Here is a 72089-nt window from a genome sequence, read left to right on the forward strand (position 1 = left end):
CTTCACCCATATCGTCACCTCCAGGGTCATCACCCATCATCGACATCACCACCACCACCACCAATACAGCCTCACATCAACCCAAACACGCCACCATCGTCAGCTCCACCACCACCACCACCACCACAATCCCACTCACCACGACCTCATCATGTTGTGTTGCACATCGTGCCAGCTACACATATTTTAGGCCCAGTCGACCTAAGGGAGATCCGCAGCCGGTTCAGGTAATCGCCGCCGAGGTTGGCCGTACCGCGGTGCGCTAACCACTGCGCCACCGCTCGCTGTACCCAACAGAGACAAAGATCCCCCATATAGCGTTAACAGACCGATGGGGGCAAGTGCTGTTAGCGAGCACCTATGAAGGCGGTGGATGGGTGACCAGCACCACACTCGACCGACTTTGTCTCCCCAGAGGCAATGTTTACCGCACACCACATCAGGGTACTCATTTGAGGCTGAGTCGACCTAGGGGAGGCCCAGGACCAAAATACATGCACACGAAGATACACATAGCCACACACATAGATACCCATATACACCCATATACACACATACCCCTATACACAGAGAACCACATGTACACACGCACACATACCTATACTCACAGACACACATACATACACGGTATCGGTATGTGTATGTGTCTGTATAGGTGCTACTCGCTAACAGCACTTGCCCCAACAATCTGTTAAGGCTATACGGGTTCTTTGTCTTTGTATGTGTCTGTGCATAGGCGTTCCATTCATACATACTGTATACGAAACAGATTGTTGATTCAAGTGGCGTAAGCGAGCACCAATTAAGGACGACAAGGCGCCAGACCGCCTTTGTCTCCCCAGTGGCGATGTCGATCACATCGCATCAGGTGCTCATTTGAGGCTGAGTCGACCTAGGAGAGGCCCAGGACCGGTTCAGATAATCGTCACTGGTGTTGGCCGTGAGCGAGAATCAAACTCGGGTCGCCAGGTTCGTAGCGCAGCGCGCTGACCGCTACACTACCGCTCCCCATGTACACACACTGACACACACACTGACACACACACACTGACACACACACACACTGACACACACACTGACTCACACACACTGACACACACACACACTGACACACACACACTGACACACACACACTGACACACACACACACTGACACACACACACTGACACACACACACTGACACACACACACTGACACACACACACTGACACACACACACTGACACACACACACACTGACACACACACTGACACACACACACTGACACACACACACACTGACACACACACACTGACACACACACTGACACACACACACTGACACACACACACTGACACACAAACACACACACACACACACACTGACACACACACTGACACACACACACTGACACACACACACTGACACACACACTGACACACACACACTGACACACACACTGACACACACACTGACTCACACACACTGACACACAAACACACACACACACACTGACACACACACTGACACACACTCACTGACACACACACACTGACACACACACTGACACACACACACTGACACACACACTGACACACACACACTGACACACACACTGACACACACACACTGACACACACACTGACACACACACACTGACACACACACACTGACACACACACACTGACACACGCAGCCGAGGCTATCTCTGACCCCTCCGTCTGCCCGTGCTCACCTGGCGAGGCGCACCTGTAAGAGATCTCCCCGTGTCTCTGTCTCTCTGCGTCTCCCCCCCCCCCCCCATACTTAACCCTGCACCCATCACCTCCCTCCGGTCTCTACCTCCCCCATCCACATCGCGATCTCCTTCTGAAGTTTCTCCTCTCACGTTCACTCCGCCACCTATCTCCTAAAATATCTCACAGGGAGACAGAGAGAGACAGAGAGAGAGAGATGATTCCTTGCCGATAAACACGTGGGCAGCTCATTATAGCAATGATTCAAGCGAAACGTGACCCTGCCCCTGATCAACACATCAACATGATCATCGTCATCAACACCACCAAAACCATCATCAACGCCACCATGATCATCATCACCACCACCATCCTTTATCACCATCATCACCACAGCAATCATGATCATCACACTCACCATCATTATCACCATTACCACCATCACAAACAGCCAGTAATGAATTCACCATCACTCATCCAATTCGCCAAGCATCACCACAACCGTGACCATCATCGCCACCTTCACCACAACCACCACCGCTACCACCACAACCACCACTGACTACCACAACCACCACTGACTACCACAACCACCACCTTTGACTACCACAACCACGACTGACTACCACAACTACCACCACTGACTACCACAACCACCACAACCACCACCTTTGACTACCACAACCAGCCTCACCAGAACAACCCACTCACCCCCCCCCCCCCGTCTCCTCCTCCTCCCACCACCACCACCTCCACCACCACCTCCACCACCTCCACCACCTCCACCACCTTTCAACTCCTACAAACGCTTCGCCTGACCTTCTGTCGGAATGGCGAGCGGGTGTCTAAACATTGTTTGACAAATCATCGCCAATCCGAGACAACTTATCCCACGCCCCGGGGCGCTTGGTCAGAGTCTTTTGGGGGATGGGGGAGGGAGGGTGGGAGGGTGGAGGAGGGAGCGCGGGGGGGGGGGTGAGGAGGAGGGGGGGGAGGAGGGGGGGAGGAGGAGGGGGGGGAGGAGGAGGATGTGACCCACACCACGTGCCTCTGTCAAGGCAGCTCGAGACCGCCTTTGTAATAAGTAACACAAACTCTCTCTCCCTCTCTACACACACACACCATAGTACACACGCAAGTCGACGTTTCGGGCAATGGCCCTCGTGCGTAACGAACGATTTGACCTGCCCCCCCCCCGCAAATCGGACGCGAAACTCGGCCCGACTCTCACAACAGGCCACGCGGTCGTTCACTCGAGGGTCGTTCACACTCACTCAGTCACTCACTCGCACTCAGTCACACTAACACACACTCACTCAGTCACGCTCACACACACACTCACTCAGTCACTCACACACACTCAGTCACTCACACACACTCACACACACTCACTCAGTCACACTCACACACACTCACTCAGTCACTGACACACACTCACACACACTCACTCAGTCACTCACACACACTCACACACACACACTCACTCAGTCACACTCACACACACTCACACACATTCACTCAGTCACTCACACACACTCACACTCACTCACACACACTCACACACTCACACACACTCACCCTCACTCACACACACACACACTCACTTACACTCACAGTCACACTCACTCACTCACACACACTCAGTCACTCACACACTCACTCACACACACACACTCACTCACACACACTCACACTCACACACTCAGTCACACACTCACTCACTCACACTCACTCACACTCACTCATTCACACACTCACTCACTCACACTCACTCACACACTCACTCACTCACACACACACTCATTTACACTCACACTCACTCACACACACTCAGTCACTCACACACTCACTCACATTCACTCACACACTCCTCACTCACACCGGATTCCGGCTCACGGAACAAAGTCCAGCGAGGAGTTATCTGAATCGGATCTGGGCATCGCCTAGGTCGACTCAGCCTCAAAACGAGCACCCGGCTGTGAGGTGTAGAAACATCGTCACCGGGGAGACAAAGGCGGTCGGGCGTGGGGCTGGCCGCCCGCCCCATCGTGTGCCGTGCCGGCCTTCATAGCCGCTACTCGCTGCAGCACTTGCCCCAACAGTCTGTTAAGGCTACGCGGGGGATCTTTGTCTTTGTGTTTGTGAGCGTGGCGCTGTCATTATCCAAAACAAAAGGTCGATCACGTGGGCACCGCCCCCACCTCCCATCCCCCGCCTCATTACATAACCCGCACAGTGCACGGTCAACGTCACTACTTCTTATCGTCAACAACATCGTCATCATCATCAACATCATCATCCACATCACTATCATCAACAACATCGTCAACATCATCATCATCAACAACATCGTCATCATCATCAACATCATCATCCACACCACTATCATCAACATCATCAACAACATCGTCAACATCATCATCGTCATCATCATCAACATCATCATCCACATCACTATCATCAACAACATCGTCAACATCATCATCAACAACATCGTCATCATCATCAACATCATCATCCACACCACTATCATCAACATCATCCACATCACTATCAACAACATCGTCATCATCATCAACATCATCATCCACATCACTATCATCAACATCATCAACAACATCGTCAACATCATCATCGTCATCATCATCAACATCATCATCCACATCACTATCATCAACAACATCGTCAACATCATCAACAACATCGTCATCATCATCAACATCATCATCCACACCACTATCATCAACATCATCATCCACATCACTATCATCAACAACATCGTCATCATCATCAACATCATCATCCACACCACTATCATCAACATCATCAACAACATCGTCAACATCATCATCGTCATCATCATCAACATTATCATCCACATCACTATCATCAACATTTGACCGGTGTTTAAACACACGCTCCCAATTCGTTTTCCGGAGGCTCCTGCCGATGTCGCTGCTGCTGCTGCTTTAATGTCAATTGAGTAATTTGCAGGGATTCATCTTCTTGGTTCTTTCGGTAAAGTCACGTAGAAGGGAAATAATAAAATTATAAAAATAAAACATAATAAAATACTATTCTTACGACGTTTCGGCCACAACGCAAGCAGCCGTCCTCAGGTGAAGAACACGTGTGTCGGGAAGACAGCGTCTGAAATGAAAGCTTTAAATCGAAATTTAATTTGCAGGTATTCTTTACAGCATTACTCTTTGGTTCTTTCGATAAAGTCACGTAGGTATAAAATAAAATAAATTAAAACAAATTGCCATGTTTGTTTATTCATATTCTTAGGTTTTTTTCGGTAAAGTCACGTAGGTAAAAAATGAAAATAAAAATTAATAAAAGTAAAATAAAAATAAAAATAATTTGAATTTAAATTTTTTACCTACGTGACTTTACCGAAAAAAACCTAGGAATATGAATCCTTGCAGTCACGAAAGCTTCAAATCTAGAATGAATGCCATGTTTGTGTCTCTCTGTTAAGGCGAGACGGGCGAACTTTGTCGTTTGTGTCTCTGCGCGTGTGTCGAGTCGTGGTCAGCGCTTCGAACCCGGCAGAGACCCCGGGGTTCGATCCCCGTTCACGTGAACCCAACAACGGTGACGATTACAATGATCTTCTTGGTTCTTTCGGTAAAGTCACGTAGAATAGGAAATAATAAAATAATACAAATAAAACATAAGAAAATAATTCTCACTGTGAGAATTCTTTTATAATAATTCTCACTGTGAGAATTCTTTTATTATGTTTTATTTTGTTTTATTTGTATTATTTTATCATTTCCATTCTACGTGACTTTACCGAAAGAACCAAGAAGATGAATCCCTGCAGTCACGAAAGCTTTACATCGAAAGATTACAATTATCTCATCCCGGTCGTGTGCCTCCCCGAAGGTCGACTCAGCCTCACCCGAGTACCTGGCGCCATGTGTGTGTGTGTACACTTCGCCGCGAGGGAGACAAAGGCGGCCGGGTGTGCGCCGGCCCCCGCCACATCCACATCCACCGTTCGAGACCTTCAATCATGGGCGTTTGCTCGCAAACTGCGCAAAACAGCACTTGTCCCACCCCACACTCCCCGTCAAGACTACACGCTGGGATCCTTTGCCTTTACTACGCTTAAGGGAAAACCGGAAAGCCCCACCCCCCACCACCCCCCCACCCCACCCCCCACCACCCCCCACCCCACCCCCCACCACCCCACCCCACCCCCCAAAACCCCCACCCCCCACCCCACTGACTTCTCTCTCCAGCCCGACTGCTGCCACGCAATGTCGCCTCGTGTTCCCGCATGCACTCGGCCCCTGCCGGCGTGTTAACGATAATGACGGTGGTCATGTCAGAGGCTGATAGCGGGGTGGGGAGGGTGGGGAGGGTGGGGAGGGTGGGTGGGGGGGTTATCCTCCCCCACCCCACCCCACCTCCCCCCCCCGCACCCCCAAACAATATGCGAACCATACCCCAAAACCACCAACCCCTCCCTGCTATCACCATCGGCGCTGTAAGTTGATCTGCTCCTCCGTGTTAAGTGAACTCACTACCAACCAAACCACCCCTCCTCCCCTCCCCTCGCCGCCACTCTGAACCTCTTCATCTCCGTTGCTTTGCTGTGACAGGTCCTCGCTTCGTGATTTATTGGAACATTTCTGATTTTTTTTTTCACCTTTCTCTCGCGAGCGCGGAACAACGCCTATTTCCTGACCATGCGACCCAGGGGCTGTTTTGCCAACAGACGCGTCGCGTTCCACAGGAAGAGACGGAAGGGACGGAGAGAGGGGGGGGGAGAGATGATGGCGTGGGACACTGGGGGGGGGGGGGGCGGTGTGTGGACAAGTGCACGTGCACGGCTCTTGAGATAAATCAATTCGAAAACGCTGGGGTGATGAAACAATTAGAATGGCCTTGCTCAATTTCGAGAGACCTCTTCTTGGTTCTTTCGGTAAAGTCACGTAGAAGGGAAATAATAAAATAATACAAATAAAACATAATTAAATAATGATCACGACGTTTGAAACGTCATTCAGACGCTGTCTCCCCGACAGACCTGTTTTTCACCTGAGGACGGCTGCTTGCGTTGTGGCCGAAACGTCGTGAGAATTATTTTATTATGTTTTATTTTATTTATTTTATTATTTCCCTTCTACGTGACTTTACCGAAAGAACCAAGAAGATGAATCCCTGTAGTCACGAAAGCTTCAAATCGAAATTCAAGAGACCTGTCAGACTCGTGTTCTCTGCTCCGACTTTGTTGAAGGGGCGCTGTTCGTTGCTGACCGCTTGGCGTTTTGAGCACTTGGGCACTGCGTGATCAGCAAGGGTGTTGTAAATGAAAAAAGAAAACACAACAGAATCGGAATATGTATTTATACTGGAGGAATCTGATGAGCCATGAAGCTCTTTATTTTTCTCAGATGTCCAGACACTCGGCCACTCGTGGAATTCACACGGAGCGAGTCACAAGCCCAGGGCTCGTCTGCCCGTGAATTTCACGGGGAGAGAGATTGAGAGAGATATGGAGAGGGAGATGGAAAGAGATGGAAAGAGAGAGATTGAGAGACTTTTGACTTTTTAAACAACTTTTATTGCCGCCAGCAGCAACAGCACCGGAGGCGATTTCGATATAAAAATACACAAAGTCACCAGCAAACAAATGAAAATAAACGCTACAAATCCACGCGCTGTGGCGCTAAAAGCACTGCGCACAACACGAAAGAAAATCCACGTGGTGGTGGTCATCGCGAACGCCACGGTGACGAGCGAGCGCTTCAGAAGGTGAACACCACGAGGGTGCCGTCCACGCTGGTACAGAGAGGGGCTTGTCCGGCTCCCCAGCGTTCGAAGAAGACGCGCTACACATCACCGACATGTGTGTGGTACATGGCGTGCTCCAGCCGGAGCCGCGCCTTGAGCAGGCCCCTGAACACTGGAAGCTCCACAGAGCAGCCGTCAGTGTCACCTTCCAGCATCTTTTTTCCTCGTTCTGTACACCGCCATCTTCGCCTGAGCACAGGCGAAGTTGGCGAGGTCATGGCGCTTGTTAGCCAGGTAGGGCACCACCCTATATACGAAGTTGCTGTTGTGGAAGGGTACCCCCAGTTTCCTGAAGATGTCCCCCAAAAGGCGGAACATTGGTTTGAGCCGCTGGCAGTGTACGTATTGGTGGGGCAGATCCTCCCTGGTACCGCAGGAAATGCACAAGTCTGTTACCCCTGGCGAGATTCGGCTGAGCCACACGGCCGATGAGAGCGTGGAGAGAGAGAGAGATACAGGGCGAGGAAAGTGGCCCTGGAGGGGAAACGTCCGGCCAGCAGCCTGGGCATCTTCCGCGCTCTGGTCGGAGCCCTCAGGGTGTGTGGGCTGGAGTTCCGCCATGCGCTGCTGGTGACCCACGGCCTTCAAGGAGCAGTGGGCGATGGAGGAGGCCGTGTGCTCAGTGGCAGATGACGGGGAGCTCTGCATGCTGATATGAGCTACACGTCGGAGGCCGTCGGACTGCGAGAAGGGCTGCGTGCAGAGCGAGAGAGTGAGCGAGAGAGAGAGAGAGAGCGAGGGGAGGGGGGCAAGCCCTTTGATAAATTTCGAGCGAATTATTTGTTTTGTGTGTGTGTGTGTTTAATCTCCCTCCTCTCTCTCTTTCTCTTTGAATACATCCCAAATATCGACGCGGCAATTACTGTACACTCCTCTTCGTGTTGTTTGCCTTGGATCACCTCCACGGTAATTAGTGTCACTCGGTTCGCCCACACCCCCGTCGTCGTTACAGAGGCGCGCTGTGATGTGCGATGCGTCTGGTGTACGTTGAGGCGAGGAGAAAAGATACACGCTGCTTGGCAGACCAAGCGGGAGCGACTTCAAGAAACAGCGACAAATACGTCTGGAGCTACCCACCGCATTCACTTGTGATCGCCGTGGCAAGGATCGTCACTCAAGGATTGGCCTACCAAGTCGTGCTAGGCGCAGCGAAACCTACCGCTGACCTCGTAAGGCGCAAAAGAATCGTCGCTCGAGACACACAGGCCCATGACGTTGAACTTCTTTCGCACCGTACGTAGCCAACGGCGGAGGGAAGGTCAACAAACTAAAGGCACGCAAAAAAACAGTTTCTAAATAAATGTGTTGTCGATGATAACGCTGCTGCTGCTGCTGCGTTGGCAGTGGTGCACAAGCACAGTCCAACAGCAACAACAAACTCAACACATTCGTCGTCAACAACAACACCACCACCTAATTCTAGATTTGAAGCTTTCGTGACTGCAAGGATTCATATTCTTAGGTTTTTTCGGTAAAGTCACGTAGGTAAAACATTAAAATTAATAAAAGTAAAATAAAATCAAAATCACGACGTTTCGGAGGCAACACAAGCTTCCGTCTTCAGGTGGAACCGTCACAGCCACGACAGCTGTATCAAGTAAATGAGAGATTGCAAGAGCTACCACTCCGTATATATAATGGTTGGAGAGGGGGGAAGGGCCAAGTACGGCACACTTTTTATTCATATGGCAAGGTGAGGCTTAAGAGGGTGTACGTGTGTGTGGCCTTAAAATATAAACACGTTAAATAACGCGCGACGTTTCGGGCAATGGCCCTACTGCACAGCACCGCTGCAGACGGGCGCAGAGAGAATGCGAGTTTCACGCGAACAAGTGCAGAGACACGGAATGGGTCACTGCGGGGCACAGCGCGGATTGCTGGCATTGGCAGCAGCCCTGCCTGTCAGCAGGTCACGTGATAAGTCAAAGAGGAGGGGTGCAGGGCAAAGGATGACAGAGAGAGGGGGGGGGGGCACGTGAGGTTCGCCCGGGAACCCGCGAGAAGGTTCTAGAAGCGGGGGGGCGGGGGGGGGGGGGCGGAGCGAGTCCAGGCCGGGAGGATAAAAGGGGACCCCCGAGGGGAAGATTCGGGGCTGTCGCATGGAGTTGGGGTCCCCTCGTCGTGCTGCTGGAGTCTTCACAGAGGTCGCAACCGGGTACCCGATACCCGTACCCTACCCGATACCCGGCTACCCATACCCGACCGGTTACGGGTACCCGTTTGCGACTCTGGTGCGGCCGGGTACGGGTACGGGTAGGCCGTGAGTCACTGGTGAATAACAGTTTGTCACTCATTTCCCAACGTCTTGTCTCTTCTCACAATTCAAGTTCCTAGAATCAACCCACCCGCGCCTGCAACGTGGCTTCATCCCAGAGGTCGCAATCAGGTACCCGATACCCGTACCCTACCCGTACCCGGCCGGGTACCCGTACCCGTACCCTACCCGTACCCGTCCGGGTACGGGTAGGGTACGGGTACGGCCGGGTACGGGTACCCGTTTGTGACCCTGGTGCGGCCGGGTACGGGTACGGGTAAGGAATCAAAACCCGTTTTGCGACCTCTGAGTCTTCGTCTGCGTCTTCACCTCCTCGGCGTCGCCAGCCAGGCAGTCTGCCAGCTGTCCTGGCTGGGAGTGTAGTGAGCCCTGGCACCCTGTGAAGGCTGTAATCAAGAGAGTGCCTCCTCCTGCGAGACGTGGCAGTGTGCACAAGCACACTGCCACGTCTCGCACGAGGCACACCGTTCGTCAGCGGCCACCAGCCTCTCTCTCTCTGTGTGTCTCTCTGTCTCTGTCTGTGTCTCTCTCTCTCTGTGTCTCTCTGTCTCTGTCTGTGTCTCTCTCTCTCTCTGTGTCTCTCTGTCTCTGTCTGTGTCTCTCTCTGTCTGTGTCTATCTCTGTCTGTTGCTCTCTGTCTCCGTCTCTCTCTCTATCATTCTGTCTCTCTCTGTGTCTGTCTCTGTCTCTCTCTGTCTCGGTCTGTGTCTCTCTCTGTCTCTCTCTGTCTCTCTCTGTATGTTTCTGTCTCTCTCTGTCTCTCTCTGTCTCTCTCTGTATGTTTCTGTCTCTCTGTGTCTCTCTCTCTGTCTCCGTCTCTCTCTCTTTATCACTCTGTCTCTCTCTCTGTCTCTCTGTCTCTCTCTGTATGTATCTGTCTCTCTGTCTCTCTCTGTCTCTATGTCTCTGTCTCTCTCTGTATGTCTGTGTCTCTCTGTCTCCGTCTCTCTCTCTATCACTCTGTCTCTCTCTGTGTCTGTCTCTGTCTCTCTCTGTTTTGCGGTGTACAGAACGAGGAAAAAGATGCTGGAAGGTGACACTGACGGCTGCTCTGTGCTGCTTCCAGTGTTCAGGGGCCTGCTCAAGGCGCGGCTCCGGCTGGAGCACGCCATGTACCACACACGTGTCGGTGATGTGCACGTCTTCTTCGAACGCTGGGGAGCCGGACAAGCCCCTCTCTGCACCAGCGTGGACGGCACCCTCGTGTTCACCTTCTGAAGCGCTCGCTCGTCACCGTGGCGTGCGCGATGACCACCACAACCACCACAACCACCACCACCACGTGACTTGTCTTTCGTCTTGTGCGTGGTGCTTTTAGCGCCACAGCGCGTGGATTTGTAGCGTTTGTTTTCATTTGTGTTGCTGGTGACTTTGTGTATTTCTTATCGGAATCGCCTCCAGTGCTGTTGCTGCCGGCGGCAATAAAAGTTGTTCAAAATTCAAAGTCTGTCTCTCTTTCACTCGAAACGAATTGATCCGCGCATTGGCGCGATCCGTTACACAGATTTACGGTCGGACCGTCGTCGGGAGTTGTGTCCCAATCAGTATCAGCAGCATCAGCAGCATCATCATCATCAGCATCATCATCAGCAGCATCATCATCATCAGCATCATTAGCTTTCAGCATCGTCATCAGCAGCATCAACATCATCAGCATCACTATCAGCATCATCAGCGTCATCATCAGATTCATCAACATAATCAACAGCATCATTAGCATCAGCATCGGCATCATCATCATTAGCATCATCGTCAGCATCATCATCAGCATCATCATCAGATTCATAAACATCATCAGCAGCATCATAGCCATCATCATCATCGTCACCATCATCAACAGCATCATCACCATAAGCATCATCAGCATCATCATCAGGATCGCCGGGTTCGTAGCGCAGCGCGCTAACCGCTACACCACCTCTCCCCATCACCATCACCACCACCATCACCGCCACCACCATCGCCACCACCATCACCACCACCCACCATCACCAACATTACCAACACCACCACCATCACTGCCACCACCATCACCGCCACCACCACCACCATCGCCACCACCATTACCAACATCACAAACACCACCACCACCGCAATCACCATCACCACCAACACCACTAACACCACCATCACGGCCATCACCATCACCACCAACACCACTAACACCACCATCACGGCCATCACCACCACCACCATCACCACTAACACCACCATCACGGCCATCACCATCACCACCAACACCACTAACACCACCATCACGGCCATCACCATCACCACCAACACCACTAACACCACCATCACGGCCATCACCATCACCACCAACACCACTAACACCACCATCACGGCCACCACCACCATCACCACCACCGTCCAGTTACACCGCGATCCCCCGTTACAATCCACGCAGACGCACGGACAAATCTCGCGTCTCAACGTGGTGGGTGGGGTGGGGGGTGGAGGGAGGGGGGGCCGGGTGGTGAGTGTGGGGTTCTCGTGGATTGATTCACTCCGTGCCACTCCGACACCTCCACCCGTGCCAGGAGTCGAACCCGGGTGCACCCCCCCCCCCACGTGCAGGGCCGGGTTAAGGGGCGGGACTTCAGGGGCTGAAGCCCAGCGGACTCCGTCAGCTGGAGGGCCTCCAGAGATTAAGTGAAAAAGTTATTTCGCTCGTGAATGCTGAATTGTATTTGTTGTTACCCTTGTTAAAAATAGATTTTATTTTTATTTAACTTTGTTTTCTTTTTTAAAATATTACTGGGGGGTGGGTGGGGGGGGCCCTCACGCTACCCTGTAGCCCAGGGGGCCGTACAAGATCTTAACTCGGCCCTGCCTCCCGTACCCCTCGTGGCGCGGGTCGCGTGCGCGTTGTTGTGTGGCACGGGGAGGCTGCTGCTGCTGCTGCTGGGTGCCCTCGGCGGGGGGAGAGGGGGCGGTGAGGGGGTGAGGGGGGTGAGGGGGGTGAGCGGATGGGTTTAGGGGGTGAGGGGGTGAGGAGGAGGGTTTAGGGGGGGTGAGGGGGGGTGAGGAGGAGGGTTTAGGGGGGTGAGGGGGTGAGGGGGGGAGGGGTTGTCGTGGCACAGCGCCCCCGGGGACGTTGCGGTTTAACCCGCAGTGTAATGAGGGGGGTGAGGTGGGGGGGTGAGGTGGGGGGGGGGTGGGGGGGTGAGGTGGGGGGGGGGTGAGGTGGGGGGGGTGAGGTGGGGGGGGTGAGGTGGGGGGGGTGAGGTGGGGGGGGGTGACGTGGGGGGGGGGGGGTGAGGTGGGGGGGGCCCATCGGCGATCAATAGACACGGAGTGGAGTGTTGGGAGTGTTGGGAGTGTGGGGAGTGTGGGGAGTGTTGGGAGTGTGGGGAGTGTTGGGAGTGTGGCGTGGTAGTTACTGCGCCAAAAACAGCAACTCCAGGCGAACTCGAGGTTCGAGTCCCGCTCACGGTCCCAGCGCCACTCCACTTTCATTTCAACTCTCAAATTTGGGTTTCATCAACAAAAACAACAATAACAACAACAACAGCGTTTCTCCGACAAACGAAACACGTGGCAATCAAATAAATCAACAATCAACCCTCCGCACCTCCCCCACCCCCTAGATCGACTCAGCCTTGTTAGACACGAGGACCTGCCGGGGGTATGCGCTGTGTACAAACATCAGCGGGAGGGAGACGAAGGCGGCCGTGGAAGTGTTGCTACCCCAGTGCCGGATTATCCTCGTAGCACTAGCAGCTACAAATGCTACGGGCCCCGCACTTTCAAGGGCTAAATGCTTTAAAGCAGCGATCAATTCCGTTCCTGTGATGCTGCACTTGCTCTATTACTATAGTACTATACTGCCTTCAACTTTTATGAACGACCGGGTGTTTAAGGTTAGCGATTTGTCGTATTATCTGGCTGTATAGCAAATGAAAAAAGTACAATTACTTTACTATGCAAGTAAAAAATTTGTGTTTTAATATTTATGTTTTTTTTTATTAGGGCCCCTTTATAACAAATGCTACAGACCCCGCACTAGCTTCCGTAGCGGACTTCATAGGCGGTGCTGCGGGTACTCGCGAACAGCACTTTGCCCCGACATTCTGTGAAAGGCTATACGGGGGATCTTTGTATTTTTGTCTTTGTAGTCGTGGAGGGAGGGAGGGGAGGGGCGCGCGGGGGAGAGGGGAAGACAAAGGCGGCTGGGTGGGCACGTCCGTCCGTGCGTGGCTGGGTGAGTTCACCACCCGAGCTGCTCGTGGTTTGTGCCTCGCGATGTCTCCGTGTGGGCGCCACGGTGTCTCGGAGATGTTGACTACCTCGCCTGGTATACAGGAGGTTGTGGGTTAGATCCCAACCCTGACGCCTGCTGCTGCTGTATATTAGGAGTTTGCGTGTCTCTCTCTCTCTCTGTCTCCCTGTTGTTGCGTGGATTTTTCTCCGGATCCTCCGCGTTTTCCCTCGGCATTTCGACTCAACATCCACGCATTTAGAGCCTTGTGGCCACTATTTACACACGACAGGGAGCCACTTCGTTGACCTATAATTTGTTGGTAGACAGATCGCTTCTGAAAAAAAGCAACGTCGCGTAGTGGGGCCTGACCTGGGCTAAAATAAAATCTAGTTTAGCCGCAGCCTCTCTCCCTATATCTCTTCCCTCTGCAGCAGAAGTTATAATAATAATGATGATGGTCAAAACAGCAGCTCGCTAGCATCACGCGCAACGTATCTCCCGCCCCTGCAGTCAATGCCGATGATGGGGATGATTGTGGGGCGCTTGTTTTGGGTGGAGGGTCGGGGAGGTTGGGGGTGTAAGTGGAGGGGTGGAGGGGGTGGAGGGGGGGGAGAGGAAGGGGTGGAGGGGGGGAAAGGAGGGATGTAAGGTTGCGGGGTGGTGGAATGGTTGTCATCTCGCGTCTGTGACTCAAGAATTCGGCCCGCGCGTTTATTCCATCGACTCGGGCGCGCGGGGGATGCGGGGAGAGAGGGGGGGGCGTGGTGGTGGCAGTGGGGGTGAGCGGAGTGGGCTTAGTTATTGGCCCGCGGGGTGATTTTCGTTGAGCGATTTCTGTAAAGCGTCTATTAACCTTTCATTCGGTGAGCGCGGCGAGACCCGCCACTCAAAAACATTGAGCCTCATTGTTCGCGGCGCGCGGGACTGGATCGCGACTCGGCGGCGGCTCCGTGCTGAACGCCTGCTGCTCGACAGGGTTGGGAGTGAGTGGAGTGAGTGAGTGAGAGTGAGAGAGAGAGGGTGGAGTGAGTGGAGTGAGTGAGTGAGTGAGAGTGAGCGAGAGAGAGAGGGTGGAGTGAGTGGAGTGAGTGGAGTGGAGTGAGTGAGAGTGAGCGAGAGAGAGAGAGGGTGGAGTGAGTGGAGTGAGTGAGTGAGAGTGAGCGAGAGAGAGAGGGTGGAGTGAGTGGAGTGAGTGAGTGAGAGTGAGCGAGAGAGAGAGGGTGGAGTGAGTGGAGTGAGTGAGTGAGAGTGAGCGAGAGAGAGAGGGTGGAGTGAATGGAGTGAGTGAGTGAGAGTGAGCGAGAGAGAGAGGGTGGAGTGAATGGAGTGAGTGAGTGAGTGAGAGCGAGAGAGAGAGAGGGTGGAGTGAGAGGAGTGAGTGAGTGAGAGTGAGAAAGAGGGAGAGGCAGAGAGACGAACCTACGCCCACGTAGACGTACAAAAAAATAACCCGTAAAAACAAAGTTTTTCACTATAAATCCTTTATATGCGTGGCGGCTAGAGTCCTCTCGTCCTCTGGCTTGATCATTGCCTGCCACCATTAAGCAATTGGTAATTTAATATAAAAAAAAAAATCATAAAAAGTGTAAAATTTTGGAAAAAAAATTTCACGAAAAGAAATTGTCACGCACAACGCGTCTGTGTGCAACATGTCAGCTCGATTGGATCACGGGAAGTGGGTTAAAAAACGACCGAAAGATTTGTACGGTCGTAAGCGCGCAAGCAAGCAAGCAAGCGTGCAAGCAAGCAAGCAAGTGAACTTAATATAAAGGATTTAAAAAGACGAAGATTCACCACCACCTCCCTCCCCACCCCCGTATAGCCTGTAACATGTTGAGGGCAAGTGCTGTTAGCGAGCAGCACCTCTGAAGGCCAGCAACGACGTCCCGGCCGCCTTTGTCTCTCCCCAGCGGCGATGTTTACTACACACCACACCGGGTACTCGTTTGAGGCTGAGTGGACCTAGTGGAGGCCGGTTCAGATAAGAGTCACAGGTGTTGGTGGCCGTGAGTGGGAATCGGCCGAAAAGGCCGGGCGTGGTGCCGGCAACCCACAACCCCCCTCGTGTTCCGTGACGGCCTTAATAGGTGCTCGCTAACAGCACTTGCCCCGAAAGTCTGCTCATGCTATACGGGGGATCTTTGCATTTGTTTAGCGTGCGCTCCTGCATTTAGAGGCAAAGGCGCGGCTCTGAAAATTGCTCGCTCCCTTCACTGCTGGCGGAAGGCGCCACACCTCTTAGAGTGTTTGGCCTACTCTTCCACGTCGACCACACGTGCCGGCAAGGCGAGTGGAAGTTCCCGGCACGTGACCCCAACGCACCAACTCCTTGCGCTTGGCTGCATTCTCGATTTTAAGCTTTCGTGACTGCATCGATCGATGCTCGTTGGTTCTTTCGGTAAAGTCACGGAGGTAGAAACAAAAATTAACCCGTAAAAACAAAGTTTTTCACTATAAATCCTTTATATGCGTGGCATCGGTTTTATTTTATTATTCATTTCTGTTTTTTTTAGTAAGAGTTTCATTTTTATCACATTGGTATTTTAAATTAAATATGAAAATTTTTGTTTTCCTAAAAAGTGGAACATTTTGGGGAAAAAATGTTCACGAAAATAAATTGTCACGCACAACGAGTCTGTGTGCAAAACGTCAGCTCGATTGGATCACGGGAAGTGGGTTAAAAAACGACCGAAAGATTTGCACGGTCGTAAGCGCGCAAGCAAGCAAGCAAGTGAACTTAATATAAAGGATTTAATAACGACGGACGCTTTGTGTTGTTGTTGCGCCCGAAACGTCGTGATTTATTTTAGTTTATACCCACGTGACGATACTGAAAGAACCGACGAGCATGACTCTTGCGCGTTACGCAATTGTCGCGGACTTCTAACGCAATGTTTCAAAGTTCAATCTCCGAAGTTAAAATTTTTTCATCATGATTAATCACTCTGGTTTTTTCCCCCCATGTTCTTTTGCCGTTCAATTTCGTAACGTACCGACTTGCCTTAATGTGTACGTTTCATTTAATTATCTGCCCTCTTTCAAGGGCTAATCGCTGTAATTGAGAGCGGCAGTGTTTGTGCTTGTTTCACCCGGAATCTCCCCTTGGCTCGAGAGAGAGGCACAGAAAATTACCTTTATCGATGGCCCTCCCCTGGTGTACCCCCCCCCTCCTACACAGTGATAGAGGCGCAGCCCTGCAATGTCTTGCTCAAGCCACTGCAAGACCATAAAACTAAAAACGATTCCATTGAGCAGGTAAGGTTCGCTGAGATGACCTCGTTAGCGGACAAAGATCCCTACGCACAGGCTTAACAGGCTGTTGGGGGCAAGTGCTGTTGGCGAGTGGCAGCTATGTATGTTGAACTTCTTTCGCACCGTACGTAGCCAAATCGCGTTAATCAGAGGTGCCCCTGTGAAGATCGGCACGGTACACGAGGGGGTGGGTAGGCCAGCACCACGCCCGACCGTCTTTGTCTCCCCAGTAGCGATGTTTACTACATCACCAGGTACTCATTTGGGGCTGAGTCGACCTAGGGGAGGCACAGGACCCGTTCAGATAATCGTCACTGGTGTTGCCCGTGAGCGGGAATCGAACCCGTGTCGATGGGTTTCGTAGGGCAATGCGCTAACCGCTGCACCACCGCTCCCCACATTTTATTTATCAGAGGTGACCTGGCACACACGTGATGATAGTTCCTACTGGTAGGAACCACTTCGTTGAGCTATAATTTATGATCGCCAGATCGCTGCTGAAAAAGAGCCGCATTGCTCAGTGGGGTTTTCCTGCTAAATAAAAATAAAGTTTAAACATATTATAGCGCGCTGTCCGCCATCAAATTTACCTCCCATGGCCCTCTCTCTGCGTGCTGTGAAGAAGGGCCGTTGCCCGAAACGTCGTACATTGAATACTTCATTTGGCGGTGCAGGTCCTGAGAGTGAGACGGTAAAGCCGACAGGCAGCGGCGAAAGTCTCGTGGAAGACACAAGCTCAGAAGATCCTCCTCGAGTTTTATCTCCCATGAAGCTGCTCATGCTCCAACCCCCCCCCCCCCCTAAAAAACCCGCCATCCGCTGCACAAACCACGGCAGTAGAAGATGTGGGGTAGCATGATTAAATGCACAAATGGGAAAAAATAAATAAAAAAACCCATCATCCGTTGCACAAACCACGGCAGTAGAAGATGTGGGGTAGCATGATTAAATGCACAAATGGGAAAAAATAAATAAAAAACCCATCATCCGTTGCACAAACCACGGCAGTAGAAGATATGGGGTAGCATGATTAAATGCACAAATGGGGAAAAATAAAATAAAAAAACCCATCATCCGTTGCACAAACCACGGCAGTAGAAGATGTGGGGTAGCATGATTAAATGCACAAATGGGAAAAAATAAATAAAAAAACCCATCATCCGTTGCACAAACCACGGCAGTAGAAGATATGGGGTAGCATGATTAAATGCACAAATGGGGAAAAATAAAATTAAAAAACCCATCATTCGCTGCACAAACCACGGCAGTAGAAGATGTGGGGTAGCATGATTAAATGCACAAATGGGGAAAAATTAAATTTAAAAAAACCCATCATCCGTTGCACAAACCACGGCATGAGAAGATGTGGGGTAGCATGATTAAATGCACAAATGGGAAAAAATAAATAAAAAAAACCCATCATCCGTTGCACAAACCACGGCAGTAGAAGATATGGGGTAGCATGATTAAATGCACAAATGGGGAAAAATAAAATTAAAAAACCCATCATTCGCTGCACAAACCACGGCAGTAGAAGATGTGGGGTAGCATGATTAAATGCACAAATGGGGAAAAATTTAATTTAAAAAAACCCATCATCCGTTGCACAAACCACGGCATGAGAAGATGTGGGGTAGCATGATTAAATGCACAAATGGGAAAAAATAAATAAAAAAACCCATCATCCGTTGCACAAACCACGGCAGTAGAAGATATGGGGTAGCATGATTAAATGCACAAATGGGGAAAAATAAAATTAAAAAACCCATCATTCGCTGCACAAACCACGGCAGTAGAAGATGTGGGGTAGCATGATTAAATGCACAAATGGGGAAAAATTAAATTTAAAAAAACCCATCATCCGTTGCACAAACCACGGCATGAGAAGATGTGGGGTAGCATGATTAAATGCACAAATGGGAAAATTTAAATAAAAAACTAAAATTCTCCAGTAGTAGTGATGCTACTGTGGCCGTCCAGAGCATATCACGACGCAATGCCCCGATCGCTACAAATCCGAAGGAGGCATCAGCAGCGTTACACTCGGCTACGATGTGACACTGCAACCAACTACAGTGTGACACTGTAGTTGTTTGCTCTGCGTCTACCACAGCAGTGGTGCGAGAGAAGACGAAGCGGTCAAAGCCACCACCGCATTACATTCTCAACTCATTCACGTTCTAGAAACTATGCAGCCCCCACCCCCTACTCCCCCCCACCCGCTTCCCCCACCCCCCTACTCCCCCCTACTCCCCCCTACTCCCCGCTCGCTCACTCACTCAACCCTCTCACTCCTCACCCTCCCCCCACTCACCCTCCCCTCCCTCCCCCCTCCCCCCATTCACCCTCCCTCCCTCACCCCCTCCCCCCCACTCACCCTCCCTCCCCCCTCCCCCCACTCACCCTCCCCTCCCTCCCCCCCTCCCCCCACTCACCCTCCCCTCCCTCCCCCCTACCCCCACTCCCCCTCCCCTCCCTCACCCCCTCCCCCACTCATCCTCCCCTCCCTCTCCCCCTCCCCTCCCTCTCCCCTCCCCTCCCTCACCCCCTCCCTCACCCCCTCCCCCTCCCCTTCCTCTCCCCCTCCCCCCACTCACCCTCCCCTCCCTCTCCCCCTCCCCTCCCTCACCCCCTCCCCCCACTCCCCCTCCCCTCCCTCACCTCCTCCCCCACTCCCCCTCCCCTCCCTCACCCTCTCCCCCCACTCACCCTCCCCTCCCTCTCCCCCTCCCCCCACTCACCCTCCCCCCACTCACCCCCTCCCCCCACTCACCCTCCCCTCCCTCCCCCCCTCCCCCCACTCCCCCTCCCCTCCGTCACCCCCTCCCCCCACTCACCCTCTCCTCCCTCTCCCCCTCCCCCCACTCCCCCTCGCCCCACTCACCCTCCCCTCCCTCTCCCCCTCCCCCCACTCACCCTCCCCCCACTCACTCCCTCCCCCCACTCACCCCCCCCTCCCCCCACTCACCCTCCCCTCCCTTCCCCCTCACCCCCTCCCCCCACTCACCCTCCCCTCCCTCACTCCCTCCCCCCACTCACCCCCCCTCCCCCCACTCACCCTCCCTTCCCCCTCACCCCCTCCCCCCACTCACCCTCCCCTCCCTCACTCCCTCCCCCCACTCACCCCCCCCTCCCCCCACTCACCCTCCCCTCCCTTCCCCCTCACCCCCTCCCCCCACTCACCCTCCCCTCCCTCACTCCCTCCCCCCACTCATCCCCCCCTCCCCCCACTCACCCTCCCCTCCCCCTCCCGCCTTGGCTCCGTAGGCGCGTCACACTGACAGGTCCACCACGCCCCCTCGCGACCCCACGTGACCCCGCGTCGAACCAATGGGCGTGGATCCAGGTGATGAGCGCAGGTGCGGGGGTTGTGTTCAGTGGGGGACGGTCGGGGGGAGGGGGAGTGGGGAGGGTGGGGGGGGAGTGGGGGGATGGGGGGGGGCGGGGCTGGGGGGTACCCACACTCACAGTATCAACGCCTCCCCCCCCTGCTTTCGCCCCCCCAGCCCCCCAGGCTCGTGCCCACATTGTCTCTGCCACTTTCTCAATTAGGGGACATCCACCAGCATTGCTCTGCCGCGCTGTTGAACCGTCACCCCCCTCTCCCCCACCCGCCTCCCCCCTGCACCCCCCCCCATCCTCCTCTCTCGCTTCATTCCCTCTCATCGCTCTCCTGCTCGCTCCTCTCTCATTCATTATTTTATCCCCCCCCCCCAGGTTTATTTTAATTTGTTTGCTGGTGACTGTATTTCATATTGAAATCTCCTCCAGTGCATTTGCTGCTGGCGGCAATAGAAGTGGTTTAAAAGTCAAAAGTCTCTCTCACTCTCCCTTCTACTCCGCATCCACGTCTCCGTTCTCTCTCCCCCTCTCTCCCATCTCTCTACCCCCCTCCCTCTGTCTCGCCTGGTCCGAAATCCACCTCCCTATCCCCGACATGCACAGCGCCCTCTCCATCGCCACATCAAGTCGGCACACTCGCAGGAGACATCGCACAGCTCCTGACGCGTCCACCTGCTGGATCGGCCGCCTCGGTGTGGAAGTCGAGCAGCCGCGGCTCTGCAGCTGCGTTCGGGCTGAACGACTTATCGATTTCAACTCGATTAATCGATTTCGAATCGATTAATCGCAATTTGAAACAATGCGATTTGCAAATCGCAACGGCTGCGATTTTTTTGCGATTTGAAAAGTCCTATTACTTTTGTCTTGGAATTCGCAGGAGACATCGCACAGCGACGACGCGTCCACCTGCTGGATCGGCCGCCTCGGTGTGAAAGTCGAGCAGCCGCGGCTCTGCATCTGCGTTCGGGCTGAACGACTAATCGATCTCGAATCGATTTAAAATCGATTATTCGCAATTTGAAACAATGCGATTAGCATATCGCAAAGGCTGCGATTTTTTTGCAATTTGAAAAGTTCTATTACTTTTTCTTCTTGGTTCTTTCGGTAAAGTCACGTAGAAGGGAAGTAATAAAATAATGAAAATAAAACATAATAAAATAAAATAATAAAATAATAAAATAATATTATATATTTTATTATGTTTTATTTTCATTATTTTATTACTTCCCTTCTACGTGACTTTACGGAAAGAACCAAGAAGATGAATCTCTGCAGTCACGAAAGCTTTAAATCCTATTACTTTCTTCTTGGAATTGTTTTGTTTTGTATTATTATAACTTTATCTATTTAACTTAACAATTGTTCGATGTTTGATTGTTCTATTTCAATTTTTTTTTCATTAATACATGTTGGAAGCAATGCATATCTTTTAAGTTCTCGTCCTTGCATGAGAATATAAAGAGCAGTTCATATGTTGATGGTATCATGTGGTAATGCTCCATCACATGTTTTAAATCCATCACACAGTGAATATTGAACTGAAGCTTGACTTTAAAAAAGTAATCGCAAATCAAATCGTAATATCTCTCAGAAAAATAGCAATGAGATCTTTCCCCCAAAATCGTCCAGCCCGAACCTGCATCAGCGGTGGGGCGAAGGATGCAGAGGATCGCTTTAAACGCCGGTCACATCCCCGGAAGATGTTGAACTCTCCCCATCTCTCTCTTACCCCCTCCCTCCCTCACCACCCACCCCATCCACTCGCCCCTCCCCTCCCCTCCCCCCACCACTCCTATCTCCCTCCCCTCCCCAAGTCTTCACGCTCCGTTTCAATGACTGCGCGTTAGGGCTACAGTATCCATTACACGCCAGGGCAGACGAGCACGATTTTTGTTTTGACTTTTTTAGCTCGACATTTTTTTTCAATTCTCCTCCCCCATCGCTCGCTCTCCCCCCTCTCCGTTTTTTTTACACACAAGCGGATAATTTATTTATTACTTTAACCACCCTCCCCCCCGTGTGTCGTGTTGATGCGCCATGCAGCACCGCGTTGGTGCGCGATGCAGTACTGCGTTGGTGATCTTCATCTTGGCCAGAGTGTGTCATTAATTGTTATTTAACTAATCAATTTACTTAATTAGTCAGGAGAGCCACAGTGGGTCGCACAGGGTCTCACGAGTGCCCTCCTGCTGCTGCTTCATTTGGGTGTTTATTGTAAGACGTGTTTTTTAGCCGATTGGTAATATCGTCGTGTTTATTATTCACGTGGCGACGAGGAAACCGGAGCATCCTGAGAAAACCCCCACGCCTTGAGCGAGGGGGCAACGCTCTATCCCGCTCCCCCCCCCCCCCCCCGGTACAGATGGCCAGAGGTGGCGATTGCAGCTGTGAGGGTTAGTGGATCACACACAGACGATGTGTAGACCTCCTTCCCCGTGGGCGTGGAGGTGGAGCCGCGTTTCCCTGGCTCGGGCAGGAAACCTCGATGGAGAACTGTGGACCCCGCGCGTTGCACCCTCGACGGTGGCTCCCGTCTCCTCCCGCACCTCATTCGTTGGACGGCAACACCTTGATGTAGAGAGAGGGCGGCAAGACAGAAAGAGAGACAGACTTTGACTTTTAAACAACTTTTTTTGCCGCCAGCTGCAAAAGCACTGGGGGCGATTTCGATATGAAATACACGAAGTCACCAGCAAACAAGTGAAAATAAACGCTACGAATCCACGCGCTGTGGCACTAAAAGCAACGCGCACAACACGAAAGAAAAGCCACGTGGTGGTGGTGGTGGTTGTGGTGGTTGTGGTGGTCATCGCGCACGCCACGGTGACGAGCGAGCGCTTCAGAAGGTGAACACGAGGGTGCCGTCCACGCTGGTACAGAGAGGGGCTTTCACGGCTCCCCAGCGTGCTAAGAAGACTCGCTGCACATCACCGACATGTGTGTGGTGCATGGCGTGCTCCAGCTGGAGAGAGAGAGAGCGGTGGATAATGAATCTTCTTCTAGTCTTTCCTCCGGCTGATGTCGATGCAGAGCCAACGACTACAAACCTCACGCGCAGGTGACCGAGGTCCACATGATTATTGTTAATACCCGTCAGCAGCAGCAGCAGCAGCAGCACATATAGAGAGAGGGCGGCAGAGCTCGGGAAATTGTTGACGCCGGCTCCTCAGTGGCTTTAGCTGCATGCCCCGGATGGGGATGGTTTCGTTTTTTTTCGTATGTGTTCGGGTGATTTGTTTAGCTCTCGTGCACTTTGCACTCGTATCGTGTTTATGTACTGCTTGCAGTAGCCAAACGCTGCGGTGACCTCCAGTGGAGGTTGGCACACTGCACGTTGCCATCGGCCGTGTGGCTCAGCCGAATCTTGCCAGGGGTAACAGACTTGTGCATTTCCTGCGGTGCCAGGGAGGATCTGCCCCACCGGTACTTACACTGCCAGCGGCTCAAACCAATGTTCCGCCTTTTGGGGGACATCTTCAGGAAACTGGGAGGGCCCTTCCACAAGAGCAGCAGCTTCGTATATGGGGTGGTGCCTTACCTGGCTAACAAGCGCCATGACCTCGCCAACTTTGCCTGTGCTCAGGCGAAGTTGGCGGTGTACAGAACGAGAAAAAAGATGCTGCAAGGTGACACTGACGGCTGCTCTGTGGAGCTTCCAGTGTTCAGAGGCCTGCTCAAGGCGCGGCTCCGGCTGGAGCACGCGTACCACACACACGTCGGTGATGTGCACGTCTTCTTCGAACGCTGGGGAGCCGGACAAGCCCCTCTCTGTACCAGCGTGGACGGCACCCTCGTGGTGTTCACCTTCTGAAGCGCTCGCTCGTCACCGTGGCGTGCGCGATGACCACCACCACCACCACCACGTGACTTTTATTTCGTGTTGTGCGCGGTGCTTTTAGCGCCACAGCGCGTCGATTTGTAGCGTTTATTTTCATTTGTTTGCTGGTCACTGTATTTCATATTGAAATCGCCTCCAGTGCTTTTTCTGCTGGCGGCAATAAAAGTTGTTTAAAAGTCTGTGTCTTTCTGTGTGTCTCACTCTCTCTGTCTCTCTCTCTGTCTCACTCTCTATGTCTCTCTCTGTGTGCCTCACTCTCTCTGTCTCTGTGTGTCTCTCTGTCTCTCTCTCTGTCTCTCTCTACGAGAGAGAGAGTCAACCCTGTCGCCTCGGTGGCGCGTTCCGAGTCTCCACGATTGACGCTGATGTCAGCGCTATAAATAACTCAGTACCTCGAGCCCTGCGTCGACATCGCGTGAATAGATAACGCGCGCGCGTGTAGAGAGGGCGCGCTATTATCGGAAAGCAGACGAGTACAAACAAAAGGCAAATGTAGCCCGTGTAGCCTTCGACAGGCTGTTGGGGCAAGTTTTGTTAGCGAGCAGCAACTACGGGGAGCGCCCACGGGACGCGAGAGGGCGGGTTGGTGGCACAACAACACCACCACCACCACCACGCCCGGCCGCCTTTGTCTTCACAGCGCCGGTGCTTAAGGCTGAGTGGACCTACACGAGGCCCCATAATCGGTTCAGACGTTCGCTGCCACCGTTAATGGGGTTCGAGAGCGGGAATCGAACTCGACGCGTTCGGAGCGCGGTGCGCTAACCACTTGCGCCACCGCTCCCCGTAGAGCAGACAAAGGTTCCCGTGTAGCCTGAGCAGAGAGTTGGGGCAAGCGCTGTTAGCGAGCGGCGGCACGCCCCCGGGCCGCCTTTGTCTCCCCGGTGGCGATGTTTACGCACCGCCGCGCCCGGTGCTCGTTTCGAGGCCGAGTCGACCTAGGGGGAGGAGGCCCCAGGAAATCGTCGCCGGCGTTGGCCGTGAGCGGCGAATCGAGCTCGGCTCGACGTAAAGTGCGTGCGCGTGCATGCGCGTGCGTGCGCGTGCAAAATCAATCAATAAATCACAGAGATCCCTCGTTCACCCGACGAGAATGCTGAGAGAGAGGGGGGTGGGTGAGTGGCGGTGTCCCCTAGGGCGGCTCGGCCTTAAATGGGTGCCGTGCGCGCGCGTCACATCTCCAAAGCATCAGCGCACACGGGGAGACAAAGGCGGAACGGCGGCGTTGCTTTGTCGCCAGCCCGTCCACTCGCCCCTTGCCCGACGCTTCATATGTGCGACTCGCTTGGCAGCACTTGGCCCAAAGAGTCTGTTGAAGGCTCCACGGCGGGGGGAGCTTTGTCTTTGTGATTGTTTACAATATCAGCTTGCCTCGCTCTCCCCCCCAGACCTCCTTCCCACCCTTTGTTGTTGTCGGTGTGCGTGTGGTGTTGTGTTCGGTGTGATGTTTGTGAGCGTGAGTGAGTGAGTGTGAGTGAGTGAGTGTGAGTGAGTGTGAATGAGTGTGAATGAGTGTGAGTAAGGGTGAGTGAGTGAGTGTGAGTGAGTGTGAATGAGTGTGTGAGTGTGTGTAAGTGTGAGTGTGAATGAGTGAGTGTGAGTGAGTGTGTGAGTGTGTGAGTGAGTGTGAGTGAGTGTGTAAGTGTGTGAGTGTGTGTGAGTGTGTGAGTGAGTGTGTGAGTAGTGGGGAGCGGTGGTGTAGCGGTTAGCGCGCTGCGCTACGAACCTGGTTACCCGGGTTCGATTCCCGCTCACTGCCAACATCAGTAGCGATTTATCTGAACCGGTCCTTAGCCTCCCCTAGGTCGACTCAGCCTCAAATGAGTACTTGGTGCGATGTGTAAACATCGCCACTAGGGAGACAAAGGCGGCCGGGCGTGGTGTTGGCCACCCACCCCCTCGTGTGCCGTGCCGGCCTTTATAGGTGCTCGCTAACAGCACTTGCCCCTACAGTCTGCTAGGGCTATACGGGGATCTTTGTCTTTGTAAGTGTGAGTGAGTAGCGGTTCGCGCTACGCTGCGCTACGAACCTGGCGATCCGGGTTCGATTCCCGCTCACGGCCAACATCAGTGACGATTATCTGAACCGGTCCTGGGCATCCCCTAGGTCGACTCAGCCTCAAATGAGTACCTGGTGCCATGTGTAGAAACATCGCCAATAGGGAGACAAAGGCGACCCGGCGTGGTGCTGATCACTCACCCCCACGTGCGCTTTGCCGGCCTACATAGGTGCTCGCTAACAGCACTTGTCCCAACAGTTTGTTGAAGGCTATACGGGGGATCTTTTTCTTTGTGATGTTGTGGGTGGGGAGCGGTGGTTTTGCGGTTAGCGCGCTGCGCTACGAACCCGGCGACCCGAGTTCGATTCCCGCTCACGGCTACCAACACCGGTGACGATTATCTGAACCGGTCCTGTGCCTCCCTTAGGTCTACTCAGCCTCAAATGAGTACCTGTAAACATCGCCACTGGGGAGACAAAGGCGGCCGGGCGTGGTGTTGGCCAGCCACCCCCTCGTGTGCCGTGCACGCGAACATCACTTTCCCCAAAAGTAAGTGAAGGAAATGCGGGGATTTTTTTTTTGCCTTTGAATTGTGAAAGTAGGTACGCGTGAGTGTCTGCGAGCGTGATGCTGAGTACACCCCCAACCCGCATCCACTGCACAGACAATGGCAGTCGACGCGGGGTATCCCTGATGCGCAACTGGACATTTAAAACAACAACAAAAAAACCTCTCCAGTAGTAAAATCTTGATTTGAAGCTTTCGTGACTGCAGGGGGTCCATACTCTTTGGTTCTTTCGGTAAAGTCGCGTGGGGTAGAAAATAAAATAGATCACGACGTTTCGGGCGCAACAACGCAAGCGTCCGTCATCAGGTGGGAAAGCGTGGCCTGCTGCTGATGCAGACTGTTTTAGAAGGTTTGAAATGGGTGTACAATAGCTCAATGGGCATCGTAGTGGTGGTGGTGATGGTGGTGGTGGTGGTGGTGATGGTGGTGGTGGTGATGGTGGTGGTGATGGTGGTGGTGATGGTGGTGGTGATGATGGTGGTGATGGTGATGGTGGTGATGGTGGTGGTGGTGATGGTGGTAGTGGTGGTGGTGATGGTGGTGATGGTGGTGGTGATGGTGGTGATGGTGGTGGTGATGGTGATGGTGGTGGTGATGGTGGTGATGGTGATGGTGGTAGTGGTGGTGGTGATGGTGGTGATGGTGGTGGTGATGGTGGTGATGGTGGTGGTGATGGTGATGGTGGTGGTGATGGTGGTGTTACTGCGGCTCATCCAGAACGTTGCGTACACAACGGAGAGCGACGCGATGCCACTGATCCACAAACACGATGGAGACATCGCGACGACATCACTCCGTTGCTGCTGCTGCTGCTGCTGCGGACGGGGATGAACAATAATCATGTGGACCTCGGTCACCTGCGCGTGAGGTTTGTAGTCGTTGGCTTTGCATCGACATCAGCCGGAGGAAAGACTAGAAGAACATTCATTATCCACCGCTCTCTCTCTCTCGCCGGCTGGAGCACGCCATGCACCACACACGTGTCGGTGATGTGTAGCGCGTCTTCTTCGAACGCTGGGGAGCCGGACAAGCCCCTCTCTGCACCAGCGTGGACGGCACCCTCCTCGTGGTGTTCACCTTCTGAAGCGCTCGCTCGTCACCGTGGCGTGCGCGATGACCACCACCACCACAACCACCACCACGTGACTTCTCTTTCGTGTTGTGCGCGGTGCTTTTAGCGCCACAGCGCGTGGATTTGTAGCGTTTATTTGTTTTGCTGGTGACTTTGTGTATTTCGTATCGAAATCGCCTCCAGTGCTGTTGCTGCTGGCGGCAATAAAAGTTGTTTAAAAGTCAAACGTCTCTCTCTCTCTCTGCTTCTCATCAAACGATCCTCCTCCTCGCCCCTCTCCTGCTCCGCGTGTTATTCCTTGAGCCCCGAGTCAACAGCAGACCGGGACTGTTTGCTCGCGGGAGAAAGAGGGAAAGAGAGACGGAGAGAGAGAGAGAAAGAGAGGGGTGGGGGGAGAGGCCGTGAGTGTTTTGAGTGGTGCCTTGATAGCTGGGGGGAGGGGTGGGGGTCAAGGAGGGGGGAGGGGGGGGACTACCCCGCCCCCTCCACCCCAGATTGATCATTCACCGCAATTCGGGCAGCAGCGTCAACGCTACTGATTCATTCCCCACGCGGCGATGAATGAAACGTACGAATGAATTTCGCCTCCACGCAGAGCCTCGGAGATCACTCATCCCGACGACTCGGTTCCTGCCCGGTTCATTTAGTTCTGGAGATTGTATCCCTTGTTGCTATCATGCTGTTGTTGTTGTTGTGGTGGTGGTGGTGGTAACGATGTGACGTAGTTACTCTAGTTATATTCATACAACAGGTCGTGGTGAGGGTAGTGATGGTGCACGCGTGGTGTGTGGTGTGAGTGGGGAGTGGTGGTGTAGTGGTTAGCGCTACGCCGCGCTACGAACCTAGCGAACCGGGTTCGATTCCCGCTCACGGCCAACACCGGTGACGATTATCTACACTGGTCCTGGGCCTCCCCTAGGTCGACTCAGCCTCAAATAAGTACCTGATGCCGTGTGTAAACATCGGTCGGGCGTGGTGCTGGCCACCCACTCCCTCGTGTGCCGTGCCTGTCTTTATGGGTGCTCGCTAACAGCACTTGGCCCTACAGTCTGTTGAGGTTATACGGGGGATCTTTGTCTTTGTGCGTGGCACAAACAGCTGGCCCATTCAAACATTCAGAATAAAATGAACAATCATCGGGCTCGTGCAGCGTGTAACTGAGTTAGCGGACATCTGTGAAAAAAAACAGCTTCATAGCTCATCGGATTCCTCCAGGATAGATAAAGATTCAGATTTAGATTTTGATTCTGAGCGTCATCAACCTCACAGCATCAACATCTCTTCGTCATCGGGAACAGCACCGTCAACATAACCAGCAATGCCACCATCACCAATACCACCATCACCAATACCACCATCACCAATACCACCATCACCAATACCACCATCACCAATACCACCATCACCAATACCACCATCACCAACACCACCAGCACTATTCGTTGCGCTAAACACCTTATCCGTGGCGTGCGGTGGAGTAAAGTGCAGGCGCTTCCACCACTCCCAAGACGTTCTGACCCAAGAGGAAGAGTAGGCCAAATTACCCTCGAGAGAGAGAGGTAAAGCGGAGGACCCTTCCGCCAGCAGTAGCGTGAGCAGGCACTTGCAGGGCTGCGCCTTCGCCTGGCACCTCGCCGGCGAAACCGTGACCCCTTAGGTACGGCCTCCCTACCTCCCTCCCTCCTTCCCATCCTGCCAGCGCTCTCATCCTCACCTCACCCCTCTCCTCCCTCCCTCCCTCCCTCCCCATCCATCTCACCTGTAGCCCCCCCCTCTCCTTCCTCCTCCCCTCACTCCACCCCCATTCGACCCCTTCGCCGTAGCTCAATCTGCACACCACTCCCCGTTTCCCTCCCTCACCTCCCCTCCCATCCATCCTCTCATCCTACCCTCGCTCTCCTGCGTCTCACCTGTACCTGCCCCCCTTCCCGCCCCACCTCACCCGTCCCTCCCCTCTACCCTCCCTGTCTCCCTCCCCATCTTACCTGCCCACCCCCCTCTCTCCCTCCCACGTCTCCCCCACCCCCCCCATCTCACCTGTGAGCGAGTGTCTTCAGACAGCGAGGAGGAAGACGCGGTCAGAAGAGATTGAGAGAGAGAGAGCGAGAGAGAGAGAGAGAGACACAGCTACACTCGCCTCTTCTCCACCACCACCTCCTTCGCCTCGTCCACCATTTCGTCCACCACCTCGTCCACCACGGATATACAACTTCAGTTCACCATCAATCTTTTTAGAAGGGCCATCGTTCCAAACGACGCCGAGTGTATGAGTATATTATATTGAGGGCAGTGTTCGGGACGAGTCGTAGCGGCGCTTTGTCGCTGGAAAATATTCACGCATTTCCTTTTGTTTTCAATTGCACGTGGTTCGAAAAGTCACGCCAACATCGTAAGGGTACTTTTTTTTGTTTCACATACTCGGCTTCGCAAGCTACCGCGAAGCGTACCCGTGAGATTTGAACGTCTTAACATCGGCGCGGTGAAGTTTATTTACTTTAAATTTCTTACTTGGATGTTTGATTCTTTTTTTAATCAGCCGCGCATCTCTTCGAGAGTTGATCGTTTTTGTTTTGTTATTCGTTAAAAGTTGCAGGCACAGTTTGGGTGTGGGTGGTAGAAGGGTTTTTTTTGGGGGGGGGGGGGCTCAGTGGTTAGTTTAACTTTACCTGGTGGGGGGCACACACCTGTCAGACCACCCCACCTCCAACACCGCCACCACCACCACCCTCTCAAGGTGGTTGTGGTGGTGGTGGTGATTGTGGTGGTGCAAGTGGCTCTGAAATACCCTCCTCCTCCTCCCAGCATCATCGTCACCTTCGCTTCTCTCCTCCCCAAGTTCCTACAGGAATCACCTCGCTTAGTTCAAGAGACGTATCGATCTCACTAACTCCTACCGATTACGACTTGAATTGTGCTGTTTGTTACTGGCCGCTTGGCCATCTTTCGACATTAGGCCTGCGCTCTGCAACTGAGATATTTTATATATATGAAGTGGTGGTGGCAGTGGTTGGTGGTAGTGGTAGTGGTTGGTGGTAGTGGTTGGTGGTAGTGGTTAGTGGTAGTGGTGGTGGTAGTGGTGGTGGTAGTGGTGGTGGTAGTGGTTGGTGGTGGTGGTGGTAGTGGTTGGTGGTGGTGGTAGTGGTTGGTGGTGGTGGTTGGTGGTAGTGGTTAGTGGTGGTGGTGGTAGTGGTGGTTGGTGGTGGTGGTGGTAGTGGTGGTTGGTGGTGGTGGTAGTGGTTGGTGGTGGTGGTGGTAGTGGTGGTTGGTGGTGGTGGTAGTGGTTGGTGGTGGTGGTAGTGGTGGTGGTAGTGGTGGTGGTAGTGGTGGTGGTAGTGGTTGGTGGTGGTGGTAGTGGTGGTGGTGGTAGTGGTTGGTGGTGGTGGTAGTGGTTGGTGGTAGTGGTTGGTGGTAGTGGTTGGTGGTAGTGGTGGTGGTAGTGGTGGTGGTAGTGGTTGGTGGTGGTGGTGGTAGTGGTTGGTGGTGGTGGTAGTGGTTAGTGGTAGTGGTTGGTGGTAGTGGTAGTGGTGGTGGTGGTAGTGGTTGGTGGTGGTGGTAGTGGTTGGTGGTAGTGGTTCGTGGTGGTGGTAGTGGTGGTGGTGGTAGTCGAGGGGTAGCAGAGGAAGTGGTTGGTAGTGGAAGTCGAGGTTGTGTGTGACCGGTAGACAGGCAGTGGGCAGTATTATAAGCAGACGTCACTGAAGGGCTCGCAATAGAGCAGTAATTGTTGTGGTTTGTAATAATTGGTGTTGTTATTGTAGTCGCGATAAGTGTTGTGGTCGTAGTGGTGGTGGTGGGTTGCCGAAGTGATAGCCGTAGCTGAAGTGGTTGTTGTAGTGGTAGTAGTAGCTGTAGTAGCTGTAGTTGGTGGTAGTAGTGGTAGGGATAGTTGCAGCGGTAGTAGCTGTAGTAGTGGTGGTGGTAGTAATTGTAGTAGTAGCATCTGCAGTGTTGGTGATAGTTGTTGTAGTGGTAGTAGCTGCAGTGTTGGTGGTAGTTGTTGTAGTAGCTGTAGTGGTGGTGGTGGTAATTGTAGCGGTAGTAGCTTTAGTGGTGGTGGTGGTAGTAATTGTAGTAGTAGCATCTGCAGTGTTGGTGATAGTTGTTGTAGTGGTAGTAGCTGCAGTGTTGGTGGTAGTTGTTGTAGTAGCTGTAGTGGTGGTGGTGGTAATTGTAGTGGTAGTAGCTTTAGTGTTGGTGATAGTTGTTGTAGTGGTAGTAGCTGCAGTGTTGGTGGTGGTAGTAGCTGCAGTGGTGGTGGTGGTAGTAGCGGCAGTTAGTCTCGAGTCACGATGTTTCGCCCGGGCTCTCTACTGCTGCCTTACTCCCCAGCTCTCTTCCCCTCTCCCTTCGCGTCCACCTCGATCTCGCCCGAGACGGCACGAGCTCTGGGATTCCTCGTGTCTCCACCACCGCACATCCACCACCACCACCATCCTCACCACGCACCTCACCACCCCCATCACCCACACCATCCACACCATCACCACCACCACCATCAGCAGCAGCAGCAGCTTCAGCAGCAGCAGCAGCATCCGCTGTGCGCGTACCAAGCGGTGCTCGCCGGCTACGTGCCACCCGAGTCGTGTAAGCAAGCCCTGCTGCTTGCGTCTCAAGCCGCCGGTTTGCAAGGAGTGACGGACTACGGTGAGTGGGTGGGTGAGTGAGTCGGTGGGTGGGTGAGTGGGTGGGTTGGTGGGTTGGTGGGTGAGTCAGTCGGTGGGTGAGTGAGCGGGTGAGTTGGTGGGTGAGTCAGTGGGTGAGTTGGTGGGTAGGTGAGTGGGTGAGTGAGTGGGTGAGTTGGTGGGTAAGTGAGTGGGTGGGTGAGTGAGCGGGTGAGTGGGTGAGTGAGTGGGTGTGTTGGTGGGTGGGTGAGTGGGTGGGTGAGTGAGTGGGTGGGTGAGTGAGTCGGTGTGTGAGCGGGTGAGTTGGTGGGTAGGTGAGTGGGTAAGTGAGTGAGTGGGTGAGTTGGTGGGTAATTGAGTGGGTGGGTGAGTGAGTGGGTGGGTGGGTGAGTGAGTGGGTGAGTTGGTGGGTAGGTGAGTGGGTGAGTGAGTGGGTGAGTGAGTGGGTGAGTTGGTGTGTAAGTGAGTGAGTGGGCGGGTGAGTGGGTGGGTAAGTGAGCGGGTGAGTTGGTGGGTAGGTGAGTGGGTGAGTGAGCGGGTGAGTTGGTGGGTAGGTGAGTGGATGAGTGTGTGGATGAGTGAGTGAGAGGGTGAGTGATGATAGTGATGAAATGACGACAGCGGTGGTGGTGGATAATGTATTTCTGCTCTGCCTCTCAATGCTCGGTCACCACATAATGCTTTTCTTAAGTTAAGCCCGATCATCATAACTTTAACCACTGTTCAATACACTGCGCTGTAACCTATCGTAATACGCAATACATTACTTTTTATTTTATCTTTGCCGATTATTACAAATAGAATAACATAGCACGTCACGTATGCGCGCGCGTATTTACATAAATACCAGTACTGGGGAGACAAAGGTGGCCGGGCGTGGTGTTAGCCACCCACCCCCTCGTGTGCCGTGCCGGCCTTCATAGGTGGTGCTACTCGCGAACAGCACTTGCCCCCAATCGTCTCGCGAGGCTATAGTGGGTGGGGGGGATCTTTGTCTCTTTTTGTTTACGTAGCGACGCGATTGATTGCACGTAGCGACCACGCATCACGTGGTGGCTTCTGGTCATGCCCCTTGATGATGATGATGATGTTGTTGATGATGTTTTTGTTTACGGTTCGCGAAGCCGCGATCATTACTTTTACTGTCGTGAATTTATTTGAACAGCCTGCGCTCACAAGGTAACTGTGGGTTCTGTGAGTTTATGAGTGTATGTGTGAGTCTGTGGGTCTCTGTGTGAGTCTGTGGGTCTCTATGTGAGTCTGTGGGTCTCTGTGTGAGTCTGCGGGTCTCTATGTGAGTCTGTTTATGTCTATGTGTCTGTTTATGTCAATGTGAGTCTGTGGGTCTCTATGTGAGTCTGTGGGTCACTATGTGAGTCTGCCGTTTGTATGTGAATCTGTGGGTCTCTATGTGAGTCTATGGATCTCTATGTGAGTCTGTGGGTCTCTATGTGAGTCTATGGGTCTCTGTATGATAGAGGCATGCAGCGTTAGCCCAAAGGAGGTGATACTGAGCCCTTCACTGAGCCAATTTTACCTGCACGGTATCCATGCCGGCAGCCCTCGCATTGAGATTATTTAGATTATTTTGTCCAAATGATAAGCCACTTTTTAGATTTCAAGCTGTCGTGACGGCAAGGATTCAAACTCTTAGGTATTTTTACCTACGTGACTTTACCGAAAAAACCGAAGAGTGTATGAATCATTGCAGTCACGAAAGCTTCAAATCTAGAAAGTGGCTTATCATTTGAACAAAATAATCTAAATAATCTCAATGCAGAGGGCTGCCGGCATGGATATCAATAACTGTACAGTTATTTTGCTGTGCCTTTTTTTACACCTGATGAAGGAAGCTTGTGTTGCGTCTGAAACGTCGTGATTTATTATTTTATTTCTACTATTATTATTTCTATAATTTGTATTTTTTATTTTTACCTACGTGACTTTACCGAAAAAACGTAAGAGTATGAGCCACTTTGTTGAGCTATCACTCGTGATGGGCCAGGTCGCTTCTGTAAACAAATAAAAACTAAAGTTAATACATCAGTTGGGCTTTGCCTGCCTGTATGGGGATGGTTAAGTTGCTGTGTTTGTTTGTGTTTGGGTGATTTGTTTACCTTACTTGAACTTTGCACTCAGATCGTGGTTTTGTGTTGTTGTTGTTGTTGCAACCTTCTTACCCCGTAGCCCTGCTGGACATCTGTGATAAAAAGAGCTTTATTGCTCATCGGATTCCTCCAGTATAAATCAATATTCTGATTCTGGGATTTTTCCATCGTTCTGAATTTCCTTATTTGATCAATATTTGTCCTCTCTTTGCAGTACGTTTCTAAAAAGGTAATATATTGTATAGTATTTATATTGTATAGCATTTATATTATATAGTATTTAGATTTTATAATATTGTAAAGTATGAATATGTATAGCATTTATATTGCATACTATTCATATTGTATCGTATTGATTTTGTATAGTATTTACATTGTATATTATTAGTATGTTATAGTATTTATTTTGTAAAGTATTTTTATTGTATAGTTTTTATTTTGTATAGTATTTACATTGTATATTATTAGTATGTTATAGTATTTATTTTGTAAAGTATTTTTATTGTATAGTTTTTATTTTGTATAGTATTTACATTGTATATTATTAGTATGTTATAGTATTTATTTTGTAAAGTATTTTTATTGTATAGTTTTTATTTTGTATAGTATTTACATTGTATATTATTAGTATGTTATAGTATTTATTTTGTAAAGTATTTTTATTGTATAGTTTTTATACACACAGGGATCTCGCGCACCGAGATCCCTGTGGATGATTTGCGTCTTACGCATATAAAGTATTACTATTAGATTGCGATGTAAAGCTTTCGTGACTGCAGGGATTCATCTTCTTGGTTCTTTCGGTAAAGTCACGTAGAAGGGAAGTAATAAAGTAATACAAATAAAACATAATATTTTATTATGTTTTATTTTTATTATTTTAAGCTTTCGTTACTGCAGGGATTCATCTTCTTGGTTCTTTCGGTAAAGTCACGTAGAAGGGAAGTAATAAAATAATACAAATAAAATTAAAACATAGTACAATTATTATGTTTTATTTTTATTATTTTATTACTTCCCTTCTACGTGACTTTACCGAAAGAACCAAGAAGATATTACTATTAGTTTCTGTTTTATGACATATATTATTATTCTATGATATTTCTCCCCGCTTGTTTTTTTCTTCTTCCTTCGACCTTGCTGCTGTTTGATCCACCCAACTTGAGTGAATTCGTTTGTTGTTGTTATTTTTAAAATCGCACTCCTTGCTCACCCAAAAATACATTTTCACGGCCCGCAATTTGAGAATTCTGGGGCTGATCCGCCCCCGCCCCCTCTCCCCCGTACCCCCCCCCCCCTGCACCCCGTACCCCCCCCCCCGTACCCCGTACCCCCCCCACTCCCACCAATGTATAACGAACGCTTCAGTGAGAGAACCATCAACCGTGGAGACGGAACCACCAAATCAGCTCGTGCGTGCGGCTGGTGCTAGGCGGATCGCGCCCTGCAGGATCGTGTTCAGTCTCCTTTGCTGTCCGTCCCCTGTCCCCGCGCCTTCGACGAGCACGGCTGGCCACGTACGGTGTGAAAGAAGTTCAACGCGCATTCGCATTGGCGTACGGCTCGGGGGGGGGGGGAGGCCTTCACCCAGCAGTGGATGGACCATGGCCGCTGCGGCTGCTGGCGTTGATGAGCAAGGGGGAACGCGGTTTCGCTAACTGTTACGGTTGAACTTCTTTCGCACCGTACGTAGTGGCCAACCGTGATCATCGGAGGTGCGTGGGTGGAGGGTGGGGAAGGCCAACAAACTAACCACACAAAAAAAGCAGTTCTAAAGAAATGAGTTCGTCCATCTAGACGATTTAAAAGTGCGATAGAGCTATTTAGTGCTATGGTGCTGATCTTAAAGGTGCATTGAAAAATGTTGACACTCCGACTGATGCTCCTGCTGCTGTGGAGTGACTCATGCAGCCAGCTATGGCTGCAGGGTTTTGGTAGTACATGTTGTTTATGTCGTTTATTGTGAAAATTCGGTCACAGTTCCTATGTTCACTGTTTCATTGCTTTTATGGATTTATTTTTGGTGATTTCTAAACGTTTTTTGGTTTGGCCATGTTTGTTTGTTGTAGTACAGAGTTAGACTGATGGCCTTAATCTAAGTTGTCTTGTGGTTGTTGTTGTTGTTTGACTTGCATCCCACTGGGATTTCTGCACACAGTATCTTTTTCTGTACACAGTGCTTTTTCTGCAATATTTTGCTGTCTTTTCTTGGATTTTCAGTTTGCACATAGTCACTTTCAGATGTTTTCTTGTTCATGTTTTTGTTTTTTTGCCTGTTGCGGTTGCACCCGATTCAAGAGCCGAATGGCTCACAGGGCTACACCAAATAAATGAAACTTGAAACTTGAAACCTAGCGTCGGAAGCAAGAGCGTTCCAGACGGCCGCTCAAGCAGCATCTGAAAAAGCGGCACGGCGATGCGGTCACCGCCGACTATGTTCGATGATCAGCCCACACTGCCCTGCGACGACTACTATCGCGTTAATTGGTTTGCCAATTAACGACGGGCACTTGAATTATACGCTCAATCGATTGAGCAGCCCCTCGCCCCCCCCCATACCCTACACCACCCGTCTTGTGAATCCACTACTGGATGACAGCTTCGTCACTCACGCCGCGTCGGCCCGTGGACGGTTGTTTGACCATACTTCACCGCGCCGGTCACTGCTTTTGCTGGTAAAGTAGAAGGAACTGCTGTGGACCGGTTCAGGTATCACCCGCCGCTGATGTTAGCCGCGGGCCGGGAATCCAACTCGGGTTCGCTTGGGTCCGCGGTTAAGGTTTTTGCAGTTATTGTTTTGTAGAGAGTGTACAAGTATGTGTCTATTTTTAAATCCCTTATATTAAGTTCGCTTGCTTGCTTAGGACCGTGCAAATCTTTCGGTCGTTTTTTAACCCACTTCCCGTGATCCAATCGAGCTGACATTTTGCACACAGACTCGTTGTGCGTGACAATGCATTTTTCAGAATTTTTTTAAAAATATTTAATTACCAATTGTTTAATGCTGCCAGACAATCATCTGACCCATAGGTGGCAGCCATTTCAAACCAGAGGACGAGAGGACTCTAGCCGCCACGCATATAAAGGATTTATAGTGAAAATCTTAGTTTTTACGGGTTAATTTTTTATTATGTATATATGAGTGTGTATATATGTATGTGGGGAGTGGTAGTGTAGCGGTTAGCGCGCCGCACTACGAACCCGGATTTGCCGAGTTCGAATCCTGCTCAAGGCTACAATCACCGGTGACGATGATCTGAACCGGTCCTGGGCCTCCCCGAGGTCCACTCAGCCTCAAATGAGTAATGTACCCGATGCGGTGTGTAAAACATCGCCACTGGGGAGACAAAGGCGGCCGGGCGTGGTGCTGACCACCCACCCGCTCGTGTGCCGTGCCGGCCTTTTAAGCTGCTCGCAAAACAGCACTTTCCCCTAAAGTCTGTTAAGGCTACACGGGGTATCTTTGTCATTTGTTATATATATATAAACACACACACGTATTGTCATACATATATGTGTAGGTAATGCACGTATATGTGCATACGCGAGTGGACACACACAAACGACAGGCAAAGGTCCCCCGCGTAGCGCACAGAGGATGTTGGGGCAAGTGCTATTCGCGAGCACCCATTAATCACGGCGCAGGGAAAATCCTAGGGGGTGGTCCGGCCAGAACCCCGGGCCCGACCACCTTTGTTTCCCCGATGGCGATGTTTACAGCCCGCTGCACCCGGTGCTTAGTTAAGGCTGAGTCGACTTAGGGGGAGGCACGGAGAGTCGCCACTGATGTGGCGGTGCATGCGGCGAATTTGGTCGACACGAACGACGGGATATTGCCAATCCCTCATTCCGTCAGTGTCCACGGGTGCCTGGGTAGTCAGTGGGTCTCTATGCTAGTCTATGGGTCTCTGTCCAAGTCAGTGGGTTTCTATGCGAGTCTATGGGTCTCTGTCTAAGTCAAAGGGTCTCGATGCGAGTCTATGGGTATCTGTGTGAGTCCATGGGTCTCTGTGTAAGTCTGTGGGTCTCTATGCGAGTCTATGGGTCTCTGTGTAAGTCAGTGAGTCTCTATGCGAGTCTATGGGTCTCTGTGTGAGTCTATGGGTCTCTGTGTGAGTCCGTGGGTCTCTGTGTAAGTCAGTGGGTCTCTATGCGAGTCCGATTGTTTCCCTCGACATTTAGAATCAACAACACGCGTTTAGAGTATTCGGCTGCTGTTATTCATTTCCACGTGAAGATGAGATTAGTCCACTTCGTTGAGCTTGTAAAATAAAAAATAAAAAATAAAATATATTTTCTCTCGGTCCCCAATCTCTCTACTTCTCTCTCATCTCTCGACAGCTGTTTTTAAACAATAATCACAATGATAACAATCATCCAAATCATAATATCTCCAAACAATAACGCCGCGTCTCCGCTGATCGTTAAGAGCGCGTTCCAGACGGCCGCAGAAGCGCATCTGAAAGCGCCGTGCTTTGATGCGCTGCCCACCGTCCGCGTTCGATGGCTGAGCCAAAATCCGCCACCACCGCCGCCGCTGCTGCTTCTGCTGCTGCGAGGATGATCACGGGAATCGGCGTGGTTGACGATTTTTTCAGTCAAGGTATTGTGCTCCATTTGCGGCGAGCGCTTTGTGTGTGACGAGTTGAGAGAGAGAGAGAGAGGAAAAAAAGGTCGCACCGTCTGTCGCCGCTCTGGCAACGAGTTGGCTGTTCGGAGTGCGGATCTGGTTTGCTGATCCTGGGACAGAGGGCTCGGCCTGGAGTCCCATCGCCGCTGCTCCGAGTGTCGCACTCAAAGCCCCCTCGCTCACACGCGAGCTCCCAGCGCCATCGATCGGTGTGCACCGAGTAATTCGCCCGCGGTGGAGTGTGACGCGAAAGCCGATTGAAAGCCGACTCAAGCCCGCGGCTGGCACAAACATTTACGCGCGCGCGCGCACACACACATATATACACATATACACACTCACACATACACACACATACATATACAGTATATACACACACATATATATACTCACACTCATACATACACACATATATACACACATATATATACAAAGATCCCCCGTATAGCCTTAACAGACTGTAGGGGCAAGTGCTGTTAGCGAGCACCTATGAAGGCCGGCACGGTACACGAGGGGGTGGGTGGCCAACACCACACCCGGCCGCCTTTGTCTCCCCAGTGGCGATGTTTACACATCGCACCAGGTACTCATTTGAGGCTGGGTCGACCTAGGTGTTCACGCGAAACAACACGCTGGTGTTCACGCGAAATAACACGTTGGTGTTCACGCGAAACAACACGTTGGTGTTCATGCGAAATAACACGCTGGTGTTCACGCGAAATAACACGTTGGTGTTCACGCGAAATAACACGTTGGTGTTCATGCGAAATAACACGTTGGTGTTCACGCGAAATAACACGTTGGTGTTCACGCGAAATAACACGTTGGTGTTTACGCGAAATAACACGTTGGTGTTCACGCGAAATAACACGACGGTGTTCATGCGAAATAACACGACGGTGTTCATGCGAAATAACACGTTGGTGTTCACGCGAAGTAACACGTTGGTGTTCACGCGAAATAACACGTTAGTGTTCACGCGAAATAACACGTTGGTGTTCACGCGAAATAACACGTTGGTGTTCACGCGAAATAACACGACGGTGTTCATGCGAAATAGCACGCTGGTGTTCACGCGAAACAACACGCTGGTGTTCATGCGAAATAACACGTTGGTGTTCATGTGAAATAACACGTTGGTGTTCATGCGAAACAACACGTTGGTGTTCATGCGAGTGCAGTTTGAAAACGTCCAGGGTGAGAGAAGTGCAGAGAGGGTGACGATGGTGAAGGCGGTGTGTCTCATCTGCGAGGGTAGCCTGTCCCCCCAGGGGTTCACCAACATTTGACGAACAGCAGCAGCAGCAGCAACAACAAACAACAAACAACAACAAACAACAACAAACAACAACAAACAACAACCCGCGGTACGTTGTGGTGACAGAGACACGCGAAATCGAAAACCGTTGCACAAACTTTGAAATCGACGTTTAAATAAAATAAAAAAAATCTACCGGCTCCTCTACCGTAGTGCCAGTCGGTTCGGGAAGATTTCGCTGTGTAACAATTGTTTTTTTGTTCCTGGCTAGTAAGTGTTATTTCCTAATTGCTTATGCCTCAAAAGGTATACAGAAAATGACTATTATTCTCCACGAAACTTTGCTTTTGTGACCAGGACATTGATATTTAAAAATGTACCTCTTTTAAATGAGAAAACTGGCGAATTTGTGTCTTTTCGTTCACATAAAGTCAGAAAAAAACAACATATGACTCAAAATTAACATGTATTTATACTAAAGTAATACAAAAATTACTACAGAATATTTACACACCAAGACTCACTACGACAGGCGGGACTGGCCACAGCGGACCGAGTTCTCTGTGGGGAGGAACAACGTCAAGTGGGAGCCACAGGTGGACCCCCGGAAGGTGCTGATGCCACCACTGCACATCAAATTGGGCCTTATGAAACAATTTGTCAGAGCTGTAGATAAGGAGTCGGTAGCCTTCAAGTACCATCAAGACTTCTTCCCTAAGCTGTCTGGGGCAAAGGTCAAAGCCGGTGTCTTCGTCGGACCACAGATAAAGAAGATCCTGGAGTGCAATGAATTCCCCAAGAAGCTCACGAGTAAGGAGAAAGCGGCTTGGGACAGCTTTGTCGCAGTGGTTCGTGGCTTCCTGGGCAATCACAAGGTCCAAAACTATGTGGAGCTGGTTGAGACTCTGGTGAAGAACTACGGCACAATGGGCTGTAGGATGTCCTTCAAAGTCCATATCTTTGATGCTCATCTTGATAAATTCAAGGAGAACATGGGAGTGTACTCGGAGGAGCAAGGCGAGCGCTTCTACCAGGACATACTGGACTTTAAACGCCGCTACCAAGGACAGTATAACGAGAACATGATGGGAGACTACATTTGGGGGCTGATTCGTGAAAGTGATTTTCAGTATAATCGTAAGTCTCGAAAAACTACTCACTTCTACATCTTTTGTAGTAATTGTTGTATTACTTTAGTATAAATACATTTTTATTTTGAGTCATGTGTTTTTTTCTGACTTTATGTGAACGAAAAGACACAATTTCGCCCGTTTTCTCATTGAAAATAGGTAAATTTCAAAATATCACTGCCCTGGTCACAAAAGCAAAGTTTGTGGGAATAATAGCCATTTCCTATATTTTATAGGCATAAGCAATTACGAAATAACACTTACTAGCCAGGAACAAAACTTGTGTTACATCGTGTTATTCTTCACCAGCAGCTGATCATTGACAACATTAGTCGCACCACGCGCGGCCGCCTTTGACTTCCCAGTGGCGATGATTACTGCACACCGCACCAGATACTCATCTGAGGCCGAGTCGACCTAGGGGAGGCCCAGGACCGGTTCAAATAATCGTCACCGAGTGTTGTCCGTGAGCGGGAATCGAACTCGGGTCGCCGAGTTCGTAGCGCAGCGCGCTGACCACTACGCCACCGCTCCCCACGAGGCAACACGCCACCCCCCCCCCTCACATTCTCTACCCCCCACCACCACGTCCCCCCAAATAAGACCACATCAGCCAATCAGCGAACTCGGTGAGTCTTCCTCCGCGCGCTCTTCGATCGAGTCGCGCTCCGAGCTCGTACGAGTCGGCGTGTTCAATCGGCGACGGGGAATTTCGCCCCGTCACTGTCACCCTTTGATCTTTGGTGGGTAGATGATGATGATGGTGGTGGTGATGGTGGTGGTGATGGTGGTGGTGGTGATGATGGTGGTGATGGTGGTGGTGATGATGGTGGTGGTGGTGGTGGGGGTGGTGATGATGGGGGTGGTGGTGGTGATGATGCTGGTGAGTGTGATGATAGTGGTGGTGATGATGGTGGTGGTGGTGATGGTGGTGGTGATAATGATGATGGTAGCGGTGATGATGATGGTGGTGGTGGTGGTAATGTTGGTGGTGGTGATGATGATAATGGTGTTGGTGATGATGATGGTGGTGGTGATGATGATAATGGTGTTGGTGATAATGACGATGATGGTGGTGATGATGGTGGTGGTTATGATGATAATGGTGATAATGATGATGGTGGTGATGATGATGGTGGTGATGATGATGTTGGTGGTGGTGATGATGATGGTGGTGGTAATGATGATAATGGTGATAATGATGATGGTGGTGATGATGATGGTGGTGATGATGATGTTGGTGGTGGTGATGATGATGGTGGTGGTAATGATGATAATGGTGATAATGATGATGGTGATTTTGGTGGTGGTGGTGATGGTGATGATGGGGAGAGCAGTTAGCGTGCTGCGCAACAAACCCGACGACCCGAGTTCGATTCAGATTCCCGCTCACCGCCAACACCAGTGATGACTATCTGAATCAGTCCTGGAACTCCTCTAGGTAGACTCAGCCTCAAATGAGTACTTATTGCTATGTTTAAACATTGCAACTAGGGAGACAAAGGTGGCCGGGCGTGGTGCTGACCACCCACCCCCTCGAGTGCCAGGCCGGCCTTCATAGGTGCTCGCTAACAGCACTTGCCCCAACAGTCTGTTACAGGCTACACGGGGGATCTTTGTAATTGTCTTTGATGGTGGTGATGATGATAGTCGTGGTGATTCCCGCCCACGGCTAACATCAATGACGAGCGATGTCTAAACTGGTCTTTGTCTATCCCCTATGTCCACTCAGCCTTAAGTGACTCCCTGGCATGGCTGGTTACCATCAACACTTGGGGAGACAAAGGCGGCCGGGCGTAATTCTTCTCACTAACAAAACTTGCCCCGACAGCCTGTAAGGTTATACGGGGGATCTTTGTCTCTGTATGTACATTCTGTCTTTTGTGTCTTACGCGTATCTATACGTGGGGAGCGGTGGCGCCGCGGTTAGCGCGCCGTGCTACGAACCGAGCCGACCGAGTTTGATTCCCGCCCACGACCAATCGTCAGTGGCGGTCCTAGGGCTTCCCTTGGGTCGACTCAGCCTGAAATAAGTACCTGGCGTGTAAACATCACAGCAGTGGGGAGACAAAGGCGGCCGGGCGTGGTATCGGCCACCCACCTACTTAGTGTGCCGTGGCAGCCTTAGTAAGTGCTGCTACTCGCGATCAGCACTTGCCCCAGCAGTCTGTTAAGGCTACACGGGGTATCTTTGTCTTTGTGGTTGTTGTTACCCCACTGGATGCAACCTCTTTGATGAACCTAATGCGATTGCATCGCTCGGTATATTCACTCGTTAGTTAGATTCGTAAGATTATATATATGTTTTTGTTTAAACTATTACTATTTTTCTTATTTTTGCCAGGTATGGCTCACTGAACTACGTGGCTCTTTTTCATAAGCGACCTCGCCACAAATGATGGCTCAAAGAAGTGGCTTATCAACGAACCCACGACTTCCTGCATACCAGGCGAGGTAGTTAACATCTCTACGGGGAGAGAGAGAGACACGCAAACTCCAAATATACAGCAGCAGGCGTCAAGGTCGGGATCGAACCCACGTCCTCCTGTATACCAGGCGAAGTAGTTAACATCTCTACGGGGAGAGAGAGAGACACGCAAACTCCAAATATACAGCAGCATGCGTCAGGGTCGCGATCGAACCCACGTCCTCCTGTATACCAGGCGAAGTAGTTAACATCTCTACGGGGAGAGAGAGAGACACGCAGACTCCAAATATACAGCAGCAGACGTCAAGGTCGGGATCGAACCCACGACTTCCTGTTTACCAGGCGAGGTAGTTAACATCTCTACGGGGAGAGAGAGAGACACGCAGACTCCAAATATACAGCAGCAGGCGTCAAGGTCGGGATCGAACCCACGACCTCCTGCATACCAGGCGAGGGAGTCAACATCTCTCCTGCTTCACCGGGGTGAGAACGCTCGAGACGAGGATTGGGTCGCATTTTGCGAAGAGCGAAACCGAGGCACCTAAAATGTAGAAAAGAAAGAAAAATTACTGAACAACAAATTTTAATTTGAACAATGAGGCAACGAGGAGTGGGTGCAAAAAAAAGAAATCGCGTGTCAAAATAAATAGAAAATCATCGCTCGCACAAATAAACAATATTCATTAAAGTATTCTTGGTTATTTCGGTAAAGTCACGTAGAAGGGAAATAATAAAATAATAAAAATATAAAACAATAAAACATTCTCACGACGTTTCGACTGCAACACAAGCAATCATCATCAGGTGTGAAATCCACAGCAAGAAATGATTGCTTGTGTTGCAGTCGAAACGTCGTGAGAATGTTTTATTGTTTTATATTTTTATTATTTTATTGTTTCCCTTCTACGTGACTTTACCGAAAGAACCAAGAAGATGAATCCCTGCAGTCACGAAAGCTTTAAATCGAAATTTAATATTTAATAAAGTTACAATTTAACTTAAACAAAAGTTGGCTCCGATAAATAACTTTCTTAAGCTGGTTATAGGCAAGGATCCTGTCTCTAAGATACGGGTTCTTACTTTGATGCAGAATCATCACATATTTTTATGATCGCCGCGATAATAATGACAATATCGTACGAAGCGGGGCCCAAGATATTCGTATCGTCCGTTTGGCGAAATTTTTACTTTTCTTGCTCAGTGTATTACTACGTTCATTCTAAAACGAATTGTTATCAAGGTACAAACTCGCTATTCAAATGGAAAATTTTAAAATAGATTGAAGGTGATCATTGCCCGAGTGTGTAAGAGAGAAGTGAATATTTCTCAAATGCATGTCCAGTACAAGGATATACGGTGTCACGTGTCTTACTAACAACACAAAGCTCACTAACACACAACATGCAACACACGCCTTGCTCACACACAACATGCTACACACGCCTTACTCACACACAGCATGCAACACACGCCTTACTCACACACAACATGCAACACACGCCTTACTCACACACAACATGCTACACACGCCTTACTCACACACAACATGCAACACAGGCCTTAATCACACACAACATGCAACACACGCCTTCCTCACAAACAACATGCAACACACGCCTTACTCACACACAACATGCTACACACGCCTTACTCACACACAACATGCAACACACGCCTTACTCACACACAACATGCTACACACGCCTTACTCACACACAACATGCTACACACGCCTTACTCACACACAACATGCAACACACGCCTTACTCACACACAACATGCTACACACGCCTTACTCACACACAACATGCTACACACGCCTTACTCACACACAACATGCAACACACGCCTTACTCACACACAACATACTACACACGCCTTACTCACACACAACATGTTACACACGCCTTACTCACACACAACATGCAACACACAACATGCTACACACACAACATGCTACACACGCCTTACTCACACACAACATGCTACCACACAACATGAAACTCGTGCCTTGCCAACAATAGCTCACTAACACACAACGTGTAACACATGCCTCACTCACACAAAAACACACGAATACAACAACAACAACATTAATACTGATAATTGGTTCTTTACCCTTCTATCTGGCAACAAAACTGACACCTTTTTGTTGCCAGATAGAAGGGTAAAGAACCAATTATCATATTTTTACTGGCAAATGAGGTTCCCATAACATTAATACTCACCCCCCTCGTGTGCCGTGCCGGCCTTAATAGGCGCCGTTCGCGAACAGCACTTGCCCCAACAGCCCGTGAAAGGCTACCCGGGCTGTCTTTGCCTGTGTCTTACCTGCGGAACTTTCGGCACGAGACGATACTCATCGGCGTTGCTGTGCGGGATAGACGCATTTATATAAAAGTCACTAGGCGGAAAGACATTTATTAACATTTTTAACATTTCCTTACACGTCCCATCAGCACCACGGCCTTTCCTTTTCGGAGGGGTAACATTTCAGCAGCGTTGCTTGCACGCAAGCGAACATCTGGGCCGGTTTCGACACGCAGTGTCTCATCAGCAGACTAGTCGGGCTTGAGCCCATGCTGGTGGAACAGCCCACATGTGTATATTCTAGATTTGAAGCTTTCGTGACTGCAAGGATTCATACTCTTTGTTTTTTTTCGGTAAAGTCACGTAGGTAAAAATTTTTAATAAATGAAAACAACTAAATTAAATCACGACGTTTCGGGCGCAACGCAAGCGTGCTTCTTCAGGTGGGGAGAACGTCGCGAAAGCGCAACAGATTAAGTGTGTCTAAGAGATGGCTGTGACGAGGAATTATATATATGTGTGTGTGTCTAAGAGATGGCTACAGCGGTTGTGCTTTTGCTACATTGTCCGCATCTGAAGAAGGACGCTTGTGTTGCGCCCGAAACGTCGTGATTTAATTAAGTTGATCTTCTTGGTTCTCTCGGTAAAGTCACGTAGAAGGGAAATAATAAAATAATAAAAATAAAACATAATAAAATACAATTCTCACGATGTTTCGGCCACAACGCAAGCAGTCGTCCTCAGGTGAAGAACAGGTTTGTCGGAAAGACAGCGTCTGTCACCTGAGGACGGCTGCTTGCGTTGTGGCCGAAACGTCGTGAGAATTGTATTTGATTATATTGTATTTTTATTATTGTATTATTTCCCTTCTACGTGACTTTACCGAAAGAACCAAGAAGATGAATCCCTGCGGTCACGAAAGCTTTAAATCGAAATTTAATTTAGTTGTTTTCATTTTTTTTTTTACCTACGTGACTTTACCTATACATGTGTATAGGCACGGAACGGTTTCAACAATCAGTGTCTCATCAGCAGACTAGTCGAGTTTGAGCCCATACTGGTGGAACTGCCCAGATGGTGTCTAGGTGAGGATCCTCTCTGTTAGATATGGGTCCCTAGTTCGATGCGAAACTATATACAATGTTATGACGATCTCCGCGATACGCAGACACGACGATATACTATAGCGTGTCGTCCGTGTCCCGCGAAATACATCGTTTCAAAGCTTTCGTGACTGCAGGGATTCATCTTCTTGGTTCTTTCGGTAAGGTCACCTTCTTACGTGACTTTACCGACTGAACCAAGAAGATGAAATAAATTGTGTTTATCGCCAACTAATTAATTCGAGCCTTGCATATTTTACGCACGAAAATATCATTCCGAATCAGCACAAAACTCGCTCATTAAAGCTGCAACGAACAGTTTTTTTAAAGCACGCGACTAACGACCTTGCAAAACAAACCCGGGACTTTCGGAGTAACCGTTAGCACGGCGGGTTCGGAATAAACGACGTGTAATTATCTTGGTAATTGGTGTAATGACCGAATAAGCTTTAAATTATTCATTCAAGTCGCACCCGAAGTTGAAGACTGGCGGGGAGGCTGGCGTTGAGTCGACTGGCAGATTTGTGGATGTTGCTATCTTTATTTTTACCCAGCTAAAGCTCTGTTTCAGAAGCGGTCCCCGCCACAAACGACGGCTCAACGAAGTGGCTTAACATCTTTAGAGCAGCCAGAATACTCCAAACGCGTGATGTCGATTCTAACTGTAAAGGGGAAAACCAGAGGACCTGGAGAAAAATCCACACGACCACGGGGAAGAGAGAGAGAGAGACGCAAACTCCAAATATACAGCAGCAGGCGTCAGGGCCGGGATTGAACGCACGACCTCCTGCATACCAGGCGAGGTAGTTAACATCTCCTAGCCACCGTGATGATGATGAGAGAGAGACGCAAACTCCAAATATACAGCAGCAGGCGTCAGGGTCGGTATCGAACGCACGACCTCCTGCATACCAGGCGAGGTAGTTAACATCTCCTAGCCACCGTGATGATGATGAGAGAGAGACGCAAACTCCAAATATACAGCAGCAGGCGTCAGGGTCGGTATCGAACGCACGACCTCCTGCATACCAGGCGAGGTAGTTAACATCTCCTAGCCACCGTGATGATGATGAGAGAGAGACGCAAACTCCAAATATACAGAAGCAGGCGTCAGGGCCAGGATCGAACGCACGACCTCCTGCATACCAGACGAGGTCGTTAACATCTCGCCACAGATTTACATTCCTTCTAGAGATGGAGATTAACTAAAACTGAAGGATGTTTTTTTTTATTTTATTTTACCATGTAAAGCCCCACTGAGCTATGTAGCTCTTTTTCAGAAGCGATCTGGCCACAAATGATAGCTCAACGAAGTGGCGTGTCATTATGTTGGACATTTACAGAAGCGTCCAAATACTTGCAACGGATGTTCTTTCGAAATGTGGAGGTGGAAAACCCGGAGGACGGGTATAAAAAAATCCACGCGACTAGGAGCGAGACACGCAAACTCCAAATATACAGCAGCAGGAGTCGGGGTTGGGATCGAACCCACGACCTCCTGTATACCAGGCGAGGTAGTTAACATCTCCTAGCCACCGTGATGATGATGAGAGACGCAAACTCCAAATATACAGCAGCAGGCGTCAGGTTCGGGATCTAACCCACGACTTTCTGTATACCAGGCGAGGTAGTTGACATCTCCTAGCCACCGTAATGATGACGATGAGACGCAAACTCCAAATATACAGCAGCAGGCATCGGGGTCGGGATCTAACCCACGACCTCCTGTATACCAGGCGAGGTAGTTAACATCTCCTAGCCATCGTGGCGCCCTTAGGCTTGGCATCTCCAGCCCTGGTCACGAGTATCAGCTGATCGTTTACTGATCGCCATGTGGATTCTTAAATCTCAACCCCGAAGTATACGTTAAAATATCTACAGTAAAACCTTGGATTGCGAGCATAATTCGTTCCGGAAACGTGTTTGTAATCCAAAGCACTCGTACATCAGTTGTGATCACGTGACAATCGGCAGACAAAGCGTATGCACGCGCTACTCGTATTGCAAGACCTCGCTCGTTTATCAATTTAATATTTATTTAAAAATTTTGCTCGTCTTGCAAAACACTCGCAAACCAACTTACTCGCAATCCAAGGTTTTACTATATACTCTATATATACTGTATATATACTGTATATATACTGTATATATACTGTATATATACACGCGCGCCTTCACATGCGCTTCTGCGGCCGTCTGGAACGCTCTTCCTTCCGACATTAGGAAGCCGCTGTAGCTACGCACTTCTAAATCATCATCATCATCTCGATTGACAAACGCATCTATGTAGAACTGCTTCTTGTGTTTCGTTTGTTGTCATTCCCCCGCACCTCCGATGAATGATCACGGTTGGCGACGTACTGTGCGAAAGAAGTTCACCGTACTCAAACTAAACTACGACTAAAAGATACTCATCAAACACTATGAATCACTTCCAATCCTCTGCTGGATGAATGCATCCCCACGTCGTGTCGGTCACTGGGGTCGGTTTATTGTGAGGAGCGGTGGCGCAGTGATCAGCGCACTTGCACCAAACGAAAACGCCTATGACCCGGGATTCGATTCCCGCCCACGACTTAACACCGGTTGGCGAATATCTGAAAACCGGTCCCGGGCCGCCCCTAGGTCGACTCAGCCTTTAAATCAGGAACTGGTGGCCGCGTGTAAACATCAGCACTGGGGAGACAAAGGCGGCCGGGCGTGGTGTTGGCCACCCACCCCCTCGTGTGCTCTACCGGTCCTTCACAGGTGCTGCTCGCTAACAGCACTTGCCCCGACGGTCTGTTCAAGGCTATACGGGGGAGCTTTGTCTCTGGCCATACTTCACCGCGCTGGTCACGGTTGGGGCCTCGTGCTCTTAGCGAGCACCGCAACTTGGTGGTGCGGGAAGTCGGCACGCCACGGCCGCCTTTTTCTCCACTCGTGCTGACGCTTTACACACCGCTCGCCACTGGTGTTAGCCGTGCTTAGAAATACAACGACGAATATCTCGGCCGGTGGTGTTGATAGTGGTGATTGTGGTGATTGGTGGTGGTCGTTGTGGTGGTGGTGGTTGATGGTGGTGATTGTGGTGGTGGTGATTGGTGGTGATGATGGTGGTGGTTGTGTTGGTGGTGTGGTGCTGGTGTGGTGGTGGTGTGGTGCTGGTGGTGGTGATGGTGGTGATTGTGGTGATGATGGTGGTGGTTGTGGTGGTGGTGTGGTGATGGTGTGGTGGTGGTGATTGTGATGGTGGTGATTGTGGTGATGACGGTGGTGGTGGTTGTGGTGATGGTGGTGGTTGATGGTGGTGATTGTGATGGTGGTGATTGTGGTGGTGATGGTGGTGATTGTGGTGGTGGTGATGGTGGTGATTGGTGATGATGATGATGGTGGCTACGTTGCACATGGCTGCTGTCTAGAACCCAGCACTGTGGAGTCAGCAGCGAGGGGTTGGTGGCTCACACTCGGATGGGTTGTGAAACGCCCTTCGCGCGGGTGGCCGTCGAGAAGGAGGTGGCTACAGCAAGGGGTGTGTGGACTAATCTCGATCCGTCTCATCTGCACGGGGATCGAGCGTTGCACCCTCGCGCAAGCCGTGGGGTTTCCGCCCGGGCGCTCCGGGCTCGCAACATCGTAGGCCCACGCGCGCCTCTCTCAGTCGCGGACTGTGCAGCGCTGCGAGACGCGGATGCACGAACGAACGACGCCGCTCTAAACAAAACAAAAATCGCCAATGTTGTTGTTAGTTATTGCTGTTGTTGCTGTTGTTGTTGTAAAGTCGGGACCCGCGTCGGGGTTTGTAAGCGCCAGGTGCGCTAACCACCGCGCCACCGCTCTCCACCACCGCACCAACTCCCAACGAAAATGTCATGCGTCTAACCCACGAAATATTCTTTGGGGCTTTCGGTAAAGTCACGTAGATAGGTTCAAAGAAAATAACAAAAAAACACTATGACGTTTCGATCGCAACACCGACCGCTCGTGTTGCGATCGAAACATCGTAGTTTTTTTCGTTATTTTATTTGAACCTATTGACTTCACTTTACCGAAAGCCCCAAAAGAATATGAATTCCTGCAGTCACGAAAGCTTTAAGTCACAGATTTACACCCCCGAAACCCTATAGCCCAACTCCCCATACGAGTTCGATTCCGGCTGTCGTCATATCTGGCACGATACGCCAAGTTCCAAACCTCTAGCGATCGCCACACTCACCGATTCACTGCCGGCAGGTCGCTCTGTCACATCCTTGCCACTCTTCCATCGCTGCTACCAACCCCCGCGGGGTTCAACCCTACGGCCGACCATGGCAGTGATGCCTTGGGGAGGCCCTGGTGGCTTAGGGAAGGCCTTCAGCACCCAGCAGCGGAGTGACCGTGGCTGCCGATGATGCTTCTGATGGCTTGGAGAGGACTCTCATCATCTAGTAGTGGAAGTGACCGTGGCTGCCGATGCTGCTACTGATGGCTTGGTGAGGCCTCTCATCATCTAGCAGTGAAGTGACCGTGGCTGATGATAACGATGTCGCTGATGAGCATACTAATATAATATTTACATCGCGATCATTATCATCATGATCATCATCAAAGTACTTTACCCCTTGCAACTCTCAGGCGCCTTGCAATAATCCCCCCCCGTGCCCCCCCCCCCTCTCGACCTCCTCCGCCCCCCCTCCCCCCGTGCCCCCTCCCCTCTCGACCCCCCCTCCCCCCTTAAGACATCACCGCACCGCACTCTGCCATTAATCGCTCGACCGCAAACCGCGCGGCTCTCGGAGGCACACAGCCTCGGCCTCAATTGCCACAAACATTCCACCTCCTCCTCCCTCCCCATCATCATCATCATGCCGAGCTCCCAAAGCCGCAGTGCAGGGGGACACGCGGCCCTCACGAGGTGATGGGGAGCGAGGTAGGGGGTTGTCTTGGAGAGGGCTGCGGGGAAAGACAAACAATTGGGATGATTTGTCAAAACGGATTCGTCATCGGCGCCAGGCAGACAGACAGTGCAGACGCGTAGGGACGGACAGACAGGCAAGGCACACATACACACAGGTACATACAGACGGACAGACAGGCAAGGCACACATACACACAGGTACATACAGACAGACAGGCAGGCAAGACACACACACAGGTACATACAGACGGACAGACAGGCAAGGCACACATACACACAGGTACATACAGACAGGCAGACAGGCAAGACACACACACACAAGTACATACAGACAGACAGGCAGGCAAGACACACACACAGGTACATACAGACGGACAGACAGGCAAGGCACACATACACACAGGTACATACAGACAGGCAGGCAGGCAAGACACACACACAGGTACATACAGACGGATAGACAGGCAAGGCACACATACACACAGGTACATACAGACAGGCAGGCAGGCAGGCAAGACACACACACAGGTACATACAGACGGATAGACAGGCAAGGCACACATACACACAGGTACATACAGACAGGCAGGCAGGCAAGACACACACACAGGTACATACAGACAGACAGACAGGCAAGGCACACATACACACAGGTACATACAGACAGGCAGGCAGGCAAGACACACACACAGGTACATACAGACGGATAGACAGGCAAGGCACACATACACACAGGTACATACAGACAGGCAGGCAGGCAAGACACACACACAGGTACATACAGACGGATAGACAGGCAAGGCACACATACACACAGGTACATACAGACAGGCAGGCAGGCAAGACACACACACAGGTACATACAGACGGATAGACAGGCAAGGCACACATACACACAGGTACATACAGACAGGCAGACAGGCAAGATACACACATACACACAGGTACATACAGACAGACAGACAGGCAGGCAAGACACATACACACAGGTACATACAGACGGACAGGCAGGCAAGGCACATACACACACACAGGTACATACAGACAGACAGGCAGGCAAGACACACATACACACACAGGTACATACAGACGGACAGGCAGGCAAGGCACATACACACACACAGGTACATACAGACAGACAGGCAGGCAAGACACACACACAGGTACATACAGACGGACAGACAGGCAAGGCACATACACACACACAGGTACATACAGACAGACAGGCAAGACACACACACACAGGTACATACAGACAGACAGGCAAGGCACATACACACACACAGGTACATACAGACAGACAGGCAGTCAAGACACACACACACAGGTACATACAGACGGACAGACAGGCAAGGCACATACACACACACAGGTACATACAGACAGGCAGGCAAGACACACACACACAGGTACATACAGACGGACAGACAACAAAGATCCCCCGTGTAGCCTTAACAGACTGTAGGGGCAAGTGCTGTTAGCGAGTAGCACCTATGAAGGCCGGCACGGCACACGAGGGGGAGGGTGGCCAACACCACGCCCGGCCGCCTTTGTCTCCCTAGTGGCGATGTTTACACACCGCACCAGGTACTCATTTGAGGCTGAGTCGACCTAGGGGAGGCCCAGAACCGGTTCAGATAATCGTCACCGGTGTTGGCCGTGAGCGGGAATCGAACTTGGGTCGCCAGGTTCATAGTGCAGTGCAGCGCTAACCGCTACACTGCCGCTCCCACACACACACACACGGACAGACACACACACACACAGACACATGCACACAGACACACACACACACGGACACACACACGGACACACACACACGGACAGACACACACACACAGACACACAAACACACGGACACACACACACGGACAGACACACACACACACGGACACGGACACACACACACGGACAGACACACACACACACGGACACACACACGGACAGACACACACGGACAGACACACACACGGACAGACACAAACACACAGACATATACGAACGGACCAGGATAGACGGACAGACGCAAAGACGGATGGACGAACGGAGGGAGGGCCCATGGTGGACACCACAGTATCAGAATCACAACATTTATTTGTACTGCGGGAGGAATCCGATGAGCTATGAAGCTCTTTTATGCATCACAGATGCCCAGTAGGAGCGGGTAAGAATGTTACAACAACATACAACTTAAAAACAACACGATATGAGTGCGAAGTACACGAACGTTGAACACGTATAAGCCGATCGCGACCAATATCATTCATAATAGAGGTTTTTTTGGGGGGGTTAGATTGAGTAAATATATAAATGTGTCGTTAAACCCTCCACCACCCGACGCAGGCAACTAGTAAGGATTGTCACTGAAACAGAACGTGCCAGTACGCCACTAGTGCAGGGCACCGGTGTGTTGGAGAACCGATTGGCTGTGTCGGGTGGTGGCGGGTTCAACAACACATGTATATGTTTACGGGATCTAACCCCCCCCCCCCAAAAAACCTGTACAATGAAAGTACAAGAAAGGTAAACAAATCACCCAAGTCACGTACAAATACAATTAAACCATCCCCATCCTCTTCTTGGTTCTTTCGGTAAAGTCACGTAGAAGGGAAATAATAAAATAATAAAAATAAAACATGATAAAATAATTCTCACGACGTTTCGGCCACAACGCAAGCAGCCGTCCTCAGGTGAAGAACAGGTCTGTCGGAAAGACCTGAGGACGGCTGCTTGCGTTGTGGCCGAAACGTCGTGAGAATTGAATTGTATTGTTTTATTTTTATTATTTTATTATTTCCCTTCTACGTGACTTTACCGAAAGAACCAAGAAAATGAATCCCTGCAGTCACGAAAGCTTCAAATCGAAATTCATCCCCATCCTACCAGGCAAACTCCCACCGAGGCATCGACTTATTGTTCAAACGCGGGCCTGGCCCATCACAACTGATAGCTGAGCAAGACGTCCTCAGCACTTGGACATTCGATCGCAAGCAAAGCAAACCCGACGGCTCCAAACGCGCGTGTCTGAACGTCGAACTGGACCAGCGGCTGGGCGCAAATCGCGCTGAGTTGCAAGGAATTAAGAGAAGGGATGCGTGCAGAACGAGAGAGAGCGAGCGAGAGAGAGTGAGCGAGAGAGTGAGCGAGAGAGTGACTGAGAGAGTGAGCGAGAGAGTGACCGAGAGAGTGAGCGAGAAAGTGAGCGAGAGAGTGAGCGAGAAAGTGAGCGAGAGGTGGGGGTTTTACATAAAGCTACGTTTAAAAATGTAAAAAAACAAATTTACGAAATGATGAACGAAGCAAAGGGCCAAATACACCGAGCATCTTCTTGTTTCCACTGATCGTAAAAACAAATTAACCCGTAAAAACAAAGTTTTTCACTATAAATCCTTTATATGCGTGGCATCAGTTTTATTTTATTATTCATTTCTGTTTTTCTTGAGTAAGAGTTTCATTTTTATCACATTGGTATTTTAAATTAAATATAAAATTTTTGTTTTCCTAAAAAGTGGAAAATTTTTGGAAAATTTTTTTTACGAAAATAAATTGTCACGCACAACGAGTCTGTGTGCAAAATGTCAGCTCGATTGGATCACGGGAAGTGGGTTAAAAAACGACCGAAAGATTTGCACGGTCGTAAGCGCGCAAGCAAGCACGCAAGTGAACTTAATATAAAGGATTTAAAAAGAGAGAGCGAGAGAGAGAGAGAGGGGCTTGAAGAGCGACAAGTCCGTGGCTCTCACTCCGTCTCTCTCCCTCTCGCGGCTCCCCTTGTCGGCAGTGCAGTCGCCGCTCGCGATGATGGAAGGCGGCGCTAGGCGAATGCGACGTCGCCTCAAATGCGTTGGGGGGGGGCAGCGAGGGAACGGCTCAGGGGGGCGCCCGGGTTCAAATCCCGGTCTCAGTCGCACCCCCTGATTCTCGACCCGGGTTATCGAGTGCGGCGATTTAAAGTTCTCGGCCCGGTCACCCGTGACCACCACACATTAAACACCCCCCCCCCCTCACCCCCCCCCCCACACACACACCCACACCACCCCCCGAGTTAAATTTTGGGGTTTCACTTTGAATTTGGACAAATTCCAGCGCACGAGAACTAAACAAATACGAGCTTGATTTGACTGCCACGGGTTGAGAGAGAGGGTGAGAAAGAGAAGGGGGGGGGGGTGAGAGAGGGTGAGAGAGAGAGAGAGGGTGAGAGAGGGGGGGGGGTGAGAGAGAAGGTGAGAGAGGGGAAGGGTGAGAGAGGGTGAGAGAGAGAGAAGGGGGGGGGGGGGAGAGAGGGTGATAGAGGGTGAGAGAGAGAGAGAGGGTGAGAGAGGGGGGGGGTGAGAGAGGTGAGAGAGGGGAAGGGTGAGAGAGGGTGAGAGAGAGAGAGAGGGGGGGGTGAGAGAGAGAGGGGGGGGGGTGAGAGAGAGAGGGGGGGGTGAGAGAGAGAGGGGGGGGGGTGAGAGAGGGTGAGAGAGAGAGGAGGGGTGAGAGAGGGGGGGTGAGAGAGAGGGTGAGTGAGAGAGAGAGGGTGAGAGAGAGAGGGGGGGGGTGAGAGGGGGGGGGGTGAGAGAGAGGGGGGGGGAAGCCCCGGAAGGGATCTGAGAAGTAGTTCTGCGACAGCCGCTTCTGCGGGCTGCTCTCTGGCGCAGGGTGATTGATATTTGATGCTTCTAGTGGGGGGGGGGGGGGCAATGTGGTAGCGGCAGACGGTAATGACTCAACAGTACGGGTCGGGATGATCCCAGTTTCTCAATGTCGTGCAAGGCGTTCGATTGAAATCACACACGGCCTGGCTGGCCGCTGTGTGTGTGTGGTGAGGGCTGGTAGAATGGGTGTGTGTGGTGAGGTTTGTGAGATTGGGTGAGTGTGTGGTGAGGTTTGGGACATTGGGTGAGTGTGTGGTGAGGTTTGTGTGATTTGGTGAGTGTATGGTGAGGTTTGTGTGATTGGGTGAGTGTGTGTGGTGAGGTTTGGGACATAGTGTGTGTGTTGAGGTTTGTGTGATTGGTTGAGTGTGTGGTGAGGTTTGTGAGATTGTGTGTGTTGAGGTTTGGGACATTGTGTGTGGTGAGGTTTGGGACATTGTGTGCGTGCACGCCACGTGACGCCACTCGCGAACAGCACTTGCCCCGCCCAACAGCGTTGTCCACGGCCACGCGGGTTCAATCTGTGTTGGCCCCCCAGACGAGACGAAGCCCACCAAGCAGAGGCGGGCGAGGGCGAACTACAGCAGCTGGCAGCTGGAGGAGCTGGAGCGAGCTTTCGCCAGCACGCACTACCCGGACATCTTCATGCGCGAGGCCCTGGCGCTTCGCCTCGACCTCATCGAGGCCAGGGTGCAGGTGAGGAGGCAGGGCGTGGGGGACGAGAGAGCGGGGGGGTGGTGGAGGTGCTGGGGGTGCAGGTGAGGAGGCAGGGCGTGGGGGACGAGAGAGCGGGGGGGTGGTGGAGGTGCTGGGGGTGCAGGTGAGGAGGCAGGGCGTGGGGGACGAGGGGTGGTGGGGGGGGTAGTGGGGGGGTGGAGGTGGGGGGTAGTGGGGGGGTGGGTTGGCGGGGTGGTGGGGGTGGAGGTGGGGGGTAGTGGGAGGGTGGGTTGGCGGGGGTGGAGGTGGGGGGGGTGGTGGGGTGTGGTGGGGGTGGAGGTGGGGGGGGGTGGGGGGGGGGGGTGTGGTGGGGGTGGAGGTGGGGGGGTGGTGGGGGGGGGTAGTGGGGGGAGTGGCGGGTGGTGGTGGGGTGGAGGGTGCTGGGGGTGAGGGGGGGTGGTGGGGGGGGGTGGTGAGGGGGGTGGGGGGGTGGTTGGGAGGTGGTGGGGGGGTTAGTGGGGGGAGTGGGGGGGTCTTGACAGCCACCAATCCCGTTCGTATGCCGTTCGGAGCTTAATGGGCTGCTACTCGCTAACAGCGAACGGCCCTTGCCCCAACCGTTCTGTTGAGGCTACATGGGGGTTCTTTGTCTTTGGTGGTGGTCGCCAAAAGGCGGTCCTGATTCGGTAAAAAATAAAAGAACACCGGATAAGAATATAGAATAGAGGTACAGCAAGTAGGTTGTCGGGGCCTATTTGCAAGGCCGCAGGGGGCGCACTCGTTTTACTTAGAGCACTCACGCGACTTGCGCACATCACCATCATCACCATCATCACCACTACCATCCTCCTTCTCCTCGTCATCCCCACGATCATCATTACCATCATAATCTCCATCATAATCATTGACGCCACAACCATCACGGTAATCACCACCATCATCACCACCATCTTTCACCGTCATTATTATCATGCCATCATCATCATCACTACCACCATCGTCGTGACCATCATTTGTCAACATCACCACCACTGCCAACATCATTTTGCCATCATCATCATGATCATTATCATCATCACAATCATCATCATGATCATTATCATCATCATCAATATCATAACCACCACTACCACCGCCACCATCATCATGATCATCATCACCACAATCATCACCATCAACATAATCATGATTATTACTATTATCACATCATCACAACCACCGCTAACGCCGCCACCATCATCACCGCCACCATCACCGCCACCACCATCATCATCGTCTTCTTCTTCCAGGTTTGGTTCCAGAACAGAAGGGCCAAGATGCGGCGCCAGATGAAGATGGCCGGGAAGGCGAGCGACTCCGCTACCGGGGCTGGAGGAGGAGGAGGGAGTGATGGTGGTGGTGATGGTGCTGATGATGATGGTGGACGAGGTGATGATGAAGACCTAGACGGAGGAGGACTTGAAGATGAACGAGGAGGCGGAGACGGCAGTTTCCGAGTCAGTGCCTCAAGCCACGACGGTGATGGTGTTGATGATGGCGATGCCCGAGATGTTGATGTTGATGATGATGGTGGTGATGTTGATGATGATGGTGGTGGTGGCGATGGTGGTGATGATGATGACCTCTCCGAGTCGGCTCGAGGCGACTCAGGAGAATCGAGTCACGAAGGCAGCGACTCGTCATCTCCATCGGCCTCCGTGCGCATCCAACATCACCAGAACCAACATCATCATCAGCAGCAGCAGAATCAGCATCAGCACAATCATCTTCATCATCAGCAGGCGATCAGAGAGCAGCTGCAGTCCAAGTACGTGTGGCTGGGCATGAGGCCACGTGTCCACTCGCCTCCCACGACTCCGCCCGCACGAGCCCCGAGTCTGACCCCGACGGCTCCAGCGGCGGCCCTCGCTCTGGCCCCTTCCTCGGCGCTCACTCCTTCGGCTTCCTCGGCCATGTCCACGGTGCCGGGGCCGGGGCCCGGTTCGGTGGAGGAGCGCCGCTCGTGCAGCATCGCGATCCTCCGCGCCAAGGCGAGGGAGCACGCGGCCGGCATCCAGCACGCGGCGGCCGCGCTCACGAGCGCCACGCGACTCGCGTGAGACAAGCCTCCTCCTCCTCGTCGTCGTCCTCGTCGGTGTCTTCCTCATCAGCAGCATCGTTCTTCGTCGTCGTCTTCGTCGTCTTCATCGTCATCGGCGTCATCATCGGCGTACTCATCGTCGTCATAATCGTCGTCATCATCATCGTCATAATCGTCGTCATCATCATCGTTGTCGTCGTCATCGTCAACATCGTCATCATCATCATCATCGTCGCCGCGACCACACATCTATACCTCGTCTCACAACAACATCGCCGCCGCGTGCAACTCCCGACTCGAGTTGCGTCGACTCGAAGCAACGCGCCATCGAGCCTCTCTGCGCTGCGCGCGCGCGCGCGACACGTGCGTTCGTGTGTCGCGTGTCACGTGGTGTGTGTCGCGTGTGGTGTGTGTCACGTGTTGTGTGTCGCGTGGTGTGTGTCGAACTCCTCTCGCGCCGCACGTAGCCCTACCGCGCCGATCGCAGGTGCGTAAACGGCGAGTGGCGCGAGACGGACACCGCACGCGGCGTCACGCGACGTGAACCAAAACAACAAATCCACAACGGGGGTGGGGAGATGGGGGGGGGGTCTCGGGTCCACGCTGCGGTGTCCGAGTCTTGACCCGACCTCGACTCGAGCGGCAGGGCGCGGGACCCGCCCCCGTGGCGTGCAGCGACCCCCACTCGCGACTCCGCGTCTCCCGTTGCCGATCGCCACGACCGCCGAGTCGGTTTGAGTCGTCGTCGTCGTCGAGGCGAGCGGCGACACAACGAAGCGTCGAGTCGCGGAACGTCGACACAACCGCCGCGTCCTCCTCCTCCCTCGCCTGGCTCCACTCGGGAATCTTCCTCCGCGCCACTCGCTGCTGCTCCTGCTGCTGCTCCTGGTGCCCCCCCACCCCCCTTCGTCCATCACCGCCGCTGATGGCCACAGCTCACGGACATCAAAGTGACCGCGGCGCGAGCTGCCGGGCGAGGTGCACCGAGGCCGTCACGCGCAGCGCGAGAGAGGAGAGCGAGGGGAGAGAACGAGGGGAGAGAGGAGGTCTCTCTCTGCGGGCAGGAGGAGGAGGTCGGCGGAGGCTGCGGTGTTGGTGGTGGTGGGGGCGGGCTTCACCGACCGAGGTGGCCGAGAAGATTCTCGCCCCACCGGTGCTCGCCGCGCCGTCCGCCTGTACGTGCACTGACTGTTGGGGCGGCCTGCACAGACTGTTGGGGCGAGTGCTGTTAGCGAGCGCCTACGAAGGCCGGCACGGCACACGAGGTTGGGCGGTCGGGGGGGGGGGTGAGAGGTCAGCGCCACGCTCGGCCGCCGAATTTGTTTGGGTACTCCAGGTACTCGTTTAAGGCTGAGCCGACCTAGGGGAGACCCCGCAACCGGTTCTCCTCATGGTTACGAAGCAAGCGATGTAAGCCGTGGCCGGGATGCGAACTCGGGGCGCGCTAACCACCGCGCCACCGCTCCAAAGACACGCAACAGAGGCAAAGAGACCCCCCCCGCCCCGTATAGCCTGAGCAGACTGTTGGGGCAAGTGCTGTGAGCGAGTAGCACCTACAAAGACAAAGATCCCCCGTATAGCCTGAGCAGACTGTTGGGGCAAGTGCTGTGAGCGAGTAGCACCTACAAAGACAAAGATCCCCCGTATAGCCTGAGCAGACTGTTGGGGCAAGTGCTGTGAGCGAGTAGCACCTGTGAAGGTCGGAACGGCAGCACGAGGAAGTTGCGTGGCCGACAACGACGCCCGGCCGCCTTTGTCTCCCTCGTGACGATGTTTACACACAAAGACAAAATCCCCCCACAAATAGCCTAAACGGACTGTTGGGGTAAGTGCGGTTAGCACATTCAGACACAGACACACAGACACGCAGACACACACACAAACACAGACAGACACACACACAGACATACACACAGACACAGATAAACACACATACACACACACAGACACACACACAGACACACAGACACGCACAGACACACACACAGACACACACACACAGACACACACACATACACACACACAGACACGCACAGACACACACACAGACACACACACAGACACACTCAAACACGCACAGACACACACACAGACACACACACAGATACACACACAGACACACACACACTCAGACACACACACAGACACACACTCAGATACACACACAGACACACACACACTCAGACACACACACATACACACACACAGACACGCACAGACACACACACAGACACACACACAGACACACACACATACACACACACAGACACGCACAGACACACACACAGACACACCCACAGACACACACTCAAACACGCACAGGCACACACACAGACACACACACAGATACACACACAGACACACACACACTCAGACACACACACAGACACACACACAGATACACACACAGACACACACACACTCAGACACACAGACACACACACAGACACACACATACACAGATACACACACAACGAGTACTCACCACGCGATGTCGTGGTTATTGGTGGATTAGAGTTGATGAGATTATTCCTGCTGTACCTTCACTGATGTGTCTTAATTATTATGAATATTTAAATGTCTCGTTTCGCTGGGGGAGAGAAGCTAGGCTGGAGGGGGGGGCATGAACACGTGACCTTCATACATTTAGGATGCGTTCCTGATATTCCGGAATAAACTATTTTTGTTTAAAAAAAAATCCGGTCTAGATACACACACGCGGGTACCCATGTCCACCGCACACACATACACGCAAACCCATGTCCACCGCACACACATACACGCAAACCCATGCCGACCGCACCTCCGATTTGCACGGATCTCTACGTACGGTGCTAAAGAAGTTCAACATACAGTACATGCACACAAAGACAAAGATCCTACGTATAGCCTCAACAGACTGTTGGGGCAAGTGCTGTTAGCGAGCAGCATCTGTGAAGGCCGGCACGGCACACGAGGGGGTGGTGTGGCCAGCACCACGCCCGGCCGCCTTTGTCTCTCCAGTGGCGATGTTTACACACCGCACCAGGTACTCATTTGAGTCTGAGCCGACCTAAGTCAACACGCACGCACACACACACACTCATACATCAGTGAGACAGATTGACCAACGATTGATGGTGAGCACTTTCTCCCATCCTCAAGTGGTCCACCAACCCTTGAGCCATATGTACATATACGAGTAGCGGTACGTCGGTGACACAAGAGAAGCGGGTTGATGTTTACGTTTCTGACTGATTAAAGAATGGTGGCACACAACACAGACACAGATCCCCCGTGTAGCCTTAACAGACTGTTGGGGCAAGTGCTGTTAGCGAGCAGCACCTATGAAGGCCGGCACGGCACCCGAGGGGGTGGGTCGGCCAGCACCACGCCCGACCGCCTTTGTCTCCCCAGTGGCGATGTTTACACACCGCACCAGGTACTCATTTGAGGCTGAGTCGACCTAGGGGCGGCTCAGGACCAGCTCAGATAATCGTCACTGGGTGTTGGCCGTGAGCGGGAATCGAACCCGGGTCGCCAGGTTCGCACGCTAGCCGCTACACTGCCGCTCCACAAACAACAACAACAACAACCGCCATTCTCCACTAAGTGGCGGTGACGTCCCCACGGCGCTGTGCCAGGCTATGTGCACCTTGAGGCCACGTGAAGTGTTGAACACCCGCTGGCAGGAGGTCACGGGATAGACCCAGGTGCCTATGGGTCGACTGACTGAGATGAGTGGCCGATGAACCACATGTGCATCCGACTGTGCCAACGTGCTGTGTTTTATCCACCCGGCGCGCCGCTCGTTGTTGTGAGCGTCGCTACTCTGCCCTCCGTTGTTGCTGGAGGGTGACTGCCTCCAACTGCCCAGTAGCAGCGTCCTCCACAAACACTCAAGCACACACACTCTCACACACACACTCTCTCACACACACTCACACATACACACGCACACACTCACACATTCACTCACACGCACACGCTCACGCTCACACGCACACACACACGCGCACACACACACGCACACACTTAAACACTCACTCACACACTCTCTCACACACACTCACACACTCACACACTCACGCACACCTAAAGGATTGTTTCGTAACGGAATCTTACGCGATACAACGATCCGGGCCCAAATATCAGTCATCAATCCACCATCCGCTAATATTAGTCTTATGTCACAGGTGACTACAGCTACCTGCGTAGTGACCCAATGCAGGGATTGTGTGACACTTATGTACAAGGCGTTGCGGAGTTCTGTATTATTACGGTTTTTTATATATACGATGTAAGTCTTTTTTTAATTAAAGGTGCTTAATGGAGATCGATTTGTAAGTTGTTCACAATTTTCTCTGGTCAACACTTGGTCCGCGAATCGCACCTCCGATTTGCACGGCTGGCTACGTACGGTGCGAAAGAAGTTCAGCATACAGTACCAACATACACAATGCACGTGTGTGTGTGTCCGTGTCCGTGTGTGTGTCTGTGTCTCTCTGGCAAAGACAAAGCCGCGCTACGAACCCGGTGACCCGAGTTCGATTCCCGCTCACGGCCGACACCGGTGGCGATTATCTGCACCGGTCCTGGGTCGCCCCTCGGTCGACTCAGCCTTAAATGAGTACCTGGTGCGGCGTGTAATAAACATCGCCACTGGGGAGACAAAGGCGGTCGGGCGTGGTGCTGGCCACCCACCCCCTCGTGTGCCGTGCCGGCCTTCATAGGTGCTACTCGCTAAGAGCACTTTTCCCTACAGTCTGTTAAGGCTACACGGGGGTGAGGGGGGTCTTTGTCTTATTTCGCCTCTCTGGTCTCTGCGTCTGAGACCAGAGAGAGAGAGTCGGGCAGAGATCACCCCCCCCGCCCCCCTGGTGAACTACCGTGACATCTGTGGCGATTGTGTACGGGCTGCCCCCTACGCGACATCAATCCCACCGTCTGGACCACGTGGCGGGGTTCCGCAAGGTTCGGAAGGGATGTCCCGGGTTCTAACAAAATACAGGGGGGGGGGAGGGGGGGGGCATCTCCGGCCCTTCCTCAGTGTGAGGCCGGGAAAAGTTCTGGGCAGGGATTATTCAACATCGCTCTGCCCTTGCTTGGCAGTCAACGCCGAGGAGAGGCTTTGCGGAGCCCCAATATGGTTGCAGGCCGGGGCGGTTCTGCCTGGACACTATAGTCTCCCTCCGCGTGTATGAATGTCGAAGTTCTTTCGCACCGTACGTAGCCAACCGCGCTGCTGCAGTGCTCTGGCTCAGTGAGGCTCTTCACGATGGCGGGGGAGGCCCCGGGTCGAGAGCTGCGTGGCTCAGAGTCGGAGCCATTCCCTGTTGACTTTTGGGGTGCGACTGGGATGTCCTCTGACTCCGACACTGATTGAAAGTAACCTTCGACCACGTAATTCAAGGGTCTTCTTTCTAGAGGAATTTCCATCTGGCACGGATGCAGAGGAAGAACCTCCCAGCGAATGGCTTGACCACGACAATGATAGCTCGGTGCCAGAAAGATGTGGCATTACTTGGGGCATCTTGGCACAAGACAGAGAGGAAAGTGTGAAAAATAAGAATTGGTTTGACCCTTTCTGGCAATACAACAGGTGTTAAGATTTCGATTTAAAGCGTTTGTGACTGCAGGGATTCATCTTCTTGGTTCATTCGGTAAAGTCACGTAGAAGGGAAATAATAAAGCAATACAAATAAAACATAATAAAATAAAAATACCGAAAGAACCAAGAAGAGGTGTTAGGATGTTCAAACAGCAAATGGAAACCTTTTGCAAGGAATCAATTAATGCGTTCGTCACGTGTGCTTGCGGTGACATGCAAAACAATCGTGCTCTATAATCAACGATTTTTGGGTTTAGATCGCGTTATTTATAAATGTGTCGTAACCCTCCACCACCCGACACGGCCAATCAGTAAAAAAAGTGTCACGTTGACAAAAGACAAATTCTGGCGAATTGCCCGATGATGCTGGATGCAATTACCAGCGAAACGTCGTACTACTCAAATTGTAAATGTTGTGGTTCCACGCTTCAACACACCGGTGGGCTAAAGCAGTGAACTATTTGTCTTTTGTCAACGTGACACTTTTTTTACTGATTGGCCGTGTCGGGTGGTGGAGGGTTACGACACATTTATAAATAACGCGATCTAAACCCAAAAATCGTTGATTATGAACAATATTGGTCGCGAAAGCCTACGTATTAATCATGCTCTAATAAGCATTTACACTACGAGACATCTCCTTTACCAGTGGCAAAATATAGTAGTAGGTTTTTACCCTTTCAACTGGAGCAAAAACTGACACCTTTATACAAGACCAATCAACTTCAAGGGCAGTGCATATCATCATTATCGTCATCAGAGTTGTTTATTTTTGTTCGCATTTTGACTGCTTGTGTTGTGGTTATTGCAAACATGATGCCTTGTATAAAGGTGTCAGTTTTTGCACCAGTTGAAAGGTTAAAAACCTACTACTATGCTCTGATAACGTACACATTTTCTTGGTTCTTTCGGTAAAGTCACGTAGAAGGGAAGTAATAAAATAATAAAAATAAAACATAATAAAATAATTCTCACGCCGGCTGCTTGCGTTGTGGCCGAAACGTCGTGAGAATTCTTTTATTTTGTTTTATTTTCATTATTTTATTACTTCCCTTCTACGTGACTTTGCCGAAAGAACCAAGAAGATGAATCCCTGCAGTCACGAAAGCTTTAAATCGAAATTTAACGTACACATTGTATTTGCAACTGAGTGGCCTACACCAGACACAACCTACTTTAGTCTCACCACCAGTGTGACACCAGAGGACGCCAGAAGGCGAACGGCACAAAGACATCGCACGTGCGAGAGAATTCACAAGCTCGGGGTGAGCGGCTACATCATGGGACCGTTTTGGCAGTGCCAAAGTGTTCAAGTTCAAGTTCATTTATGAGGTATAAAAGCCCTGTGAGCCATTCGGCTCTTGAATCGGGTGCAACCGCAACAAACAAAAAACATGAACAAGAAAACATCTTAAAGTGACGATGTGACTATGTTTCGATTTAAAGCTTTCGTGACTGCAGGGATTCATCTTCTTGGTTCTTTCGGTAAAGTCACGTAGAAGGGAAATAATAAAATAATAGAAATAAATAAAACATAATACATTTTATTACGTTTTATTTTTATTATTTTTTATTCCCTTCTACGTATGTGACTATGTGCAAACAGAAAATCCCAAAAAAGACAGCAAAGTATTGCAGAAAAAGCACCGTACACCAACGCTGTGTGCAAAAATCCCAGTGGGATGCAAGCCAAACAACAACAACCACAAGACAACTTAGATTAAGGCCATCAGTCTAACTCCGTACTACAACAAACAAACATGGCCAAGAGGCTCTGTAACCTGTGGTTAATGCAGACTTGAGTCATTGCAAAAAAAGGAATCAATTTGGTGTCGGAACATCTGAACATCTCCGGCTGCATTGCCCGAAAGGGTGAAACCCCTCATTATCTTCTTGGTTCTTTCGGAAAAGTCACGTAGAATGGAAATAATAAAATAATAAAAATAAAACATAATAAAATAATTCTCACGACGTTTCGGCCACAACGCAAGTAGCCGTCGAGGAGACAGAGTCTGTCTCCTCCACCTGAGGACGGCTGCTTGCGTTGTGGCCGAAACGTCGTGAAAATTATTTCATTATGTTTTATTTTTATTATTTTATTATTTCCATTCTACGTGACTTTACCGAAAGAACCAAGAAGATGAATCCCTGCAGTCACAAAAGCTTTAAATCGAAACCTCTCATTATGTTCTGTACCCTGATACTGGCGAAAAGGTGCCATGGTACAGCGAGAGAGGGGGCAGTGGAAACGAAGACGAGATGTACAGTGGACATTGCCTGTGGACTCTCTTCCCATGGATCGTGTGGATGATGATGATGGCGATGACGACAGATTCAAAGGGGAGGCTGATCGATGCCCACTTGCGATCGAGGGATGTTTCCCAAACTCATTAAGCCATGCTGCTACGTACGCCGATGATCTGGTAATTGCTGCTCGCTCTGAGAAGGAGTTTATAGACCTGGCGCGTGCCACGTAAGTGGCGGCGGGGGGGGGGCGGGTGAGCTGGGGGGGGGGCCTTACCATCAGGCCCCATCACAACCAAGCACATGGCTGAGTATTTAGTCATCAAACACTCCGCCCTCTCTCAAACTTCCCGTGAGTAATGGAGCGGCTGCTGAGAGAGAGAGAGAGTGTGTGGATGAGATTCCATACCTGTGCAGTGTGCTCATGACAGCTCCGGTTTGGCAACAGAAGTTTTTAGTTTGAAAAATGTGTCCAACTGCACTGCCACCCCCCCCCCCCCCAACATCGGCTGCGTAACCCTCTGTTGGAAGATGCGCGGCCTTTCGAAGCACGCGAAGGCTTCGGTTTTTGTCGGCCACGGTCGTGACGTCCCAATTCTCGATTTAAAGCTTTCGTGACTGCAGGGATTCAGCTTCTTGGTTCTTTCCGTAAAGTCACGTAGAATGGAAATAATAAAAATAATAAAAATAAACATAATAAAATAATTATCACGACGTTTCGGCCACAACGCAAGCAACCGAGTCTTCAGACTCTGTCTTCTCGACGGACCTGTTCTCCACCTGAGGACGGTTGCTTGTGTTGTGGCCGAAACGTCGTGAGAATAATTTAATTATGTTTTATTTTTTTTTATTTTATGATTTCCATTCTACGTGACTTTACCGAAAGAACCAAGAAGATGAGTCCCAATTCTCGTTGCACGCGAAACTTCGAATCATTTCATCTGCGACGTCGACGACAGGTTTGAGACATTCAGGGCTGGCCTGGCCTACGATCCGTCCTGGGTTTAACCCAGGCTCTGAGTTTCCAGCGCGAGGAACTCACAGATCCTCCACAGATCTCGGTCACCGTCCCGTGAGTGAGCTCCTCCGACCGGCGAGAAAAAAATCTGCGTCGGCTGGGTCACGTGGCACGCATGGCCAGCCACCGCGTGCACAAGCAGCGTCTGTTCGGCCGGAGAGAGGGGGGGGGGGTTAATCAAACGCTGCATGGGTTGGAGAAGAGATGGACTGATGGGTAAGTGGATGGGTGAGTGGGTGCGTGAGTGAGCGTGGTGAGTGGGGAATGGTGGTGCAGTGGTTTGCGCGCTGCGCTAGGAACCCGGCGACCCGAGTTCGATTCTCACTCACGGCCAACATCAGTGACGATTATCTGAATCGGTCCTGGGCCTCTCCTAGGTCTACTCAGCCTGGTGCGTTGTGTAAACATCGCCACTGGGGAGACAAAGGCGACCAGGCGTGGTGCTGGCCACCCACCCACCTCCCTCCCTCGTGTGCCGTTTCGGCCTTCATAGATTGCTACTCACTACCAGCACTTGCCCAACAGTTTGTGTAGGGCTATACGGGGCATCTTTGTCTGTGTGTTAGTGGGTGAGTCACACAGGCTCGAGTCGGGGCTGATGTGGTACAGAAGGAACCACAGCGCCGTCTGGCGGCCAATTCACAAAACTTCGTCCGTTCCCTGTTGGGTGTCGATTCGACGCTCATCGATAACTCGAACTGAGCCGACAATCGATTTAGTTCGAGAACTGTGTGCGTAGATATTGATACCAGGGATTCCTATACTTACGAACACTCGATTTACGAACTTTCAGAGATACGAATAAACCTGGTCCGCGTGTCCAGTTGCAGCCATCCATCGACAACTACGAACTAAGTCGACAATCGATTACTATTGTGAGCTGTGTGCGTAAGTATTGATTACAAGGATTCCTCTACTTACGAACACTCGACTTGCAAACTTTCAGAGATACGAACAAACCTGGTCCGTAGGTCCAGTTGCCGAGTCGTAAGTTCTGCATCTACAGAACGTGAAGAACCAGTGGTATCTACATCTGCAGAACGTGAAGAACCAGTGGTATTTACATCTGCAGAACGTGAAGAACCAGTGGTATCTACATCTGCAGAACGTGAAGAACCAGTGGTATCTACATCTACAGAACGTGAAGAACCAGTGGCATCTACATCTGCAGAACGTGAAGAACCAGTGGTATCTACATCTGCAGAACGTGACGAACCAGTGGCATCTACATCTGCAGAACGTGAAGAACCAGTGGCATCTACATCTGTAGAACGTGAAGAACCAGTATCATCTACATTTGTAGAACGTGAAGAACCAGTGGCATCTACATCTGCAGAACGTGATGAACCAGTGGCATCTACATCTGCAGAACGTGAAGAACCAGTGACATCTACATCTGCAGAACGTGAAGAACCAGTGGCATCTACATCTGCAGAACTTGAAGAACCAGTGGTATCTACATCTGCAGAACGTGAAGAACCTGTGGCATCTACATCTACAGAACGTGAAGAACCAGTGGCATCTACATCTACAGAACGTGAAGAACCAGTGGCATCTACATCTACAGAACGTGAAGAACCAGTGGCATCTACATCTACAGAACGTGAAGAACCAGTGGCATCTACATCTGCAGAACGTGAAGAACCAGTGGCATCTACATCTGCAGAACGTGAAGAACCAGTGGCATCTACATCTGCAGAACGTGAAGAACCAGTGGCATCTACATCTGCAGAACGTGAAGAACCAGTGGCATCTACATCTGCAGAACGTGAAGAACCAGTGGCATCTACATCTGCAGAACGTGAAGAACCAGTGGCATCTACATCTGCAGAACGTGAAGAACCAGTGGCATCTACATCTGCAGAACGTGAAGAACCAGTGGCATCTACATCTGCAGAACGTGAAGAACCAGTGGCATCTACATCTGCAGAACGTGAAGAACCAGTGGCATCTACATCTGCAGAACGTGAAGAACCAGTTGCATCTACATCTGCAGAACGTGAAGAACCAGTGGCATCTACATCTGCAGAACGTGAAGAACCAGTGGCATCTACATCTGCAGAACGTGAAGAACCAGTGGCATCTACATCTGCAGAACGTGAAGAACCAGTGGCATCTACATCTGCAGAACTTGAAGAACCAGTGGCATCTGCAGAACGTGAAGAACCAGTGACATCTACATCTGCAGAACATGAAGAACCAGTGGCATCTACATCTGCAGAACGTGAAGAACCAGTGGCATCTACATCTGCAGAACGTGAAGAACCAGTGGCATCTACATCTGCAGAACTTGAAGAACCAGTGGCATCTACATCTGCAGAACATGAAGAACCAGTGGCATCTACATCTGCAGAACGTGAAGAACCAGTGGCATCTACATCTGCAGAACGTGACGAACCAGTGGCATCTACATCTACAGAACGTGACGAACCAGTGGCATCTACATCTGCAGAACGTGAAGAACCAGTGGCATCTACATCTGCAGAACGTGAAGAACCAGTGGCATCTACATCTGCAGAACTTGAAGAACCAGTGGCATCTACATCTGCAGAACATGAAGAACCAGTGGCATCTACATCTGCAGAACATGAAGAACCAGTGGCATCTACATCTGCAGAACATGAAGAACCAGTGGCATCTACATCTGCAGAACATGAAGAACCAGTGGCATCTACATCTGCAGAACATGAAGAACCAGTGGCATCTACATCTGCAGAACTTGAAGAACCAGTGGCATCTACATCTGCAGAACATGAAGAACCAGTGGCATCTACATCTGCAGAACATGAAGAACCAGTGGCATCTACATCTGCAGAACATGAAGAACCAGTGGCATCTACATCTGCAGAACATGAAGAACCAGTGGCATCTACATCTGCAGAACATGAAGAACCAGTGGCATCTACATCTGCAGAACTTGAAGAACCAGTGGCATCTACATCTGCAGAACATGAAGAACCAGTGGCATCTACATCTGCAGAACGTGAAGAACCAGTGACATCTACATCTGCAGAACATGAAGAACCAGTGGCATCTACATCTGCAGAACGTGAAGAACCAGTGGCATCTACATCTGCAGAACGTGAAGAACCAGTGGCATCTACATCTGCAGAACTTGAAGAACCAGTGGCATCTACATCTGCAGAACATGAAGAACCAGTGGCATCTACATCTGCAGAACGTGAAGAACCAGTGGCATCTACATCTGCAGAACGTGACGAACCAGTGGCATCTACATCTACAGAACGTGACGAACCAGTGGCATCTACATCTGCAGAACGTGAAGAACCAGTGGCATCTACATCTGCAGAACGTGAAGA

The 72089-nt window shown here is 51.3% G+C and overlaps 1 protein-coding gene across 1 annotated transcript; it reads left to right on the top strand.

Moving 5' to 3' along the window:
- Positions 1-21195: 21195 nt before the first annotated feature.
- Positions 21196-60086, top strand: LOC144944699 (uncharacterized). Its single transcript, XM_078873057.1, has 7 exons — positions 21196-21327; positions 21478-21561; positions 22644-22653; positions 23077-23161; positions 23631-23692; positions 57719-57876; positions 59127-60086. Exons 1-7 carry the CDS (start codon positions 21196-21198, stop codon positions 59934-59936), a joined length of 1341 nt encoding a protein of 446 aa, XP_078729183.1. The 3' UTR covers positions 59937-60086.
- Positions 60087-72089: the final 12003 nt, after the last annotated feature.

Source organism: Lampetra fluviatilis, chromosome 35 (assembly GCF_964198595.1).
Source record: "Lampetra fluviatilis chromosome 35, kcLamFluv1.1, whole genome shotgun sequence".
Classification (NCBI taxonomy): domain Eukaryota; kingdom Metazoa; phylum Chordata; class Hyperoartia; order Petromyzontiformes; family Petromyzontidae; genus Lampetra; species Lampetra fluviatilis.

What these genes read in the sequence shown, in the direction of transcription:
- LOC144944699 (XM_078873057.1), top strand. Translation starts at nt 21,196, where the DNA reads ATGCACAGCGCCCTCTCCATCGCCACATCAAGTCGGCACACTCGCAGG. An exon ending in CGCACCTCATTCGTTGGACG is followed by an intron (nt 23,162 to 23,630) that starts GCAACACCTTGA and finishes ATGTCGATGCAG; the next exon opens with AGCCAACGACTACAAACCTC. An exon ending in CATGATTATTGTTAATACCC is followed by an intron (nt 23,693 to 57,718) that starts GTCAGCAGCAGC and finishes TTGGCCCCCCAG; the next exon opens with ACGAGACGAAGCCCACCAAG.